This window comes from Moschus berezovskii, chromosome Y, assembly GCF_049115385.1.
Source record: "Moschus berezovskii isolate FMDL1 chromosome Y, NW_MosBer_1.0, whole genome shotgun sequence".
Taxonomy (NCBI): domain Eukaryota; kingdom Metazoa; phylum Chordata; class Mammalia; order Artiodactyla; family Moschidae; genus Moschus; species Moschus berezovskii.
In genome coordinates, this window is record NC_142489.1 from 73,449,680 (window position 1) to 73,521,768 (window position 72,089).

The window sequence follows — 72,089 nt, forward strand, 5'->3', positions numbered from 1 at the left end:
TTGTGGCTAGACTATGAGCCAGGGCCTGAGTCAAGGCCTTTTGGAGGATTTTAAAAGTGTTTGTGGCCCTGGGGTCCAAAGCAACTGATCAGTACTTGCTTTTTGAGTCTGCCAGTGAAAGTCGCTCGGTCACGTTCAACCCTTTGTGACCCCCGGCCAAAATATTGGAGTGCGTAGCCATTCCCTTCTTCAGGGGATCTTCCCAGCCAGGGATCAAACCTCAGTCTCCTACACTGCTGGCAGATTCTTTGCCAGATGAGCCACAAGGGCAGTCCAAGAATACTGGAGTGGGTCAGTTCAGTTCAGTTCAGTTCAGTCGCTCAGTCGTGTCTAAATCTTTGCAACCCCATGAATCATAGCACCCCAGGCTTCCCTGTCCATCACCAGCTCCCAGAGTTCACTCAAAATCATGTCCATTGAGTCGGTGATGCCATCCAGCCATTTCATTCTCTGTCATCCCCGTCTCCTCCCGCCCCCAATCCCTCCCAGCATCAGTGTTTTCCAGTGAGTCAACTCGTCGCATGAGGTGGCCGTAATATTGGAGTTTCAGCTTTAGCATCAGTCCTTCCAATGAACACCTGGGACTGATCTCTTTTAGAATGGACTGGTTGCATCTCCTTGCAGTCCAAGGGACTCTCAAGAGTCTTCTCCAGCACCACAGTTCAAAAGCATCAATACTTCGGCGATCAGCTTTCTCCACAGTCCAACTCTCACATCCATACATGACCACGGGAAAAACCATAGCCTTGACTAGATGGACCTTGGTTGGAAAAGTAATACCTCTGCTTTTTAATAGGCTATCTAGTTCGGTCATAACTTTCCTTCCAAGGAGCAAGTGTCTTTTACTTTCATGGCTGCAATCAGCATCTTCAGTGATTTTGGAGCCCAAAAAATCAAAGTCTGACACTGCTTCCACTGTTTCCCCATGTATTTCCCATGAAGTGATGGGACCAGATGCCATGATCTTTGTTTTCTGAATGTTGAGCTTTAAGCCAAGTTTTTCACTCTTCTGTTTCAATTTCCTCAAGAGGCTTTTGAGTTCCTCTTCACTTACTGCCATAAGGGTGGTGTCATCTGCATATCTGAGGTTATTGATATTTCTCGCGGCAATCTTGATTCCAGCTTGTGCTTCTTCCAACTCAGCGTTCCTCATGATGTACTCTGCTCATAAGTTAAATAAGCAGGGTGACAATATACAAACTTGATGTACTCCTTTTCCTATTTGGAACCAGTCTGTTGTTCCATGTCCATTTCTAACTGTTGCTTCCTGACCTGCATACAGGTTTCTCAAGAGGCAGGTCAGATGGTCTGGTATTCCCATCTCTTTCAGAATTTTCCAGTTTATTGTGATCCACAAAGTCAACGGCTTTGGCATAGTCAATGAAGCAAAAATTTATGCTCTTCTGGAACTCTCTTGCTTTCTCCATGATCCAGCAGATGTTGGCAATTTGATCTCTGGTTCCTCTGCCTTTTCTAAAACCTGCTTGAACATCTGGAAGTTCACGGTTCACATATTGCTGAAGCCTGGCTTGGAGAATTTTGAGCATGACTTTACTAGCGTGTGAGATGAGTGCGATTGTGCGGTTGTTTGAGCATTTTTTGGCATTGCCTTTCTTTGGGATTGGAATGAAGACTGACCTTTTCCAGTCCTGTGGCCACTGCGGAATTTTCCAAATTTGCTGGCATATTGGGTGCAGCACTTTCACAGCATCATCTTTCAAGGTTTGAAATAGCTCAATTGGAATTCCATCACTTCCACTAGCTTTGTTCATAGGCCCACTTCACTTCACATTCCAAGATGTCTGGCTCCAGGTGAGTGATCACGCCATCGTGATTATCTTGGTCTTGAAGGTCTTTTTTGTACAGTTCTTCTGTATATTCCTGCCACCTCTTCTTAAAATCTTCTGCTTCTCTTAGGTCCATACCATTTCTCTCCTTTATCGAGCCCTTGTTTGCATAAAATGTTCCGTTGGGCTCTCTAATTTTCTTGAAGAGATGTCTTGCTTTTTCCTATTCTGTTGTTTTCCTCTATTTCTTTGCATTGATCGCTGAGGAAGGCTTTCTTATCTCTCCTTGCTATTCTTTGGAACTCTGCATTCAGATGCTTATATCTTTCCTTTTCTCCTTTGCTTTTCGCTTCTCTTCTTTTCACGGCTCTTTGTAAGGCCTCCTCAGACAGCCATTTTGCTTTTATGCATTTCTTTTCCATGGGGATGGTCTTGATCCCTGTCTCCTGTACAATGTCACCAACCTCCATCCATAGTTCATCAGGCACTCTATCTATCAGATCTAGTCCCTTAAATCTATTACTTACTTCCCGTGTATAATCATAATGGATTTGATTTAGGTCATATCTGAATGGTCTAGTGGTTTTCCCTACTTTCTTCAATTTAAGTCTGAATTTGGCAATAAGGAATGCATGATCTGAGCCACAGTCAGCTCCTGGTCTTGATTTTGCTAACTCTATAGGACTTCTCCATCTTTGGCTGCAAAGAATATAATCAATCTGATTTCAGTGTTGACCATCTAGTGATGTCCATGTGTAGAGTCTTCTCATGTGTTGTTGCAAGAAGGTGTTTGCTATCACCAGTTTGTTCTCTTGGCAAAACTCCATTAGCCTTTGCCCTGCTTCATTCCGTGCTCCAAGGCCAGATTTGACTGTTACTCCAGGTGTTTCTTGACTTCCTACTTTTGCATTCCAGTCCCTAGCCTATCTCTACTCCAGGGGATTTTTCCAACCCAGGAATTGAACTCCGGTCTCCTGAATTGCAGGTAAATTCTTTATCATCTTAGCTCTCAAGAAAGCCTAAGACTCATTAAGGAGATGATGTATAAAGCAATTATCCATATCCATGAATGCAAATCCTACAGTAGCCCATGATTCCTAAAAATCTTATCTCAAAATATCCAGCTTAAGAATTGATCTGACTCTCATATCCCAAGGCTTTGGTGCCCTGGAAGATTATAAGACCCAGATATTGGACCAAAAGCCTGAGGTGTTTGTGCTTTAGTCTTTGACACCTTGTAATTACAGTCTTCTAGGAAATTTAATAGTTGCTCTGTGGCTGAGGAGCCTAATTCCTCAATGGCCATACATAACAAGATATCATTAAAAACTGTAGCCTGTTGATCTGCAAATCTTTTTAAGTCCCAAGACAAAGCCAGTTTGAACAAGTGAGAGCTGTCTCAAAACCCTTTGGGACAAATGCGGTCCTTGAAAACAAACAAAAACTGACTTACCTAGGCTGATGGAATGTTGATAAAGGCATATTTTAAATCTAGAATTGTAAACTATTTGGCATTTTCAGGTACAGTGGAAGGCAAAGCATAAAGATTGGGGACCACAGGGGTGTAAAGGCACAAGTGCCTCATTGACAATTCTCAAATCTTGAACCAGGTGTTACTGACCACTAGGCTTCCTAAGCCCTAATATGGAGGAGATTATTAAAAGATACTAATAACCCTTCTAAGTTCTATGATTGGTCACAGTCTTTCCTTAGCCTTTGAACTTAGGAGATATTGCTTTGGATAAGGGAAAGAAGTAGATTCTTTAAGTCTGATAAACTTAGCTCTGCATACTTATTCCAATTTGTCCCCCTCAGCCCATACTTCTGGATCTGCCTGGGGAATGGAGGGGTTCATGTTCAGGTGCACAGAAACTTAAATTGTTACCAATATATCTCATCCCAATAAGGTATAAGAGTTCTCAGGCATTATTAAAAAGGCATTTGAGTTTAAAAAGAACCAGAGTCTCAATTACAGCTATGAGGTTGACTAAAATAGCACTTTAAAAAAAAAAAATTTATTGGAGGCTATATGCAGATGACACTACCCTTATGGCAGAAAATGAAGAGGAACTCAAAAGTTTCTTGAGGAAAGTGAAAGAGGAGAGTGAAAAGGTTGGCTTGAAGCTCAACATTCAGAAAACAAAGATCATGGCATATAGTACCATCACTTCATGGGAAATAGACGGAAAAACAGTGGAAACAGTGTCAGACTTTATATTTTTGGGCTCCAAAATCACTGAAGATGCTGATTGCAGCCATGAAATTAAAAGACGCTAACTCCTTGAAAGGAAACTTATGACCAACCTAGATAATATATTAAAAAGCAGAGACATTACTTTGCCAACAAAGGTCCGTCTAGTCAAGGCTATGGTTTTTCCTGTGGTCATGTATGGATGTGAGAGTTGGACTGTGAAGAAAGCTGATCGCCGAAGAATTGATGCTTTTGAACTGTGGTGCTGGAGAAGACTCTTGAGAGTCCCTTGTACCACAAGGAGATCCAAACAGTCCATTCTAGGAGAGATCGATCCTGGGTGTTCATTGGAAGGACTTATGCTAAAGCTGAAACTGCAATACTTTGGCCACCTCATGCGACGAGTTGACTCATTGGAAAAGACTCTGATGCTGAGAAAGGTTGGGGGCGGGAGGAGAAGGGGACGACCGAGAATGAGATGGCTGGATGGCATCACCGACTCTGTGGACATGAGTTTGAGTGAACTCTGGGAGTTGGTGATGGACAGGGTGGCCTGGCGTGCTGTGACTCATGGGGTCACGGAGAATCGGACACGACTGAGCGACTGAAATGAACTGAACTGAACTGAATTAGTTTACAATATTATATTGGTTGGTTTTGCGATACAGTGACATGAATCCGCCCCAGGTGTTATTTGGCCAGTCCTCTTATGGCTGCAGATGCAGAGAGCAGACTGGGAGGTCTCAGTGAGAATGGAGAATGTATCCCCAGTACCTAAAAACAAATCAGTAATCCAGCCACCATCAGTTGTACCCTGGACTCCTCAGATGTTATTATAAAGGGGAACTGTGTGGGTATTCCAGGCCTCATCGGTCTTGGTTACTGGGAGGGTCCAATTACTGGGGCCGTTGTCTCTGAGGATTGTTCCTACTCCAGTGTGTTCCTTTACAGACCAGGCCCAGGGCCAGGGGCAGCATAGATGCCTGAAGACATTCTCACATGAAGTCTCTCCTTTCCACACAGGTAATATATTTGCCCCTTACCTGAGACTCCCTGGGCTTGAGGCACCCCTTGAGTCCCTGACTGCCTCATTAAAGCCTGTACAGTCATGACTAGGGCCTCAGTTTTTCCTTAGTCCTTGGCTGTTTACATTTCTCTTCCTAGTGTACACCCAAAAGTGGAAATCAGTGCCATTAGACTGTCTCTCCATCTTTAGACACTAGTGCAAAGTAGTGTGCCAAACTTGGTTAAAAATTACAGGTTCTCATTATCCCCATTTTCAGATTTAGTAATTTACTGTAATGGCTTATATAACCCAGAAAAACATTTACTTTATTATAAAGGAAACAAATTGAACAGCGAGAACAGAAGACACAGGTCTGGAAAAATCTCAAGCTTTCCATTGAGTCTGAGTTGTACCTTTCCGGTACATGAATGCATTTTTTCCCACCAATCTTGAATTCAATTACAAACTAGTTTGTTTGGTCTTAAACAGTTCCAATACACATGCATAATTGATGAAGTTAGTCATTAATGATTAACTGAATTCCCAATTTCTCCGACTTCTCAGGAAATCAGGAGTTAAGGGAAACTTCTAAATCTCTAATCTCATGGTGAGTTTCACTGGTAGCTAGTCTCCATTCTAAAGCTATCAAGTGGCAACCCAAAGTCACCTCTTTAGTGTCAACTCACATATTTTTGAAAGAAGCGTATAAATAACAAAATGCAGTCCTGTTACCAAAACCACTCAGGCAATTCCACAGGTTTCAGCAATTCTGTGCCAGAAACTGGGAACAAAACCTAGTACATATCAAATACATAAATACATATTTCATATGTGATTCCTGGATAGCTCCACTGGTATCAGTCTGCAATGTAGGAGACCTTGGTTCAGTTCCTGGTTGGTGAAGTTTCCCTGGAGAAGGGATAGGCTACCCGTTCTAGTATTCCTGGGCTGCTCTGCTGCCTCAGAAGGTAAAGAATACACTTGCAAGGCAGGCGTCCTGGGTTCCATCCCTGGGTTGTAAAGATCCTGTGATGGAGGGCATGGCAACCCGCTCTAATATTCTTACCTGGAGACTCACTATGAACAGAGGAGCCTGGTGGACTATAGGCTATGGGGTCTCAGAGTTGGACACAACTAAGCACAGCACATCACATACATATTTTGTATGTGTGTGTGTGTAGACGTTTTATATATGCATATTATAGATATATAAATTCAATTATATACATAATTATATGTATGTGTGCACATACACAAACATATGTACAGAATGAACCACAAGTCCCTGTGTTGCAGGAAGGGGGACCCCATCCAGGTCCCAAGAGTGGACTCTTAACCTGACACTCAGAAATGAATTGTCTGAGAAAACACTTGTGCTAACAAATTACTTTATTGGGAAAGGGTACCCAAATGGACAGCAGTAGGATAACGGAAGCTAGGACTGCTCTGCCAGGTGGCTGGAAGCCTCAGGTTTTATGGTGATGGGATTAGTTTCCAAGTTGTATTTGGCCAGGCATTTTGATGTAAGATACTTCCTGGTGGTGCAGACATTGTTCAACCAGGAAGAGTGCCAGTGAATATAATTCTGGGAAGTGTTAGAACACATGGCATCTCCTTTTGATCTTGCTGAACTCTTCTGTTGGTGGTGGTTTATTATTTCCATGTTCCTTATCAGGACCTCCTGTCATAAAATAACTCACATAAATGGTTACTATGATGCCTGGATAGGGTGTGCAGTTTCAGTGAATTTCACAGAACATTTCTATAAACACCAGCTCATCAGTGTTTATAGATTAAGGCTGTATCATGGCATTTATAGGGATGCTTTCCACAGAAACTTTCGTAGGTTTTCCAGTGGTTGGATCATGGTACTTATAGGGACACTTTCCACAGACCAGACAGATAACAATTATATGCATTATATGAAACTGATCTTTAAGGAAATTGTACCTGTTTCCTTTCAGGGGTTTTATGGCTTATACCTAATAATGTAGGCCAACTCACAGCTTCCAAGTCAGTATATTGAAAGGACAAGTTCAGAATACAGTGAGAAATCAAGAAAATTTTATGTTAATAATTATTAATTTCTTAATCCTGACAAGAAATAAAATATATGAGTGGAGAGAAAAATATAAGATTAAATCTTGGGTGGTATCTTTAGAAAATCACATTATGTGTCAGCTACAAATTGCCACTTGCCAAGAGCACTGCCAACAGCTGAACAAGAACATTTACTATCTGCCCTATGCTGCGGCGGCTGCCAACTATCAACACCCCTTGAGAGAGTCTAGTGTGCAGTGAGGCATTCTGTGCTCCAGGGAATCTAGACCGACAGGTTTTAGATAGTTGGTGATTTTCAGGAACTGATTTCATGATCCCAATTCCTGCATCTCCTCATGGTTAGAAAAGCACTAAATCCCATCAGCTCCTTGACTACCAGAAAATCTTTGTAACCTGAATCCTTAATTGTATTGCACTCCCCTTCACCAGGGGCTCCCCTGGTGGCTCAGTTGGTAAAGAACATGCTTGCAATGCAAGAGACTTGGATTTGATCCCTGGGCCAGGAAGATCCCCTGGAGGAGGAAATGGTAAGCCACTCCAGAGAATGCCATGGACAGAGAAACTGCAGGTTACAGTCTATGGAGTCACAGAGTCTGACACACCTGAACAATTAACACTTTCACTTTCCCCGTCACCAAAATATTACATATTGACTTCTCCTGATGCACCTCTTTCGAGTAGTCTGTCAGAGTTATCCTAGGTGCTGCCCCCCACACTGCAGTCCTGATTTTGCCCCAAAGACAACTTGTAACTTTCAAGTTGGGCATCTTTCTTAGTTGACAGAAATTTGCATATTACTTACTCATGAACAAAATTATGTGGTTAAGTGGTATAGCTAAAATTTTGTTTTATGGCATAAATATATTTTTCAGTGACTGCCATGTAACTAAATGACAGTAAAACTAAGGCAGTTTTAGTTGTTACAATAGGCAGATAGCTATGAGAAGAGAAATGGAGATAGTGGGCATGTGGCAGGAAATCATTCACCCTGTTAACAGCAGGGGTCCATAGGCAGACAAAAGCAGGAATGTCCAGACTGACAGGAAATCACACATTTTCTATAAGTGTCCCAAAGTCAGCAAAGAAATGTGTGGAATGGAAGGAATCTCCTGTGTTCACATGTAAACTATTGCTTATTATGCTTTCATTACAAAACAATTAGCCTTGCAAGAAAGAAATACCAGATCATGCATCAACACCATGACACTTCTGATCTAAGGTAAATAAAGACAACAGTCCCTCCTCCCCTCAGGAGACTGGAGCTGGGGTGAAAATCAGGGAAAGGACCTCCAAAATCCTTCCCCTGGGAACATTCTACCCCTTCATTTGTATGCCCCTCATAGCTGGCTTACCAAAGAAATGCAGAGTAGCACTTCCTCACCTATCTGCCTGTTCTCCCTCCAAGGACAGACCCTTGCTTAACTAAAACACTCATTTTACTTCTTATTCTTCCTTTCTTATCTTGAAATTCTCTCTGCAATGAGGCAAGAATCTTAAACTCACTGGGAACATGATGACTATTTACTCATGAAGAAGTAACAAATATAGCTTAACAACTAGTAGAAAACTTTTTTTTTTTTCCTTTCTCGTTAATAGGAGAGACTGATTTACCTTAGAAGTCACCAAATTGGAGAGTATTTTTAGAGGTAAAAGCAGAAATTACAACAATTCAAAGTTCAATCTGTATGCAGGTTAAGAAAGGACTCGATTAGGAACAGACTGGTTCCAAACTGGGAAAGAAGTAGGTCAAGGCTCTATACTGTCATTCTGCTTATTTAACTCATATACTGAGTACATCATATGAAATGTCAGATAAGCTGGAATCAAAAGATTGCTCAGAGAAGTATCAATAATCTCAGATGACACCACCCTCATGGCAGAAAGCAAAGAGGAATTCAAGAGCCTCTTAATGAACATGAAAGAGGAGAGTGAAAAAGCTGGCCTAACAGTCAACATTCAAAAAGCAAAGATCATGGCATCTGGTCCCACAGCTTCATGGCAAATAGATGAGGAAAATATGGAAACAGTGACAAGCTTTACTTTCTTGGGCTCCAAAAACAACTGCAGCTGGTGACTGTATCCGTGAAATTAAAAGACAGTTGCTCTTTAGAAGGAAAGATATGATAAACCCAGACAGCATACTAAAAAGAAGGGACATTACCTTGTTGACAAAGGTCCATCCAGTCAAAGTTACTTTTCCACTAGTCATGTATGGATGTGAGAGTAAGACCATAAAGAAGGCTGGGTGCCAAAGAATTCGTCTTTGGAGCTATGGTGTTGTAGAGGACTCTTGAGAGTCCCTTGGATTGCAAGGATATCCAACCAGTCCATCCTAAAACACATCAGTCCTGGGTGTTCATTGGAAGGACTGATTTTGAAGCTGAAACTCCAATACTTTGGCCACCTGATGCGAAGAGCTGACTCATTTGAAAAGACCCTGATGCTGGGAAAGATTTAGGGAAGGAAGGAGAAGGGGATGACAGAGGATAAGATGGTAGGCTGGCATCAGTGACTTGCTGGACGTGAGTCTGAACAAGCTGTGGGAGTGGGTGATAGACAGGGAAGCCTGGTGTGCTGCAGACCATAGGGTTGCAGAGTGGAACATCACTCAGCAACTGAGCTGAACTGAAAGCTTAATTCCTTGGAGTGGTGGAAGAAAACAGGGATACAGACCAAATAACAAAATTGTGTCCTTAAATGATGGCGAGCTTATGCAGGAAACTGAGTAATTAAGAAGTTATTTTTAATAAAATATCACTTGAATAAAACAACTTTTAACAAAAAGAACATCTATTCGTTAATTACAACATAGATAAAATTTCATTCAAGACCTAAGCATTAAAAATTACTTTAATAATGTAGCTAACAGGGCTTCCGGGTGGCTCACTCTTAAAGAATCTGCCATCAATGCAGGAGACATGGGTTTACTTCCTGGTACAGGAAGGTCCCACATGCCAAGAGTCACCTAAGCCTGTGAGCCACAACTACTGAACCAGTAATCCAGGAGCCTAAGAACCACTACTACCACATGCCCTAGAGCCTGTGCTGTACAACAAAAGAAGCCACTGCAATGAGAAGCTTGTGTACTGAAATTAGGGAGTAACCACCACCTGCAACAACTAAAGAAAACACCATGCAGCTCCAAAAATCCAGCATAACCAAAAACAAGTAAATAGGAGAATGTCATTAACAAATGAGGTGATAAGGGCCTTTACTGAGAATCTGTCAGGTTCTAAATAGAGTCTGAATATAAGGAAAGATGGGTGGGAAAAGTTTAAAACATTCAAGTCACTTTCACCCTAATTCATTGATAAATGTAAAGCAATGACAGTCAAAGCTTCAGTGTCCTATGGAACTATATAAAGCAAACAGCCAGAAAAATAAAAGATAAAATTGGACAATAACTGAGTTACTTCTGAAGTAATGTGGTACATGGCAATACATACCAGAAATTTTCATTAAGAGAAATGGAATACAGAGCTGAGTGAAGATGTATGTACAGTTTAACTTTTATGCTAGTTTTCACTGGAAAAAATGGTGTTTAACTAAGGAATGAAAATATTTATATCATACATCACAGTAAGAAAAAATAATAGATTAGGTGTAAAAAGTCAAACTAACACTTTTAGAAAGTTATGTAACTTTTTAATTTCAAGATAAAAATTCTTAGCACAAACTACTAAAAGTTTACAACACATACAGAATTAATGAAAAATCACAAGTGAAAAAAGTTTTCTCTAACAGAATGAACATCAAATGAAAACAAGGAAGATACAAGAAGATAACCACTTTAAGTCAAGGACTTTTTTCCACTTTACTCTGGCTATATAAATGTAGACGATTTCATAGTTTCTAGACACTAAACAAATTGCACCTTTATATTCAGTATATACAGCAAAGCCTGGGATACAGAGTTCTAGGTAAATGTAGAGAAGAAGAAAACTTCATTGTGTAGGTTTTTTAACACAGTTTCTAAAGCAATTTGATATTCTTTATTACTACACACCAGTTTAATGGCTAGGGTCAACAGAAAGGTACAATATTTCTTACAAGATAAGCTTTTTCAACAGGAAATTTTACATTCCAGGGTTAATTGACATTTTCAAATTAAGCCAACTACAGGAACCTGCAGGTCAAACGGATTTTAAAAACAGGAACTCCTTACAAATAAAATGTAGAGAAAACTTATAGTTGAAATTTACTTCTCATTCTCTGTACTACAGACAAATTCATTATATTCTCATGAACGTTTTAACAAGATAGGCTTTTAACTTTGGTTATAATTTTCAGCATTTACTCTTTCACACGCTCAAAAACAGAATCCTTGTAGCAATTTTGGGGAGAAATTTTATTCTAGGCTGCCATTCTCATTTTCTCACAAATGTTGTCACTATGATAACAAGACATCCTGTCAAGGATCTTTCTGTTGCTCAAAGCTTCCAGGGTAGGTAATACAGACACTATTTCCTGTGAATCCGTTATGGTAACTAGAAATTATGCTACAACATTTATACTCTTATTCAGTCCTCACAAACACTACAGCACAACTGAATGAAAATTATGCCTTCATAATGTCTAGTAAAAATGTTACCAAAATATCAAAGGAGCAGTTGCTGACTTTGGTTGGCATTTCAGCAGTTACCAATGCAACTACTCAAAACATATCCTGTTCTTTCTCAGCTTCGTACTAGGATCAGTAACTTACTGCTTATTTTGTACCTGCTTACCTGGACAGTACTGCCTGGTGAACTTCATGTAGAACATGAATGTCACTTTTATGCACTGTCCTTTGTCTTGAAAATGTATTTTAACTATGCTTTTGACGTCTAACATGTGGAACAATCCTAAGAAATTTCTTAATCTGTCTTCTGAGTTTGCCTCAAATATTATTTTGATTTTATTGTTAATGGAACCTTTAACAAGTAAATTTCTGTTACTTTAAAAGGGCACTGCAAATTTCTCCACTAATTTTGCAAATTCCAATTTGTTCTGCAGCGCTTATCCTTGCCTCTTAATAAAAAGTTGATGTATTATTACTGATACCTAGGATTGCCTACAAAACCCCTTAACTTTCCTTATAGATAAGCCTATACTTTTGGGTTATACCAAGTACTCCAAAATGAAGTGGAAATAAGTATTACTTAAAGCATTTCATTTCCAACAAATCTAGAACTGCTTCCTTTCATGAAGATACATACTCAGAATACTTAACTAGTTCAATCCCAACTTAGGTGCAGATTGTTTTCTTTTTAATCGTGGTTGGCACTTTTATCATTTGCCACTTGAATGACTAAGAAAATTGATACTTAACTTCAGACTTCTTAAACATTTATTCACACATCTAAATTTTCTTCTGATTTATACTATTGTTTTAAAAAGTTAGACAAAATTTTAGTAAAGATGCAAACATTTCCTTCAGGTTTTTAGAGCCTTGCCAAACCTTCTATACACTGCTTTCAAAAATAATATGTAATATTGTTAACCTAAATATAAAGCAGGTAAGGCTTGCAATGGAGAAATACCATACTGCTTAATTCTGAATGCATTCGTGTGCAAAGACTACAAAGGGAAACTTTAAGCAAACAGCACAATTCACCTTCTAAACAAGAAACAAGTGTTTTTATGCTCGTTTAACCCACCAGTAAAATAAACAATAACACTTTACAAAACATACTCAGAAAATTTAGACATTAAATTTAAAAATTTTAACTTCTATCTTTCAACCAGCAGTAACAAGTATGAGATTACTTTGAATGACTCTATTTTTCAACTTATCTGAATAATTCTATTTTTCAATTTATCTGAAAATTCATGGAGGTGAAAGTTTACAGCTCTTCCCTCCAAAACCAACGGTTTTCTTCAGCAATACTCAAGTACCAGTTAAAACAGAAACTCACAAAAAATTTTCCCATGCCAAGAAAACATTTTTAGTACCTGTTTCTGCCTACTCTTTCAGATCGGCTCCCCCCATGACCTCCCCTGGAAGCCTCACAACCTGAGCTACTGTATGACTCACGAGGAGGAGGGTACACCCTATCCTTGGAGGATGGAAACCCTTGTTCTTGTCTTCCGCCACGGTCACGACCACTTAAGTAGGTATCACTTCGGCTGCTTGAGTAACTTTTCCGACTTCCTCCATATCTGTCTCTTGTACTGCTATAATCATCATAGCGACTGCTTCTGCCATAACTCAGAGGTGGACCTCTTCCTGATGGAGCACCACGGGAGCCCCCTGTGAAATCAGTAATTGATAAAATTATAAAACTTTTCCCGTTACTTCTATAACATGACTGTAAAGTACTAAATCTTTGAAAGGATAGCCTTTATCTGCCTCTCTGGTGAAGATATGAATTAGCAGCAGTGGTGAAGGGGCTTTCACATTTATTTAAAAGAGCAGTACTTTTTAGTTCCAGTAGTTGAGAAGGCAATGGCAACCCACTCCAGTACTCTTGCTTGGAAAATCCCATGGGTGGCGGAGCCTGGTAGGCTGCAGTCCATGGGTTCACTAAGAGTCGGACACATCTGAGCGACTTCACTTTCATGCACTGGAGAAGGAAATGGCAACCCACTCCAGTGTTCTTGCCTGGAGAATCCCAGGGACCGGGAAGACTGGTGGGCTGCTGTCTATGGAGTTGCACAGAGTCGGACACGACTGAAGTGCCTTAGCAGGAGTTTAAATGTTAATTTTTTGGAAAAGACTAAAATTTTGAACTTCATAATGTTCCTGTGTTTCATACTCTCAACAGCACTTTTGCTTTTAAAAATGTTACAATAATTTTTGTGATTAAAAAATGTGAGCTGCCAAATTATCCTTCATATCATTTGAAATGACAGATCAAAAATAATTCAAAGACCTTCAAACCAATCAATTAGGTAGAAATTACATTTTATTTTCTGAGAAAATAGAAGTAAACTTGAGTAAATGATGTAGATCTAGCATGTCAATTCTAATTTTGTCATTTGTAAGCTGTAACTGTACTCTTACCATAACTCTTGTATGAATCCCTGTAGGAGCCTCCACTTCGATGTTCAGAATAATCTCTATCACGGTTTCCACCATAGCCATCACGATCACTACATTTAAGAGAATTAATGTTATAATTAACCATTTCCATAAGTTATTTGATTAAAAACAGAATTGTTTGTAGTACCTATGTCCTCTAGAGGAATAATCATCTCGAGAACTTGAATGGCCATAATCACAGTATGCATAGTCTCTAGACGGTGGAGCATAATCCTCGGTGTCTCGCGAACTTGAATAATCTCTGCCTGAGAAACTTAAAACAAACAAACAAAATTAAATGACAAGAATTCAGAAAGAAAGTTTTAAATGTGCAAAGGACTTCAATATACTTTTCCTCAAGGAAGATATATAATTATGAACAAGAATATAAAACACTGCTTAACATAATTGTATTTTAGGGAAATACAGTTTCTCAATCCGAATGAGATATCTACTCTGCACCTAGCAGACAGGCTATATATATAGAGAGATATTTTTTAATATAAAATATAAAACATCAAGTGTTTGTGAACATGCAGAGAAACTGAAATCCTGTGTGTGCATGGTAGAAATATAAAGCTGTGTCAGACTCTTAGAGACCTTGTGGACTGTAGCCCACCAGGCCCCTCTATTGATGGGACATTCCAAGCAAGAATTTGCAGTAAGTTGCTGTTTTCTCATCCAGGCAATCTTCCCCACTTCGGGACTGAACCTGAGTCTCTTGCATTGGCAGCAGTGCAGTTATGGAGATGAACGGTTCCTTAAAATACTGAAGTTACTGTACGACCCAGGAATTCCAATTCAGAGTTTACACCAAGAATTGAAAACAGGCACTCCAATGTTTGTACACATTAACTACAAAGATGGATAAACAAACCATGTTAACTATACATACAATGGTGTTAACCCCCACTCAAAACCTGAAGTACTGACTCATGCTTCAGCAAGGATTATCTTTGAAAACACTCACACTAATGGAAAAGCCACATATTAAAGGTCACATATTGTTAGGGCTTCCCCGGTGGCTCAGTTGGTAAAGAATCCGAGTGCAATGTGGACGACCAGGGTTCAATCCCTCAGGAAGATCCTCTGCAGAAGGGAATGGCTACCCACTACAGTATTCTGGCCTGGAGAATTCCATGGATAGCGGAGCCTGGCAGGCTACAGTGAACGTATGATATATTCAGGATTAGGTAAATTTACAGACACATGATATAGGTGGGTGTTTACTAGGGATACAGGAGGATAAAAATGGGAGCAACTGCTTATGGATTTTGTTTTGGGGTGATTAACTATTTTGGAACTGAACAGAGAGAGTGGTTGTAGAATTCTGAGTATTTTAAATGCTACTGAATTGTTCACTTTTAAAATTTTGTTAGATAAATTTTACCTCAACAAAATGAACTATGACTTAAAAATGCATGTATTTTATTTTTCTTTACCTCTCTTTAGTAGCACAACCATTATCTCTTGGTGACACACAGTTATCTCTCCGAGAAGACATTGGCTCTCTATGAGGACCTCCTCTGTAATTTTCTCTCCGCAATACTGGACCTTTAATTTTAAAATGCTTACATAAGTATCTCAGAATTGAGAGTAATAGTTCAAAGAAAAAAAAAAATCAAAAGACTGGTATCTTTCCTCTCTCCAAAACAATTTAAAAAAACTACTTATAAAATCCCATTAATGCACATTTAGTTTGCTTTATACATGTAATTCCTGAACACTTTATTTTCTGACACCATCTGCTCCGTGTACATTTTGCATAATCCTTAAATTACAAGTAATAGAATCTCTCAAAACTTGAGTAAAATCTAATTAATTTTTGAAAACTATTATCACATATTCAATCACAAAGTAGCTGATTCTCTCCTAATGGTGATAAATTTAACATAAACCGCAACCTGAATTACTGACCTTTCTAAACAATAGTGCTTTTGAGTTCAACTACTTATTAGTAATAAAGGGCGCACTTGAAAAATGCTGCCTCTTCCAAAACAGGAAACTAATTCCCATAAATAATGTTCACTTCTTGTGCTAATTCTTACTAATTCCTGGTGGTCAGACTTCTCTTGTTTTGTTTGCTTACCGGGCTAATAGTCTAATGAAACTTTAGTTTTCTCAACTTCTTTACTATTTTGAAATCAATACCATATTACACTTGGCTTCAATAATAGTCTATACATAAAATGACAATTTGATAGTGATTTGATAGTGATTCAAAGTTTTTAACTGTACCAGGAGTCAAACAACAAAGTAAAAATATGTCAAGAATCCAAACTAAAGTTAATATGGCAAATTTCAGTTAATGTTTATAATTACATGAACCAGGTAGCCAATATAACAGAGCTAAAAGATTCTACATTCCAAAATGCTGACTCATAGGATATTAGTTTTCATAAAAATACTTGACCTTGAAACTACATGAAAACTCCTACTAAGCAGCAAATGTTAGCAACTTAAAAAAAAATTCTGAGGAATTCTCTAGCAAGCTTCAGTTCAGTTCAGTCGCTCAGTCGTGTCCGACTCTCCGCGACCCCATGAATCACAGCACGCCAGGCCTCCCTGTCCATCTCCAACTCCTAGAGTTCACTCAAACTCATGTCCATCAAGTTGGTGATGCCATCCAGCCATCTCATTCTCTGTTGTCCCCATCTCCTCCCACTCCCAGTCCCTCCCAGCATCAGATTCTTTTCCAGTGAGTCAACTCGTCGCATGAGGTGGCCAAAGTATTGCAGTTTCAGCTTTAGTATCAGTCCTTCCAATGAACACCCAGGATTGATCTCCTCCAGAATGGACTGCTTGGATCTCCTTGCAGTCCAAGGGACTCTCAAGAGTCTTCTCCAGCACCACACTTCAAAAGCATCAATTCTTCGGCAATCGGCTTTCTTCACAGTCCAACTCTCACATCCATACATGACCATGGGAAAAACCATAGCCCTGACTAGACGGACCCTGGTTGGCAAAGTAATGTCTCTGAATTTTAATATGCTATCTAGGCTGGTCATAACTTTCCTTCCTAGGAGTAAGCGTCTTTTAATTTCCTGGCTGCAATCAGAATCTGCAGTAATTTTGGAGCCCCCCAAAATAAAGTCTGACACTGTTTCCACTGTTTCCCCGTCTATTTCCCATGAAGTGATGGGACCAGATGCCATGATCTTCGTTTTCTGAACGTTGAGCTTCAAGCCAACCTTTTCACTCTCCTCTTTCCCTTTTAGATTTAAAGGAAATGTCTTCCCCACGTCTATGTTAATCACCTACTACACATCTAAAATTAGATGCTAAAGAATTATTTTCCAGCTGTGAATCAACAAATAAACTAGTGATCAGTAAACATGTGCATCTTAAAGTTAAGCATTCATTTTAAAATTGCTCACTTTTACTAAGAAACAACAGTCCCTATATTATATAGCGTTTACCTTGTCCTTTCATTCCACTACTGGTTCGCCCTTGAGCAGAAGGAGCAGATCTTTTAGGAGAAGGACCTTCACATCTTGAGGATGGTCCTCTTTTAGGTGGATAAGTTTCTCTTGAAGAGCTCATATTGCGACTATATCCATTATCACCTGTATTTCAGTGAAATCTTTTAAGTAGAATAAACATTAAGTTTCGCTTACTGTTTATAGATATTTACTAAAGAACTACCATTGCCTTCAGCATTCGTATTTGCCTAAACCAATAAAACTAATTCCTCAAATGAAACATCAGTTAGTACAATTCAGTTTGAAAAATTTACGAAATGAGTCAAGAACCACTGCTGTGATAGTAGTCTGAAGAGAATAAAGGAGGTGGAGAAAAACCAGGATAAAATAAATTTTTAAACACACTTGGAGGAAAATGATAATAATTCATACTATTCTGGTATCAAAAAAGCTTTTTTAAAAAAGTAACACAATAGGGCGGCGGTCCTAAGACAGCGAAGGAACAGAAGAGGGAGACCACTTCCTCCACAAATTCATCAAAAGAGCATTTGAACGCTGAGTAAATTCCACAAAACAACTTCTGAATGCCAGCAGAGGACATCAGGCACCCAGAAAATCAGCCCATTGTCTTCGAAAGGATATACAAAAGAGGTAAGGATGGAGATCTGTCCCAGAAAGGGAGTCTAAAAAAAGAAAGAAGGTTCCAAACACCAGGAAACATTCTCACTGGCGAGTCTGTGGCAAGCCTTGGAAACTCAGAGGGCAACATAACTGGGAGGAAAAATAAATAAATAATTAAAACCCACAGATTACATGCCCAATGGTAACTCCCAGTGAAGAAGCAGCACAGACGCCCATATCCACCACTAGCAAGTGGGGGCTTGGCAGGGAGATGCGGGCTGCATTGCTTAGAGTAAGGACCGGACCTGAAGGCCCCGAGGGCAATCTGAGGGAGCTAACTTGAGATAGCAAAGCAGACTGTGGGATAGATATCCTGCAAAAAGGCAAAAAGCCCAAACCTAAGACACCGCCAGACCTTCTCACAGAACAAAGGACTGAGCAACTTAGCCAGCTGCGGATGGCCAATCCCCCACCAAGACAGGCAGGAGAGGGCAAGCAGAGTTGTTTAAGGGGGCAATCAAGGCCCCACAGAGGCATCATCTACCAAACTGCAAGCAGGCTTCGATGATAACCAAGTTTTCTTGGGATTCTGGACGGTTGACAACAGCCTGAGAGGGTACGCCAGTTGTATACCCAGAAAACCGAGAAGCAGGGCCCGGGGAGGTGATAAGTCACAGCGACTGCGCTAGCCAAACACCTGGCCACCTGAGCTGCTCGGACTGGGGAAGGGCCCAAAACGCAGGCCCAACCAAGTCTGCGCCTTTGAGGAGTACTACCTGAACCTGAGCGGCTTTGACCTGGGAAGTGCATGCTACCCAGGGCCTGCCTCAGACAGTTCCTGGCAGAGCAACCTAGAGCTTGAGGAGTATAGAGAGGGAAAGTACACACGCTGTGAGCGGGGGCAAACCCAGTGTGGCCGAGACACTGCGAGCACTCCCCACAAATGCCAGTGATATCTGTTTGCAGACTTCCTCCTTCCCCACAGCACGACTGAACGTGAGCCTAAAAAAGTGTCCACCACCGCCCCCTTGTGTCAGGGCAGAAGCTAGACACTGAAGAGAAGAACAAACAGAAGAAGCTAAAACAGAGGGAACCGCTTTGGAAGTGACAGATGGAGAAGTCTTGAGGCTACTGCAAGAATAAGACTGAAAACCAGAAGTAGGAGGCTTAAGTCCAAATCCTGAGAACAGCAGAGAACTCCTGACCCCATGGAACATTAAGCGATAGGAGCTCATCAAACACCTCTATACCTAAACTGAAACCAAGCACTACCCAAGGTTCAACAAGTTCCAGAGCAAGCACACAAAGTTCCAGAGCACAGCACACAAATTCTCCAGCCACACAGGAACATAGCCCTTAGCCTCAATATAGAGGCTGCCCAAGGTCACTCCAAACGCACTGACATCTCATAACTCATTACTGGACACTTCATTGCACTCCGGAGAGAAGATATTAAGCCCCACCCACCAGAACACCGGCACAAGCTTCCCTAACCAGAAAACCTTGACAAGCCACACCGTGCAATCCCACCCACAGAGAGGAAACTTCATAATAAAGAGAACTCCACAAACAGACAGAAGACGGAAAGGCCACCCCACCCACAGCAATATAAGCAAGATGAAGCGTCAGAGAAATACCCAGAAAGTAAAGGAACAGGATAAATGCCCACCAACCCAAACAAAAGAGAAAGAGACAGGAATCTACCTGATAAAGAATTCTAAATGATAGTGAAAGTGATCCAAAATCTTGAAAACAAAATGGAGTTACAGATAATTAGCCTGGAGACAAGGATCGAGAAGATGCAAGAAAGGTTTAACAAGGACCTAGAAGAAATAAATAAGAGTCAATATATCATGAATAACACAATAAATGAGACCAAAACACTCTGGAGGGTATCAACAGTAGAATAACGGAGGCAGAAGATAGGATAAGTGAGCTAGAAGACAGAATGGCAGAAATAAATGAAACAGAGAGGAAAAAAAGTAAAACGAATTAAAACAAACGAGGACAATCTCAGAGACCTCTGGGACAATGTCAAATGCACCAAGATTCGAATCACAGGAGTACCAGAAGAAGAAGACAAAAATACAGACCTGAGAAAATACTTGAGATAATAGTTGAAAACTCCCCTAAAATGGGGAAGGAAATAATCACCCAAGTCCAAGAAACCCAAAGAGTCCCAAACAGGATAAACCCAAGGTGAAACACCCCAAGACACATATTAATCAAATTAACAAAGATCAAACACAAAGAACAAATATTAAAAGCAGCAAGGGAAAAACAACAAATAACACACAAGGGGATTCCCATAAGGATAACAGCTGATCTTTCAAGAGAAACTCTTCAGGCCAGGACGGAATGGCAGGGCATACTGAATGTGTTGAAAGAAAATAACTTACAGCCCGGATTACCGTACCCAGCAGGGATCTCATTCAAATATGAAGGAGAAATCAAAAGCCTTACAGACAAGCAAAAGCTGAGAGAATTCATCACCATCAAACCAGCTCTCCAACAAATGCTAAAGGACCTTCTCTAGAAAGAACACAGAAAGAGTGTACAAACTCGAACCCAAAACAATAAAGTAAATGGCAACGGGATCATAGGTATCAATAATTCCCCTAAATGTCAATGGGTTGAATGCCCCAACCAAAAGACAAAGACTGGCTGAATGGATACAGAAACAAGACCCCTATAACCCCTATATATGTTGTCTACAAGAGACCCACCTCGAAACGAGGGACAAATACAGACGGAAAGTGAAGGGCTGGAAAAAGATACTCCTTGCAGAGACCAAAACAAAGCAGGAGTAGCAATACTCATATCAGATAAAATACACTTTAAAACAAAGGCTGTGAAAAGAGGAAAAGAAGGACACTATATAATTATCAAAGGATCAATCCAAGAAGACATAACAATTATAAATATATATGTACCCAATATAGGAGCACCGCAATGTGTAAGATAATGCTAGCAATTGAGAGGGGAAATTAACAATAACACAATAAGAGTGGGAAACTTTAATACCCCACTCATACCTATGGATAGATCAACTAAACAGAAAATTAACAAGGGAACACAAACGTTAAATGATACATCAGACCAGTTAGACCTAATTGATACCTATAGGATATTTAACCCCCAAACAATCAATTTCACCTTTTCCTCAAGTGCACACGGAACCTTCTCCAGGATAGATCATATCCTGGGTCATAAATCTAGCCTTGGTAAATTCAAAATAATTGAAATCATTCCAACCATCTTTTCTGACCACCATGCAGTAACATTAGCTCTCAGTTACAGGAGAAAATCTATTAAAAATTCCAACACATGGAGGCTGAAGAACACGCTGCTGAGTAACCAACAAATCGCAGAAGAAATCAAAATATGCACAGAAACGAATGAAAATGAAAACATGACAACCCAAAACCTCTCGGACACTGTAAAAGCAGTGCTAAAGGGAAGGTTCATAGCAATACTGGCATACCTCAAGAAACAAGAAAAAAGTCAGCTAAATAACGTAACTCTACACCTAGAGTAATGAGACAAGGAAGAAATTAACAACCTCAGGGTGAGTAGAAGGAAAGAAATCTTAAAACTCAGGGCAGAAATAAATGCAAAAGAGACCAAAGCAAAAATCAACAAAGTCAAAAGCTGTTTTTTATTGAGAGGGTAAATAAAGTTGACAGACCATTAGCCAGACTCATCAAGAAACAAAGGGAGAAAATCCAAATCAATAAAGTTAGAAATGAAAATGGAGAGATCACAACAGAGAACCCAGGAATACAAAGGACCATACGAGACTACTATCAGCAATTACAGGCCAATAAATGGACAACTTGGAAGAAATGGACACATTCTTAGAAAAGTACAACTTTCCAAAACTGAACCAGGAAGAAATAGAAAATCTTTAACAGACCCATCACAAGCACAGAAATGGAAACTGTAATCAGAAATCTTCCAGCAAACAAAAGCCCAGGACCAGACGGCTTCACAGATGAATTCTACCAAAATTTTACAGAAGAGCTAAGGAAGGTTATGACCAACCTGGATAGTGTATTAAAAAGCAGAGACATTACTTTGCCAATTAAGGTACGCCTAGGCAAGGCTATGGTTTTTCCCGTGGTCATGTATGGATGTGAGAGTTGGACTGTGAAGAAAGCTGAGCACCAAAGAATTGATGCTTTTGAACTGTGGTGCTGGAGAAGACTCTTGAGAGTCCCTTGGACTGCAAGGAGAGCCAACCAGTCCATTCTAAAGGAGATCAATCCTGGGTGTTCATTGGAAGGACTGATGCTAAAGCTGAAACTCCAATACTCTGGCCACCTCATGCGAGACTTGACTCACTGGAAAAGAGTCTGATGCTCGGAGGGATTGGGGGTGGGAGGAGATGGGGACGACAGAGAATGAGATGGCTGGATGGCATCACCGACTCGGTGGACATGAGTTTGAGTGAACTCTGGGAGTTGGTGAAGGACAGGGAGGCCTGGCGTACTGTGATTCATGGGGTCGCAAAGAGTCGGACACGACTGAGTGACTGAACTGAACTGAACGCCTCTCCTGCTCAAATTCTTCCAGAAAACTGCAGACGAATGTAAACTTCCAAACTCCTTCTATGAGGCCACCATCACCCTAATACCAAAACCTGAAAAAGATACCTCAAAAAAAGAAAACTACAGGTCAGTATCACTGATGAACATAGATATAAAAATCCTTAACAAAATTCTAACAATCAGAATCCAACAACACATTAAAAAGATCATACATCATGACCAAGTCGGCTTTATCCCAGGGATGCAAGTATTCTTCAGTATCCGCAAATCAATCAATGTAATACACCACATGAACAAACTGAAAAATAAAAACTGTATGATTATCTCAATAGATGCAGAGAAAACCTTTGACAAAATTCAATATCCATTTATCATACAAACCCTCCATAAGGTGGGAATAGAAGGAACATTCCTCCACATAATAAAAGCTATATATGACAAACCCACAGCAAACATTATCCTCAATGGTGAACACTTGAAAGCATCTCCCCTAAAGTCAGGAACAAGACAAGGGTGGCCACTCTTACCATTACTGTTCAGCATAGTTTTGGAAGTTTTGGCCACAGCAATCAGAACAGAAAAAGACATCAAAGCATTCCAGATTGGAAAAGAATTAAAACTCTCACTATTTGCAGATGACATGATCCTCTACACAAAAAACCCTAAAGACTCTACCAGAAAACTACTAGAGCTAATCAATGAATATAGTAAAGTTTCAGGATATAAAATCAACACACGGAAATCCCTTGCATTCCTATACACTAATAATGAGAAAATAGAAAAAGAAATTAAGAGAACAATTCCATTCACCGTTCCAACGAAAAGCATAAAATCCTTAGGAATATACCTACCAAAAAAACCAAAAGGCCTTTATATACAAAACTATAAGACACTGGTGAAAGAAATCAAACAGGATACTAATAGATGGAGAAAATACCATGTTGGTGGATTGGAAGAATCAATACTGTGAAAATGACTATACTGCCCAAAGTTATCTATAGAGTCAGTGCAATCCCTATCAAGCTACCAATGTTATTTTTCACAGAGCTAGAACAAATAATTTTACAATTTGTATGGAAGTACAAAAACATCGAACAGCCAAAGCAATCTTGAGAAAGAAGAAAGGGGGGAATCAATCCACCGGACTTTAGGCTGTACTACAAAGCCATAGTCATCAAGACAGTATGGTACTGGCATAAAGACAGAAATATAGAGCCATGGAACAAAATAGAGAGCCCAGAGATAAATCCACACACCGATGGACACCTCATCTTTGACAAAGGAGGCAAAGATATTCATTGGAGAAAAGACAATCTCTGTAACAAGTGGTCCTGGGAAAACTGGTCATCCCCTTGTAAAAGAATGAAACTAGAACACTCCCTAACATCATATACAAAAATAAACTCAAAGTGGGTTAAAGACCTAAGTGGAAGACCAGAAACTATAAACTCCTAGAGGAGAACGTAGGCAAAACACTCTCTGACATAAATCACAGCAGGATCCTCCATGAACCACCTCACAGAATATTGGAAATAAAAGTAAAAATAAACTAAGAGGACCTAATTAAAATTAAAACCTTCTGCACAGCAAAGGAAACGATGAGCAAGGTGAAAATACAGCTTTCAGAATGCGAGAAAATAATAGCAAATGAAGCAACTGACAAATAATTAATCTCCAAAATATACAAGCAACACCTGTAGCTCAAATCCAGAAAAAATAAACGACCCAATCAAAAAATGGGCCAAAGAACTAAACAGACATTTCTCCAAAAAAGACAAACAGAAGGCTAACAAACATATGAAAAGATGCTCAATGTCACTTCTAATCAGAGAACTGCAAATCAAAACCACAATGAGGTGCCATTTCACCCCGGTCAGAATTTCTGGCTGCTATCCAAAATTCTACAAGCAAAAAAGCTGGAGAGGATGTGGAGAAAAGGGAACCCTCCTGCACTGTTGATGGGAATGCAAACTAGTGCAGCCACTACGGAGAAAAGTGGGGGAGATTCCTTAAAAATCTGGAAATAGACCTGCCATACGACCCACCAATCTGACTCCTGGGCATACACACCGAGGAAACAAGAATTGGAAGAAACAAATGTACTCCAATGTTCAATGCAGCACTGTTTTTAACAGCCAGGACATGGAGGCAACCTAGATGTCCATCTGCAGACAAATGGATAATAACGCTGTGGTACATATACACAATGCCGTATTACTCAGTAATTAAAAGAATACACTTTAACCAGTTCTAATAAGGTGGATTAAACTGGAGCCTATTATACAGAGTGAACTGAGCCAGAAATAAAAACACCAACACGGTATACTAACACAAATATATGGAATTGAGAAAGATGGAAACAATAACATGGTATGCGACACAAAAGAGACACAGGCGTATAGAACAGTCTTATGGACTCTGTGGGAGAGGGTGAGGGAGGGATGATTTGGGAGAATGGCAATGAAACATGTATATCATCATATGTGAAATGCATCGCCAGTCCAGCTTCGATCCATGATACAGGATGCTCGGGGCTGATGCACTGGGATGACTCTGAGGAATGATATGGGGAGGGAGGTGGGAGGGGAGTTCAAGATGGGAAACACATGTACAACCGGTGGATTCATGTCAGTGTATGGCAAAACCAATATAGTATTGGAAAGTAATTAGCCTCTTAATTAAAACTGTTTATAACAGATAAAAAAAGGATACATTTGAATCAATTCCAATGAGGTGGATGAAAATGGAGCTATTATACAGAGTGAAGTAAGCCAGAAAGAAAAAAACCAATGCAGTATACGAACACAAATATATAGAATTTAGAAACATGGTAACGATAACCCTGTATGCGAGACAGCAAAAGAAACACAGATATATAGAACAGTCTTTTGGACTCTGTGGGTGAGGGAGAGGGTGCGATGATTTGGGAGAATGGCATTAAAACATGTATATAACCATATGGGAAATGAGTCACCAGTCCAGGTTCAATGCATTATACAGGATGATCGGGGCTGCTGCTCTGAGATCACCCAGATGAATGATGTGGGGAGGGAGGTGGAAGCAGGGTTCATGATAGGGAACACATGTACACCCGGGGAAGATTCATGGCAATGTAAGGCAAAACCAATACAATATTGTAAAGCAATTCAGGTAAAGCAATTAGCGTGCAATTAAAATTAAATACATACATACATACATATATATATAAAGAATACATTTGAATCAGTTCTAATGAGGTGGATGAAACTGGAGCCTATTATACAGAGTGAAGTAAGCCAGAAAGATTAACACCAATACAGTATACAACACATATATTGGAATTCAAAATGATGGTAATGAGAACCCTGTATTCGAGACAGCAAAAGAGAAACAGAGATGTAGAACAGTCTTATGAAGTCTGTGGGAGAAGCCAAGGGTTGCATGATTTGGAGAATGGCATTGAGACATGTATGTTATGATATGGGAAAAGAATCACCAGTCCAAGTTCGATCCATGACACAGGATGCTCGGGGCTGGTGCACTGGGATGACCCCGAGGAATGATATGAGGAGGGAGGCGTGAGGGGATTTCAAGATGGGGACACATGTACAACCGGGTGGATTCGTGGCAGTGTATGGAAAAACCAATATAGAGTATTGGAAACTAATTAGCCTCTAATTGAAATTTTTTATAAACGATAAAACATGAATACATTTGAATCAGTTTTAATAAGGTGGATGAAACCTAAGCCTACTATACAGAGTGAAGTAAGCTAGAAAGAAAAACCAACACAGTATACTATCACATTTATATGGAATTTAGAAAGATGGTAACAATATCGCTTTATGTGAGACAGCAATAGAGACATAGATATAGAGAACAGTCTTATGGACTCAGAGGGAGAGACAAGCAAGGGATGATTTAGGAGAATGGCACTGAAACAAGTATGCCGACATACGTGAAATGAATCATCAGTCAGGTTTGATGCATGATACAGGATGCTCGGGGCTGGTGCACTGGGATGACTCAGAGGGATGATATGGGGAGGGAGGTCGGAGGAGGGTTCAAGATGGGGAACACATGTACACCCAGGGCCGATTCATGTCAATGTATGGGAAAACGAATTCAATATTGTAAAGTATCAGCTTATAATTTAAATTTTAAAAAAGAATATATTTGAATCATTTCTAATGAGGCGGATGAAACTGGAGTCTATTATACAGATTAAAGTAAGCCTGAAATGAAAACACCAATACAATATACTAACACACACATATGGAAATTAGTAAGATGGGAACGATTACCCTGTATGTGAGACAGAAAAAGAGACACAGATATATACAACAGTCTATGGACTCTATGGGAGAGGGCGAGGGTGGGATACTTAAGAGAATGGCACTGAAACATGTATATTATCACATGGGAAATGAATCGTCAGTAGAGGTTCGATGCATCACACAGGATGCTCGGGACTGGTGCACTGGGTTGACCCAGATGGATGATACGGGGAGGGAAGTTCGGCGGGGGGCGGGGGGTTCAAGATGTGGAACACCTGTGCACTCAGGGCAGAATCATGTCAATGTACAGCAACACCAATAAAATATTGTGAAGTAATTCGCCTCCAATAAAAATATTTTTTTTAGAAAAAGTATACATTTGCATCAGTGGAGAAGGAAAGGGTAGCCCACTCCAGTATTCTTGCCTGGAGAATCACATGGACGGAGAAGCCTGGTAGGCTACAGTCCATGGGTCGTAAAAGCGTTGGACACGACTGAGTGACTGAACGGAACGGACGGAATGAGGTGGTTGAAACTGGAGCTTATTATACAGTGAGAAGTAAGCCAGAAAGAAAAACACCAATACGGTATACTAACACATTTATACGGAATTTAGAAAGATGGTAATGATGACCCTGTACGCGAGTCAGCAAGAGTCACAGATATATAGAACAGTCTTATGGAACCTGTGGGAGAAGTCACGGGTGGGATGATTTGGGAGAATGGCACAGAAACATGTATATTATCATATGTGAAACGAATTGCCAGTCCAGGTTCAATGAATGATACAAGATGCTCGGGACTGGTGCACTGGGAAAACCCAGAGGAATGATACTGCGAAGAGGGAGGGGGTTCAAGATGGGGAACACATGTACACTGGGGCATATTCATGTCAATGTATGGCAAAACCACTACAATATTGTAAAATAAATAGCCTCCAGTTAAAATTTAGAAAATGACTACACTGAATCAGTTCTAATGAGGTGGTTGAAACTGGAGCCAATTATAGTGTGAAGTAACCCAGAAAGAAAAACACCAATATAGTTTACTAATCATATATATGGAATTGAGAAAGATGGTAACAATATCCTATATGTAAGACAACAAAAGAGACTCAGATATATACAACAGTCTTATGGACTCTGAGGAAGAGGGCAAGGGAGGGATGATTTGGGAGAATGGCATTGAAACATGTATATTATCACAGGTGAAATGAATCTCCTCCACTCAGGTTTGATGCATGATACAGAGTCCTCAGGGCTGGTGCACTGGGATGATTCAAAGGGATATTATCAGGAGGGAGATGGGTTCAAGATGGGAAATACAGGTACACCCAGGGCAGATACATGGCAAAGTATGGCAAAACCAATACAATATTGTAAAGTAATCAGCCTCCAATTAAAATTTTTTGAAAAGATTAAAAAAAAAGAATACATTTAAATCACTTCTACTGAGGTGGATGAAACTTCAGCATATTTTACACAGTGAATTAAGCCAGAAAGAAATACACCAAAACAGTACACTAACACATATATATGGAATTTAGAAAGATGGTAACCATAACCCTGTACGCGAGACAGTAAAAGAGACACAGATGTATAGAAGAGTCTTATGGACTCTGAAGGAAGGGCAAATTTGGGATGATTTGGGAGAATGGCATTGAAACATGTACATTATCATATGTAAAATAAATCCCCAGCCCAGGTTTGATGAATGAAACAGGATGCCCGGGGCTATCGCACTGCGATGACCCCAAGGGATGATATGGGGAGGGAGGTCGGAGGGGGGTTCAAGATGGGGAACACATGTACATCCGGAGCGGATTCATGTCAATGTAAGACAAATACAACACAATATTGTAGACTAATTAGCCTCCAATTAAAATTTTTCAGAAAGGATAAAAAAAAGTAACACATTTGAATCAGTTCTAATGAGGTGGACGAAACTGGAACCTATTATACATAGTGACGTAAGCCAGAAAGAAATACACCGATACAGTGTATTAAAGCATATATATGGAATTTAGAAAGATAGTAACAATAACCCTGTCTGCGTGACATCAAAAGAGATACAGATATCTGTTACTGTTACTATACAACAGTCTTATGGACTCTGTGGGAGAGGGAAATGGTGGGGTGATTTGGAAGAATGACATAGAAACATGTATATTATCATATGTGAAACGAACTGCCAGTCCAGGTTCGAAACATCTTATAGGAAACTCGGGGTTGGTGCTCTGGAATGACCCAGAGGAATGATATGGGGAGGGAGGCGGGAGGGGGATTCAAGATGGGGAATGCATGTTCAGCCAGGGCAGATTCATGTCAAAGTATGGCAAAACATATACAATATTTTAATTAGCTTCCAAGTAAAGTTTGTTTTTTCTTTTTAAGATTAAAAAAAAGAGAATACATTTGAATCAGTCTAAATGAGGTGGATGAAACTGGGGCCTATTATACAGAGGGAAGTAACCCAGAAAGAAAAACACCAATACAGTATACTAATGCATATCTATGGAATTTAGAAAGATGGTAAAAACAGCCCTGTATGTGTGACATCAAAAGAGACACAGAAATATACAACAATCTTATGGACTCAGTGGGTGAGGGAGAGGGTGGGATGATTTCACAGAATGGTATTGAAACATGTATATTATCATATGAGAAACGAATAGCTAGTCCAGGTTCGATGCATGATACAGGATGCTTGGGGCTGGTCCTCTGGGATGACCCAGAGGAATGACATGTGGATGGAAGTGGGAGAGGGGTTTAAGATGGGATACACAAGTACACCCAGGGAAGATTCATGGCAATGTAAGGCAAAACCAATACAATATTTTAAATAATTACACTCCAATTAAAATTAAATATAAATATATACATATATATATACATATACATATATATATATATATAACATTGAATCAGTTCTAATGAGGTGGATGAAACTGGAGCCTATTATACAGAGTGAAGTAAGCCAGAAGGAAAAACACCAACACAGTTTACTAACACATTTATATGGAATTTAAAAAAGATAGTAACAATATCCCTTTATGCGAGATAGCAAAAGAAACACATATATAGAACAGTCTTATGGACTCTGTGGGAGAGGGCGAAGTTGGGATGATATGGATGGATGGCACTGAAAAATGTATATTATCATATGTGAAATGAATTTCCAGTCCAGGTTCGATGCATGAAACAGGATTCTCTGGGCTGGGGCACAGGGATGACCCAGAGGGATGATATAAGGATGGAGGAGGGAGGGTGTGTTCAAGATCGGGAAGACATGTATGTCTGGAGCAGATTCATATCAATGAAAGGCAAAACCAATACAATATTGTAAATTAGCCTCCAATTAAATTGTTTTAAAAAATAAAAAAAAGAAGCAATTTGTAACTGTTCTAAAGACGTTGATGAATATGGAGCATATTATACAGAGTGAAGTAAGCCAGAATGTAAAACACCAATACAGTATACTAACACATATATATGAAATTTAGAAAGATTTTAATGAAACTCTTGTATGCGAGACAGCAGAAGAGACACAGATATATAGAACAATCTTATGGACTCTGTAGGAAACGGCAAGGGGGGATGATGCAGGAGAATGGCATTGAAACATGTATATTAATATATGTGAAAATGAATCGGCCATCCAGGTTCAAGGCATGGTACAGGATGCTCGGGACAGGTGCTCTGGGATAACCCAGAGGGATGATATGGGGACAGAGGTGGAAGGGGTTTCAAGATGGGGAACTTATGTACACCCGGGACAGATGCATGTCAACATATGGCAAAACATATACAATATTCAAAAGTCATTAGCCTCCAGTTAAAACAATATATATATAAGAATACATTTGAATCAGTTCTAATGAGGTGGATGAAACTGGAGCCTATTCCACAGAGTGAAGTAAGCCAGAAAGAAAAACACCAATACAGTATACTAGTCCATATATATGGAATTTAGAAAGATAGTAACAATAATCCTGTATGTGAGACAGCAAAAGAGACACAGATATACAGAACAGTTTTATAGACTCTGAGGGAGAGGGAGAGGGTGGGATGACTTGGGAGAATGGCATTAAAACATGTGTATTATCATATGTGATATGAATCTCCAGTCCAGGTTCGATGCATGATACGGGATGCTCGGAGCTTATGCACTGGGATGACCCAGAGGAATGATATAGGTTGGAGATGGGAGAGGGGTTCAAGTTGGGAAAGACATGAACACCCAGGGCAGATGCATGTCAATGTATAGCAAAACCAATACAATATAGTAAAATAATTAGCCTCCAAATAAATTTTTTAAAAAATATTTAAAAAGGGCAAAAAATTACAATTGAATCAGTTCTATGAGGCGGATGAAACTGGAGCCTATTATACAGAGTGAAGTAAGCCAGAAAGAAAAACTCCAGTACAGTATACCAACACATATATATGGAATGTAGAAAGATGGTAACAATAACCCTGTATACGAGACAGCAAAAGAGACACAGATATATACACCAGTTACGGACCCCGTGGGTGAGGGTGGGATACTTGGGAGAACGGCACTGAAACATGTATATCATCATAGGTGAAACTAATCGGCAGTCTAGGTTCCATGCATGATACAGGATATTCGGGGCTGGTGCACTGGGATGCTCCAGAGGAATGATATGCGTAGGGAAGTGGGACGGGGGTTCAAGATGGGGAACACATGTACACCCGGGTAGTTTCATGTCAATGTATGGCAAAACCAAAACAATAGTGTAATTGGCCTCCAATTAAAATTAACATAATAAAAAAAGAATGCATCTGAATCAGTTCTAATCGGTGGATGAAACTGGAGCCTATTATACAGAGTGAAGTAAGCCAGAAAAAAAAACACCAATACAGGATACTAACACATACATAGGGAATTTAGAAAGACAATAACGATAACCCTGTGTGTGAGACAGCAATAGAGACACAGGGATGGTTGGGATGAATTGGGAGATTGGCACTGAAACATGTATATTATCATATGTAAAATGAATTGCCAGTCTAGGTTCGATGCAAGATACAGGAAGCTCGGGGTTGGTGCTCTGGGATGACCCAGAGGAATGATATGGGGAGGGATGTGGGAGGGGCATTCAAGATTGGGAACACATGTACTCCCAGGGTGGATTCATGCCAAGTATGGGACAACCAATAAAATAATGTAAATTAAAAAAAAAAACATGTCACAAAGCTATTTGTACCTCATAGAGAAAGAGAGAATATTTTACATGAAATATACATTGACTTGAATCTATCCAAATATTAAGTCCCAATGTTGCACAAGTGAAACTAATCCATTCTTTTAAATAAACTATACTTCAAATAAATAAAATGTAACAATAATTAAGTCAAAACAATAAAAATATGCACCTAAAAATACAAACAACACCTTTTATAGGAAAATATGCAACTTTTCAAACAACCATGGATACATATATAATTCGATAAAAAAAAAAAATCCTGCTTATAATTGAATTCACACAGATCAATTCTGTTTTGTTCAAGCATAACCTTTAGTGTTAATTTTGAGTAAAAGGCTATGTTCTGTTCAAGTTTAACAGACGTTAAAAATACATGGTATGCAATGAAAAATTATCTTTTTATCTAACTAGAAAAATGTTGACAGATATATTCCAATTACACTTGGCAGAGTATAAGCTAGTAAACTTTTCCCCTCATCTCTTGAGAAAACAACAGGACTGTGTGATCTTATAATGAACACACGCTGTAACTGAACTTAAGATTTTCTAAAAATGGCACATCTGGTTGTCAAAACCAGAAGTGAAATTTTTTAAAGATTTGCTACTGTTAGTAGAAGAGACAAAGTTCATTAAATACATGGGAGTTTATGAATGGAAAGTGACTCCCTTCTTCTGTCTTACCAAGTAAAAACTTCTTTGAAAATCTCATATTACCATTTTCAATAACTCACTGTTCTCTAACACACACAAACATGTAAATATATATGTTTTGTATGTAAATATACATACAAAACAGATGCTTTTACATCTGCATCAAAGACAACTTTTCCAAAATGCAAATTATACTACAACAGAACCCAGGAACAAAAGCACCGTATCAAAATGACAGTGGATATTTGCATAGATTTGTCTGCACATTTATGCTCAAGACAAACACTATAAGGTCAGTCCAAAAATATGGAATTTTCACCCCTGAACTGTGGTTATCTGTTATGTAATCTTGAAAATTATCCAGTACTTTTTACAATACAGTAGGACTACTCTGAAAGTATATCAACGTAGTTTTAATTCTTTAAATAAAGTTATTTGCTGTAAGCTGGAAAATTCTAATGTATGATCAACAGAAATGAATTCTGTAGAAAAACTCTTAAAGAGGCATCAATAACAATGGTTAAAAAAAACTTAACAAAATTTAAGTGATTTCCCTGTAAGACGATAAACATTTTTTGCACATACGTAATTTTAAAACTACGACAATTCTTTACAACTTAGAAATAATTTTGATTATCAAGAATGGTAATTTCTCACCTAATATATTCTTATCGATTATTCTGCTCATTACCAATGCAATAAAAATTAAGGTTTACTAGATGTTCAAACTTAACAGGTTTTCAGTGCTATGGCATCCTTATATTTTAATACATTACCAAAGTGTCCTCCTTGAGACACACACCCTCTTGCTCCTCCTCCTTTTTCACATCTCAGATTTTTCGGATGGCCCCTTTTTCTTGCAGGAGGTTGAGATCTCAGTTTACCATCACTTTCAAATGATGGCTTATTGGCTTGTTCTACTTTGTTTTTCCATCCAAAAACTAAAAGATTAAGTACAGCATCACTAATGTTACATAAAATTTAACTTATTGTTGTAATGAGTTAAGTCAGTATTTTTTCCCCAAAAGCAAACATTTTTTTCCTGAAATGACTGTGTCCTTCCACATGATGAACATGACTTAATTGGCAATTGCCTTTCGTAAGTCATCCACCACAAAGCATATGCATTTACTATCAGAATTTCCGGCAAGGTTCTCTGGTATTAAAAGATGTGTATCTCTCCATTACCATGAAAAAGCACACATTTTTATTTTCTGTAACGTGCTTCATTTTAGTAATTTTTCCATTTAAAATTTGTTTCCCAAGGGTATGTAAAAGCATGCATATTACTTACAGTATTTACTCAAAATTATTGTTCCTATCATAATTACATTTTAGCATTTGTTCTATTAGACACAAACATAAAGAAAATTTCTCAATATAAGTGCTGCTCTGTATTTACTCTAGTTCTATTAATTTTCTTCCTTTTTCTTTTTTAAAACTAGGGTCCTTATTTGGTCTTTAACATTTCTTGCCTTACACAACTGTTTTATTTTGTGTTCCCAAATAGTTACCGTAATGCTACTTCATATTTTTCAGAAATGCTTAAACTTAATTGATCTTCCAATATCTGCCTTAATCTTTTACAGAGACCAAAGGGAGTTTTGAAAACCCAGCAGGAATCATACTATATAGACTCTTGTTATTTCATATTATTTTTGGAAAATAATTTTAAATCCTAAATTCCTACCAGGACTTCTGGCTGAAATGGGCTCTAGCTCAATATAATCAGCCTCAAAAGCCATGTTTTCCCATCTTAGGTCTTATTTTCTATTTTTTGGTTTAAAATATTTTCCACAAATTCATGCACTGCCTCCTTCCCAACGCAGGATTTAGCTTACATTCCTAGATATACCTAAAAATAGTATCCAAAACCCAATAAGCTCTACCAAAATTACTACTTCATTTTCCTTAACATTTCTGCATGTGAAATTAATGTTTCCTCTCGTACATCTTTTCCCTTCACCCTAGAATACCAGTGCTCAAGAAAATAAATACTTTGTCTCATCCATAACCATTAGTCAGCTACTAAATACAATCAATGCCTTACAATATAACACCTATTGAATAAAGAATAATTCAAGTGTAATTTCAGATTACATGTTCCTGTGGCTAGACAACTAGAACAAATTAAAAAACAGCAATTAGTTACCATCAAGTAGTCTCAAGGAAACTTTATCTCTGTGACCCAAAGCTGGGTCAAACTTAACTTTTAGGTATTACCATATCTGAAAAATGAAAGTACAAGGGTCAGCTTGTGCCACATGCCTGAAATATACTAGAACCATAACTATAGATAATAGGGAATTAATGTAGTCACACTAAGGGAATGTAGAAGTTTTAGAGATAATTTAACAATTAACAGGATATCATGAGTACAAAAGCCCATGACCCACAATACAAAATGGGGGAAATAGACTTTTTTATTTAATATAACAATCCACAGACGGGGAAATCCTGGAGCAAACACAGTGCTCTGTAACTAGCTAAAGAAGTGGGATGCTTATGGCTGATTCATGCTGATAGACTGCAAGAAACCAACACAATATTGTAAAGCAATTCTCCAATGTTTAAAAACAGTTCTGCCTCTAAGGGACAAATTTTTATTCGTAACACTGAAACAGTGAAGACTGACTTAAATAGAAAATGCCAAGACTTAAAATACAGAATGGAATACCGGTAGAGTGCTGAAGGTTAAAACCTATTTGTGTTTACACTTGAATGCTAATAGAAGACAGATTTAACCTATTTTGTTACTGCTGGGTATTAACTTCAATCTCTTCCCAACCAGAGGATCCAGTGTTTATGTGACAAAAAGGAGAGTGAAGCCTTACAGAGCATTATACTATTGTAACAATAAAGAAATCTATAAAGAGTACTAGATGAAGAACATTCATTATTAAGACTTACCTTTCCATTCATTCCTTTGGCAGCATCCTTTGCATCTGCCGGGCTCTCAAAACTAATGAAAGCAAAGCCTCTCGACTTGTTTGTGTTCCGATCCCTTATCAAGAGAACTGTAATATACATAAATCTTTTTAATTTAAAATGTCACATAAAACTGAACTTTATTGTTTTCAAAATAATCACTCCTTTGACGCTTTCTCATAAGACCCCTTTAACATACTTGAATGTTATCAATAGAGTACAAACTTTTGAAAGTTACTTAAAAGCAACAAAAATCTATATATTATTTTATATATGATATAAAAACACCACACAATTTGATTTTTATGTATAACTTCTAGTATTTTAAAAACTAACAGTAAATAATCTCAATAATTCTACAATTACCATATCTTATTCTTTTTCATGTCCCAGGACCATTAGTACATTTTAAAAGCACTCTTTTCTTCCCTTTTCAGTAAGAGGAGACCCTTTCACTGACTGCCAAGTGCTTAATCAATTAAAAAAAAAATCTCAAACTACTCAAAGTATACATATGCTTTAACGACTTAATGTATATTGATTCTACAGTTACCTTCCATAATGTGACCGTATTTCCCAAAATCAGCTTCAAGGGACTTCTCCGTTGTTTCAGCACTGAGGCCTCCTATGAAGAGTTTTCCAGGCCTATCTGCTTCCATCGTTTTACTGTTAGGTGGCAAAAAATATGCCAAAAAACTAATCATGAGCCAAAATGTTCAAGTGTCATTAAAAAAAAAAAACAAAAAAACTTAACTTTAAAAAATGTTTACTAAAAAGACAAGAAAACTTGTAACGCAAAAAGGAAAACAAGCGCTGAACTAACGAATGACGTTTTTTACAGATGACAAAAGCCTGGAAGTTTAAATTACATTAGACGGCTGCTGTAAATCTCTTTTGAGCTGCACTATTTAAAGGTTTCATTCATTAAAACCTAAATACTGTATCTAAGTTTTATAACATGTGCATAAATTATACTAAACAGATTTTCAAATTTCCTCCATTTTCTCACGTTTATATTCATTACCCTACAAATAATCTTTAAAATACACTTACATTCAAAAACTTCTGCAATACTAAGTCATAAAAGCCACAAAAGAATAAAATACTTTGCTGAGGGAAATTTAACCTGTGGGCATTTGTGGTAGAGTAAGAATCATGGCGCCAAACTGAATAATGTAAACTTTTACGAACATTAAAATTTGACCGTTTTTGTTAAAATAATCAACAGTTCGACATTTGAAAACTTTAAAGTCATGTAAGTAAAATGGTTAGGTATATTGGTTAAGTTTTCCAACTACTGTCACTATCTCAGAGAAAAACTGTTTAAAGAAGTGCACGTGAAACCAAACGGAGCCTCGGCTGTTACATCGCGATGCACAATTTGCACACCCAAGGCAAGGGAGAAAACCTAAGTTATACACCAAAGCAATATCCCACGACTAGCAGCCGGAAGCCGAGAGAGAAAAGCTGGATTACGCACCAAAGCAACAGGCCCCACAACTAGCAGCCCCAAGCCAAGGGAGAAAAGCCGGTTTGCACACTGAAGCAACAGTCTAGCGCACTAGCCGCCCCAAGCCAACGTGGGTGGGGGGTTGCGGGGGCGGACCGAATTACACACCAGTGCAACATTCAGCCCGGAGAAGGAAATGGCAACCCACTCCATTGTTCTTGCCTGGAGAATCTCAGGGATGGCAGAGTCTGGTGGGCTGCCGTCTATGAGTCGTTCAGAGTCGGACACGACTGAAGCGACTTAGCAGCAGCAGCAGCAGCAGCCCCAAGCGGAGGGAGAAAAGTCGCGTTACCCACCAAAGCCGCATTCCACACAACGACCAGCCCCAAGCCAATGTAAAAAAGCCGAATTACACACCAGAGCAACCTTCTGCACGATTAGCAGACCCCAGCGAAGAGAAAAAACACGTATTACACACCGAAGAGGCAATTCGCCCAACAGGCCCAAGCAACCGAAAAAAAGCCGCATTATTCACCAAAGCAACATTCTGCAAGACTAGCGGCCCCAAGTGGAGAGAAAAAAAGCCGCACCAAGGCAATATTTCGCCAGCAACCAAAGCAAACTTCCACATGACTGCTGCTGCTGCTGCTAAGTCACTTCAGTCGTGTCCGACTCTGTGTGACCCCACAGACGGAAGCCCACCAGGCTCCCCCGTCCCTGGGATTCTCCAGGCAAGAACACTGGAGGGGGTTGCCATTTCCTTCTCCAATGTGTGAAAGTGAAAAGTGAAAGTGAAGTCGCTCAGTCGTGTCCGACCCTTAGCGACCCCACGGACTGCAGCCTACCAGGCTCCTCCATCCATGGGATTTTCTAGGCAAGGGTACTGGAGTGGCTTGCCATTGCCTTCTAGCGAGTTCATTTCTACTTTTCACTTTCACACATTGGAGAAGGAAATGGCAACCCACTCCAGTGTTCTTCCCTGGAGAATCCCAGGGACGGGGGACTTCCCTGGTGGGCTTCCGTCTGTGGGGTCACACAGAGTCGGACACGACCGAAGTGACTTAGCAGCAGCAGCAGCAGTCCCAAACCAACGGAAAAAAGCCGCATCACACACCAAAGAAACACTATGCGAGTAAAAACAAGAGCCGCATTACACACCAAAGGAACACTACGCGAGAAAAAACAAGAACACACCAAAGTAACACTAGGCGAGAAACGAAAGTAATATTCCACGCGCTTAGCAGCCCGAAACCAACGGAAAAAAGCCGAACTGCAAACCAAAGCAACATTGCACGAGAAACCAAAGCAACATTCCACGTGACTAGCAGCCCCAAACCAACGGAAAAAAAACGAATTACACACCAAAAGCAGCCAAGATTCCGCACTAGTAGCCATAAGCGGATGGAGAAAAGCCCAGCGTTATATACCAAATTAAAGAAAGCAAAAGCAGCTTTCTCAGTCCCAGGAAGGAGTATATGCCCAGTATATCTTCCCACGGCCAACATCCAGACGTTTCAAACCCCCTTCTTTGCCCACCCCCACCCTCCCGTCCATCCCCCAGCCCTCCATTCAGACAAAAGGACTCTCCACCTTCACTGGCTTTCCATGGCTACTTCAGGCACTGATTCTCCAAGGAATAAAAATTAAAGATACTTTTCAAGAATTAAACTGATAAGACTTTTCAGGAGAAGGTACACACACACACACACACTTCACTCAGTTATTAGTTCTTACAGGAAAAGGCCTGACAGGAAAAAATCAGTCTGAGTTACCATTTTTCTCCAGTAAACACGGACGCTATAACTATAAACATGTTCTCGTAGGGTCTAAATCTGTTTTCCAATCTTAAAATGTGCAACTCCGTACCTTTTTTCGCCTCGTTCTTGCGAACACGCAACACCAACCTTCCTCAGCTGACCGCTAGCTAAACTACCGTTGAAGGCGGCCGTGCCTCTTCCGTCAAGAGCATAAGGAACCGGATGTATGGCGCCAGGAGATGAGCGTAAGAAACCCGGATGTATAGCGAGCTGAGCCTCAGGGAAAGTAGGACAGGAAGAGAATACAGAGGCGGGGGAGGGGTAAATGGAGACCTTTGAGGGAAAGTCTAAAAAATAATAATAAAAGAAGAAGAGCCAAGTGTTCTACATTTCTTTTTTAATGAATAGATTTACCACTCGCCTTAACTTAATTACTATAAAATACAGAAGAGAACTTTCACCATCACATGTTTTTCATAATTTATTGCCGTCTCAAATGTCGCCAATATGATCACGCTTGCCTGGCATATTCTTTAGTTGCGTGTGATTTTCTTTTTTCTTCATACAAAACAAAAGTAATAATAAAACTAAGAAAACATAAGGAAAATACTCAAAACATTTAGGAGTCAAAATCTTGGTGTCTTTGAAGTAAACACATTTGGAATTTTCTCAGTAAGCAAATACAGGTAATGCTTTTCACTGAAAATTCAAAAATTAACAAAATGAAGAGATCCACTAAGGAAAATTTCTGCAATTTCTGTCACCTCAGCTTCTGTGTAATAAATACTCTTTCAGCTAATGCATGTCTATACCCGAAAAAACTGGAAAAATTGTAACCTTTTTAAAATTGATAAATTATTTTATAAATTATAAAATTTTTAAAATTATAAAGTTTATAAATTGTAAATTATTTTCCCTAATATAAAATTCTTCTTTCTAGGAATTAACATGCAAAATCATATGTAATAGAAGAAAATACACTTAATGCAAGACAGAACTAAAACTTATTTTCCAAGGCTTTCCCTAGAATTTATCCACATAGTTTATATACCCATATATAATATACATACATACACGCTCATAGATACATAAATATTTACATATGTATATGTTCATACATATATAAATTGTAACATACTTGTATATTTATATTTGGAAGTATACTAGATTTTACTACTTTTAGAAAAGCAATACTGTAGCTCCATTTTCAGTGTTTATGTCTTATTTTAATACTGATGTCTACTAATCTTTATAATACTTCCCCATTTACAAAAATACTTAGAATTTCTTAGTAAGCTGTTATAAATAAGTAATATATTGTTGACTGGTTCTCCCCTTTGAGGGCTCTAGCCATGTTCCATTCTCTCTGAGAAATGTGAGGAATCCAGATTTCTGTGTTAGGTGCATGTAAGGCAGAATCTTCCTGACACCAGCATGGACCTTAAACACTTGAGGGTCTGGAAGGACCACTGATTTTTCTCAACTCTTTTCTAGCATTTGCCAGCCCTGGGCAGGCACTGATCTGAATCCCCTTTCTCCCTGTGTCATTCCCCACTCCCTCGTCCCCTTCCTTCCTTCTACCACTCTTGGATGAATGGATATTTGTGATGCTAGCTGTTTCATTTTGTTATTGCTGTTTTCCTGTGAATCACACATATTGCAGCAAATTTTGAAAACTCAGCATTGGCCACAGGATTGAAAGAGGTCCGGTTTTCATTCCAATCCAAAGAAAGGTACACTAGTAAAGTAATGCTCAAAATTCTTCAAGCCAGGCTTCAACAGTACATGAACCATGCATTTCCAGATGTCCAAGCTGGATTTAGAAAAGGCAGTAGAACAGGAGGTCAAATTACGAAAATCATAGAAAAAACAAGAGAGTTCCAGAAAAACATCTAGTTCTGCTTTATTGACTATGCCAAAGCCTTCAACAGTATGGACCACAACAAACTCTGGAAAATTCTAAAAGGGATGGGAATGCCCTAAATTTTGACCTGTTCTCAACTTGTAGCAAGCAGTAACATACTAAGGTAGAACATACTTCCTAACAGCTTATACTGAGAATAAGTTGGCAGAAAGAGAAATTTTCTCTTAGAAAGATGATATTTTACTTCCTGCTCACCCATTTGCTTGTGCCCCCATAAGCTTCTGCCTAGTTTCTCCTAGGCTAGGAAAATCACTCCATAATCATTATGGAATGATTATGCTCATTCCATAGTCTTAAAAAAAAAAAAACTTACTTTAAGAATTCTTTTTTATTTTAAAATATTTGCAGATTCTGAGATGGAAATGTTCTTCTATTTAATTCTCTTTTTAAATAAACTTCTTACCAGTGTCTCAGTTTGTTTTTCCACTTTTGAGTGCTATGACACAAATGAGTTTTGACATCCTTTGTCCTCTTCCAGTGGACAATGGACAAGAAAGAGTAGGCCATCACATTACTAGAAAACAGATATACGAGTATATTAACAATAATTTCTAAATATCATTAAACATCAAGTGTGTTCAAATTTTCATTCATCAACAGCAAATACAAATCTTTATCCTCCTAGAAATGCTGAGAAAAGCTAAGGGTTCTAACCCAGGATTTGCATCTCTCAATTGAAAGGGTATACATACTACTCTTGAATACAACTCCTTCACCCTACTTGGGGAGTTAAACTGAGGTACTCTCTTCAGTGCCCAAGGGCAGACAGGACTATGAGATCGATAGTTCTTTATAGGCTGTTCCTATTTCCCAGGAACTTGGGCCTGAGCAGACGACATCAGGAGAGATGGTCAGCTTCTACCTAAGATATCAGAACAAGACCCCCAGTCTGAGAAATTCCTTGTCTTTCTGTCCTTGCCATTTATTTGGTCTTTCTTTGCTGAATTTTCATCTCTATCCACTCCACCATCACTTCTGCTGTCCTTAAAACTTTCACCATTACAACAGTAGCTCTCTACTGCAAGCCTTACGTTATATTAGCTGTTTAAAAACTTATTTTTATCGAAGTGTATTTGATAACAATGTTATGTTAACTTCAGGTGTACAGCAATGTGAATCACTTACACATATACACCTATCTGCTCTTCATTAGATCATTTTCCCATATAAGCCATGACAGAGTACTGAATAGAGTTCCTTGTAACAGATACTAGTAAGTCCTTATGAGTTTTATATATATATATATATGTATGTATGTGTGTGTGTGTATATATATATATATATAGAGAGAGAGAGAGAGAGTAGTGTTTATATGTCAGTCCCAGTCTCTAAATTTATCCCTCTTCCTTTCTTTCATTCCCTCTTGGTATGTTACCTCTTCGTCTTCCTCTACACATGAACCATTTCCCCTGTAAGAATTCCTCTGTCCCTCCAAGGACAGAGGAATTGTCCAAATGTACCTGACTCCTTCATTTGATTTTTCTATTCACTTTCCTTTGGAAAACTGCAGTTTCTTGAAATTCCTATACTGAATAAAGGGCATCATTTGTCTTGAAACTTAGTATGGGCTAGCTTTAAATTCCTCTCTGGATATCAAAAGGAACCTCCATGAACCTCAGTGATTTTCAGAATGAGTAATGTATACTTCCATTGTAACATAACCAAAAGGTTTTTCAGGCATCTTACTGTTTTCAGTTATACTCAGTTGAGTTCAGTTCAGTCGCTCAGTCGTGTCCGACTCTTTGTGACCCCATGAATCACAGCACGCCAGGCCTCCCAGTCCATCACCAACTCCCGGAGCTCACTCTGCCACAAAACCACATGTTCCTTGTCTTGTTGTGTGAATATAGTATACTGAGATGGTCCTAACTATAATGCAAACTTTACTTGGAACTTCTGATTGTCATGCAGTCAAAAACCTGGGAACTTTCATCTTCCAAAATGGATGGTATACTACTTCCATCACAACAGGTCATATGAAATCTAAAATATGAATCCTTTGGACAACCATTTTAATGAACCCTAGGTAATTCCTAATGAGTCATATTTATGACAACCATGTATAAGTTTCACTTTAAGCTCAGTTGTTGGTTATATATTACTTTTTGACCTTAAGTAATTGTCCTTTTAATTTCATTCCTAAGAAGACTTTTCATCAACAGTTATTAGTCCAAAACATGCTCAACCGATGATACAGCTACTATTTTGAGGACGATAATATGATGATGATTCACATTTTCCTAAAGTGAGTCTAGGAATCTCAGGTTGAATCTGGGTTCATTGCAGTGGGCTCATGGTTTCTTAAATAGGGTTGCCCTAGTAGCTCAGCCGGTAAAGAATTCACTTGCAATGCAGGAAGCCCTGGCTCAATTCCTGGGTTGGGAAAATCCCTTGGAGAAGAGATAGGATACCTACTCTGGCATTCTTTGGCTTTCCTGGAGGCTCAGATTGTAAAGAATCCACCTGCAATGTGGGAGACCGAGTTTGATTCCTGTGTTGGTAAGATCCCCTGGAAGAGGGCATGGCAACACACTGCAGTATTCTTGCCTGGAGAATCTCTATGGACAGAGAAGTCTGGTGGACTACAGTCCATGGGGTCGTGAAGAGTCAGACACAACTGAGCAACTAAGCATGTAGGGCTGAACTGAAGTGGGTTTCAACGAAAGTCAGTTCAGAGTTAAAGGGCTCCACCCACGGCTTCACAGGTAAAGACTTTGCTTGCAATAAAGGAGACATGGGATACAGGTTTGATTCTTGGGTTGGGAAGATCCCCTTGAAGCAGGAAGTGAAAACCCACCCAAATATTCTTCTCTGGGAAATTCCAAGGACAGAGAAGCCTGATGGGCTACAGTTCATGGTATCAAAAAGAGTCAAACACAACTGAGAAACAGAGCACAAAGCACAGGGTTCCTAAATCGGGATGATATCGCCAGAAGTTATATAGGATTCTAGAACCAGTAGACTGTCCAGTGTACCACGAGGTAACTTGGAGGTTACTGGAGAGGTGTTTGATTCCCCTGAAGTGGGTTTATGCTTCTCTGAAGTGGATCTGGAAAATCGTAAATTGCTTCTGGAATCTTCTCACCTGGCCACTGAGGGTCTGAGATCCCTGACGTGTTCCTTGAGATGTCTGGAAATAAACTGGTTCCCTAACACAAGTTCTGGTTCTTAACAGTAGCCCTGTAGACCGCGGATGGGGGCCTAGAATCCCCAGAAGGAGAACATGGGTGTCCTATATGAGGCTCAGTCTTCTACATTTAGTCACAGATCTTCTGAACCGAGTCTGGATCCCATAATGTTGTTTCGGAGTTTAGGGAGGTGGTCTTGAATGCTGAGGTGAACAGCGATTCCTAGGAGTGATTTGAGGCACCATGAAAAGAAATGGTTATTCCTTTACCAACCAGTAGCTGTTAAGAGACATAGTGATAATCAGAAACATCCCCACGTGCCTTGTGGGGAAGAAGCAGCCTCACCTGAAAAGAGGCAAAGGCCTAGAGAATTCCAGAAATAGTGATCAAGGGCCTGGCCATTGGTGAATCAACCCAGCCTCCAGCACCTTCCAGGTTTCTTGCTCAGTGTGATAAACCAATGCTGTCCTGACAATGAAGCTGGTGGCTTTCATGATTTGGCTGCACAGTAGAATCACCCAGGGAACTCAGTAAGTCCCAATGCCAAGCAGCAGCTAAGCCACAAAGAGCAGATCCTCAGGGGACTCCAATACGAGCCAAGCTTGTGAACCAGTGTTTTCAGAAATCACCTGGGAATCTTGTTAAAGACACAGACCTGACTCCATTGCCTTGGCAGGGGCCTGGAGTCCCATTTCTAACAAGCTCCCAGGTGATGCTCATGTGGCTGTACCAGGGAACACAGTCGGAGTAGTCAGGGCTGAAGCCTGTGGTCCTCAAATGTTCAACAAGCATCAGAGTCACCTGGAGGGCCAGTTAAGATGCAGAGGGCAAGGCCCACCCCAGAGCTGTGGATCTGACAGGTCTGAGGTGGGGACCAGAGACTCTGCATTTCTAAAGAGCCTGCAGGTGACCCTGATGTTGGACCACATGTGGAACACCTCGGTGGGGTTGGAGGCATAAATCGTGGATGGGCAAGACAAGTCATCTGTCCCTCAGCTTCCCCAGAACCAAAGTGGAGATGATGAGAGCCTCTCCCAGAGGGTGTCAATGAGGGCGGCACTGAGTGAGCTAGGATTTGTAAGCCTCTTGGAACCTGGCACCGAGCCGCTGGGATATGAGTGACAGCATCCATTCTTGATGACTTTCCCTTGGTCCAGGGTGCGCCTGGAGTCCAGGCAGGCAGACCCTTCAACCACCATGGGTGGCCCTCTCCCCGGCCCACTCACTGCCAACATTGTTCTTGTAGGTGTTGTGATCCCATTCACCCAGTGGTAGCGGAGGGCCAGCTTGCTCATCCAGTCCACAGCCGCTGTGCACACCGAAATCATGGCACAGGCTGGCTCCTGGGGCGGAACTGTGGAAGCCATAGGGGAGAAGTTGTAGGTGCTGGGGAGGAGGAAGATGGCTGCGGGATGGAGAAGAGACTTTCTTACTGTGGGGAGGAGGGCACTTTTCACCAGGAGACCATGGGTGGGCTTAGGGCTGTGTTTCACTATGTCTCTGAATGCGTGATGGTGCTGAATCTGCATTCTGGGGGTAGCAGGATCAGGGCTTTCATTCACTTCCTGATCAACGGTGGCTTCCTGTGCTCGTGCCCAGTCAGGCTCCATCCTCTTGCTTCTGGTATCAAAGAACATGTCTAGATTTTTGAGGGGCAGTCATCCTGTTCCCTGCATGCAGTGAGTGGCCAAGCCAAGGGAAGCCTCTCTGCTTCCCACTTTGGACTTTGAAGCTGGAAGGCAATTCCAAAAAGTGGTTGCCTTTGGTTCATCCCAAGAGAAGATTCTGGAAGAAAATACCGTGGGCTTTTGGTACTCTTGCTACTTGGCAAGTAGCCCCTGCTTGCCCCAATGAGAGAAAGTCTGTTCACAGTACTGAAGCAAAAGAATAAATACTACTACTACTACTACTACTACTACTACTAATCAGGCCGAGTCGATTGCATATGTACAGAGTACTTTGCATATATCACCCTCTATCAGCGTGAAGCATGCCCTGGGAACACGTCAGAGTGTCATGGGAAGTTAATGACATGAGCGGCAGCTGGGAACCTGAAGGGGGAATAGTGGGGAATTTGTCATTGATCGCAGCTGGAGCATGAGAATGAAAACCCCAGCTTTCCTGGAACACCATTTTCTCACCCTCCACCAGAAGCCTGGTATCCGTTCCATTCCGTCGCTCAGTCGTGTCCAACTCTATGCAACCCCGTGGACTGTAGCCTACCAGGCTTTTCTGTCCATGGGATTCTCCAGGCAAGAATACTGGAGTGGGTTACCATTTCCTTTGCCAGGGGATCTTCCCGACCCAGGGATTGAACCCGGGTCTACCGCAATGGAGGCAGACGCTTTAACCTCTGAGCCACTGGGGAAGCCCCGGGGAAGCCCCTGGTATAGCTCTGCAAAATCACTCGACATCACAAGGAAATGTGTAGACCCAAAACTTCAAAAGTGAAGGTCTTTTCAGAGAGGAAAAGCCTGGGTGGGGAGCAGCTCAGCATGGTACCAGGGCCTCTCAGTGGGTGGGTTTGGCTGACATTTCTTCTTTTTCTATTATTTTGTTGTTTCTGGATTTTCTGCGATGAGTTTAAGGGTAGAGATATGATGCACTAGGAATGAAACAACACTTGGAACTGTACCTTCGGTATCCCCAGTTTAACACCAGGGCTGCGACAGAGAAGAGAGAATTTGGAAATGGGAAGCACTGGGTCATTCTCTCCTGTGCTTCAGGCTCCGCTTGAATATCAAACTGGGGACAAAAAAATCCCTGCAGGATCCACAGAGATGCCTTGAGTGATGCCTCAAATCCGAAAGCAAATGTCACCACTGGGGCAGGCAGCCCAGAAGGAAACTGACTGGGGTGACTTAATCTGAAAGGGCTCAGCTGCAAATTCTGGCATTCCCTCCAGAGGAGGTTGGATGGACAATCACAGAGACACCAACCAGCTGACAGAAGCTCTTCATCAGATATCTTCAAGCTCTTGCCAATGTGCCCATAAACACACACAACCCCACACACCCACACCCACACCCACAGACACACACCTTCACCTGGGTCATTTGTCAGAGACATTTGTGAGTGTGTACAAGATTGGAAGCAAATAAGTCGTAATATCAGCAAGTGGTGAGTTGGAGGTGGTGGGAATGGGGTGATCACAGTCTCTGCTCTGTTCTTTACCAAATGACTCAGATTTAAGAAGATGAGGAATTCCCTGTTAGTCCAGTGGTGGCTAGGAGTCCGTGCTTCCGCTGCTGAGGGTGTGGGTTCAGTCTCTTGGCTGGGAAATTAAGATCCCCTAAGGTGTGCAGCATGACCAAGAAAATGAATAAACACAATAAACATACAGATTGTGAGTAATTAACTTGTTCGCCCACTAGCTTGATATCATGGTATTTAACATTCTAACTTCTGAGATCTTGAGAAGGTTACTAAAAAAATGTTTTCTGGGTGCAGAATAAGATGTGGCTCTTCAAATAACCTGCTTGCATGACTCTGTTCCCAGAGCTGACCACCTGTGTCTCCCAGAGGCACTTAGGTTAACCTGCCCACTGCTGTTCTGTGTGCACAGACTCTCCTCCCCACCACCCCTGCACCACAAGGGAGCCTCCCAGGGGATCTGATGCAGTGGGTGCTGGCCAGGAAGACCTGCATATGCTGGGACCATCTCGCCCTGAGTACTGGAAAGTGAAATTATGGAATCCTTCTTCTTTCCCATGAGAGATGCCAGCGGGTTTATTACTCAGAGATGTTGCTGTCGCTTTTTCCTCAGCCCCTCCCTTGTGGTGGTGATCGGGGCTAAAGAGAAATAAAATACCCCCAACTAGTGAAAGGGAGCAGACAGCATCTAATCAAAAGGACAGAGAGCCATTTAGTAAGGATTACTCACTGTGCTGGTCACTGTTTGAGCATATTCTTAACCTGACCAGAATGGGGCAATGCAGCTTTATCTCATCAGGGCTCCTCTTTTCCAGAACCCATGTTTTTATTTTTTTTCCACCTGAGAATTTTGCTTTATTGGGTGTTTGGATAAATACAAGGTATTTCTTATTTGAGCGACCACCACTATGACTAATGTCAAACGGAAATGATTACATAGCTTGCTGTATGCAAGGCCTCTTACTCTGGGTTTTTTTTTTTTTTTTCTTCATATTTAACTCATTATTTTATCAAGTAACCAAAATTTTAGAGGAGTGTTTTTTTTTTTTTTTTCAATCAACACAGTAAGGGAAGATATTTTGGATATTTCATGATGCTTTATAAAAAAATAATAGAACACTTTGTCCTGAAATTTAAGTTTTATATCTTGAAGTAGTATTTCAAACCACTGTTATGACTAGCCTATTTCTAGCCTCATTAGGCTAGAATTCTTTTGCATATGTTGCAAAAATTCATATTTCAAATGAAACTCAGTGGATTTTGACAGATTACAATACAATGACCATGTCCCTGGGAAGACAAATTATAAGAGGGAATGTTCATAAGTTTTGCAATGCAAATGTTTTTACTAAGGAGAATCGTATGCCCCAAGAACCGAAGCTGTTTGCCACATGCTCCTTCCTCTCTCCTGTCAAGGTTCTCATCTTGCTAGATGACGTTTTCACTTTAATTTCTATCAACCACTTTTCCGCTTACCTTTAAGTATCTGTGGAAGAGCAGCCTCAGACCACTTCCTATCCAGCGGTCTGAGCACTGAAGTCTCCGGGAGGGAGGCGCTGGGCAGGCACAGAGGGCATCTGTGTGCCTTTAGACCAGGCTGTGACCTTGGTTGAGTGGCAGTGAACTTGGGTGCTGGAGCATCGATTCACCATAACATTCCTCCTTTTCGAAAGTGACTTGTTCTTCATTTTCAAACTCGTCTGGATCTCTGGAGAAGGAGAGATCAGGCACGACCTCCCCCCGCACCTGTAGGACTTCCTGATCTACCACATCGGACCCGCTGGGCAAGTTCCCTTGGTATTGCAGGGACGGCACAAAGGAGAGACTGTGCTACACAGAGCAGGGGTGGGCGGGTTTATCCCAGAGCCTCTGGGAGATGAAGGAATCAGCTCTGGGATCAGTAGCCACCTGTAGCCCCTCCCTGGGGAGTGCAGAAAGGCTCGACTATTTATTCTTGAAAAACACTGACTTGAAACTCAGAGGACTCAGTTTCTGGGGCGATGGCTGGATATTCTGCCAAGAGGTGGAGGGCATGCCAGGGCAGGGTGTCCATGAGTCCTGCTCCCACCCAAGAATTAACAACTTTTCTTCTAACAAATTTTCTTGGGTGCAGTATAGAGACTTTCACACCTCTAGCATGAAAATCACTTTATGTAGGAAATAGAAAATTCCATATTTCTTGTAGGAACATTGATGCCAAGTCTTTCAATTGCTAAATATACGGCATTCTGTACTTCGTGAAGGAAAGTCAGCACACAGATTTTCAAATGAGAAATATGAAAAATTCCATATTTCATGTTACCTTGTTTATTCCCAATTCAGTGTGCAATACAAGAATTTCATATTTCATGGGAAAAAGCTCTGTGCCTAGAGTTTCAAATGCCAAAGCGGAGAAATCCGTATTTCATGTAGGAAAATCATGGCTCAGAGTTTCCTAAATGAAATATAAAAAGTTCAGTATCTCATGGAGTAAGTCTCTGCCAAGATTTTCTTATGTGAAATACAGAGAAATCCGTCCTCAACAGAGGAAAATCAGTGCCCCGAATTGCATATATGAAATCATCAAAATTCCACATTTTGTGTATTAAAATCAGTGGCCTGATGTTCATAAGTGAAATAGACAAAACTCCAGATTTCATGTGGAAAACTCAGCACCCAGTTTTTCGTATGTGAAATACGCAGAATTCCAAATTTCACGTAGGAAAATAGTATGTGCGTATATTTTCATATAAAATGTAGAGAATTCCATTTTCATTTTGGAACGTTTGTGGTGAGATTTTCACAGGTGAAATGTAGAGAATTGCATATGTCATTCATGAAAACTTCATGCATGGATTCATATGTGAAATACCGAGTTCCGTGCTGCACGTAGAACACTTTTGCCCACATGTCAAAAAGTGACACAAACATGGAATTCTCTCTGTAGAGAGATTTAGAGATGAAGCATCTCTTAATACAGAGATGCTAAGGACAGTGTCCTGCTAAGAGCCATGACTCACCAGTGCCAGAGGAATTGAAGTCTGAACATTCATTGTACAGAGGTCCTTTCAAACTAGTTCTGTTCTCATCCAGCCTCCAGGTGAGAGAACACACGCCAGCTAACCCCATCAGCCCAGGCCTGTGGGACTGGGAGGGGGTGAGAGGATCATCCTAAGACACCCTTTTATGGAGTGATGTTTCAAACTGGCAAACTATGCACGTAGCAGCTGCTGATGCTACAGTGCCATCCGTCTTGCAAGCCTTACAGAAGAGGGCAAGCTGGGTTCACGTGGCTGGTCATGTCAGGGAAAGAATGCTCCTGCACTTGAGGACAGAAAACCCTCTGTAGCCGGGTGTCCTAGGGGCTGTGTGTAGCCCCTCGTCTGTGCCTGGGAATCTGGCCCATTCTCGTTCTCTGCCCCTTCACATCCTTCCTGACTGCCCCCGGGTGCTTTTTTCCTGTCTCTCCTTTCTGCTCAGGGATCCACGTTTACACTTACATCTTGCTCTGTCGGAGAGATCCCTGGGCTTTTTTCCATCACGTCAGTGCTTCTGATGCCCCAAGGTCTTTGTACCTTACACAAGCTCTTTCACGTTTCCAGTGTCCATTCTTCCATCCCCCAGCCAGGCCAGTTCAGAGAGCTCACACACCCATTTTTGCCAGCGCACATGCGTGTGCACGCACACATACACACACACTCCTAAGTCTGAAAAGAAACTTGCACACATGCGCGACTCTTGGCTGACTTGTGCAGTATAATGGACTTTGGTAAGCACCCCTCCTTTTTAGTCCCAGTTATCTGCTTCACTCGCTAGTTGATCAAGTCAGTGTCCTCGTCTACTTCCACGATATATCCTGGAAGGTGAATGGGATTTGCTCATGAGGGGGACTGACATGCAAAGAGGCTGGCAGGGTTGGAAGTCCTCACTGTGGACAGTTGAGTGACGTGTGCCTGCGTTCCCTAATCCTATCGCCTTGGACCGGCTCACAGTGCCAATCAGGTTGGCGTGATTCCATTCCCTGTGCTTTACTTCCAGAAACAACACAGAAATAGCAACGGGTTTTGAACTGGAAATTGATCATGCACCCCTTTTCCCTGGGTCACTGAGGACAACAATTCTTTAACAACTTTCTCTTTACAGAAAGGCAAGCCCCAATTCTTATCACCTGGGTGATAATTCACTTAAAGTCATGAAGAAATTCTGCATGGGTAATGTCAGTTTCATCATAACTGTAATGGTCAACGCAAGAATACATGGATGGGGGTAAAAGTCAACGTATTTCAATCCTGCACTAGTGTTTTTTAGAACACTTAACCAGTCAACCCTAAATCTTTCCTGACAGAAGCATTCCTGCAACATCTTTGCCCTCTGTGATCCTAACTAATACTCTCACTTCAGCGAGTGATATTCTTGCCCGTTGGGCATAACTCTAAGTGTGTAGGCATTCTTGTTTCCAAATGTGGGTCACTGTTAACTATTCCTGCGATAACGCATTTCTTGTTGAGCACAGATATCACGGAACTCTTTAAAAAAGTCACAATTCAAGATGCTGGAAGCATTTGATCCAGGAGTGAAAGAAAGGGTCAAATTCACATGCAATCTAACAAGATACACAAATTAAAAAAATAAAAAAAAAAAAGAGGGCATACGAGCAACACAATGCAGGAGTGTTGAACAGGGCAGTGTAAGAACTCAGAGAGCTATGGCAGCAGAGCTGTGCGTAACAGCACAAGCATGGGTGCATCATGAAAGAAGAAGGAGGCAAAGGCAGACCCGCAGGAAGGAACATCAACTCACATTCATGGGCAGACACAATGGAGACGCCCGGTCTTCATTCTAAACAGAGGAAAACATGAACACATCCAGGGAACAGGAAGCAAATGCAGCTCAGGGTGACTGAGACAGAATGCTCATGAATTCATCAGAAACCCGCCAAGTCTCACACACATTGATATTCAGTGGAAGAAAACCTTACACAACACATCCTAGTGTGCAGTCAAATCTAAAAGCACCTAGACCCTAGGGCCTAAGTGAAAGCCCTGAAGAGACTGGGACACAAGTCATGGCAAGTTTCCAGAGACTGACCAGCAAGTCAACCATCCACAGTTCACTTTTACTCACCGACCTGTGACTATCTCTGCACTCTTCACTCCAGCACAAGTTAGAGCTAAAGCCACCCCTGGTACTGAAGCACTGGCAGGAAATATTAGGCACTGGGGGACCCTGTCCTAAACTTTTCTTGTCTGTAAGTTCTTTGCAATGCCTTCTTGCTTCATAGTGAGTTGAATGTTAAGGCTTTTTCCTTGTTCTGTACTCTTAAAATGTCTGATGCTGTGCAACAGAGAAGATACCTGGGGCACCACCTTCCAACAAAATTGCGTTCCAGCTTTTCACTCTCTGGCCCTTGTTCACCAGACCCTGTGCGTGGACATCCACATTTCCCTTGTAAAACTGCCAGACCCACAGTTAATGGGCCCCTCATCTTCTTTCTCCATCCTCCCCAAGCCCCACCCCACAGGAAGAACTGTGTCTCCTGACACAACCCCCACATACGACTTAACCACCTCTACAACTCTCCATGGACTGGTACTTCCCACACGGTAAACTGAGAATTCTACATGCAGCTGAAGTTTTTGTCCTGAGGCCCTCCCCAAACAATACGCAGACGCATACAGTTGACGCTTTTTATTTGTCCTTCGGCATTATTTCAGGTTTACTTGTGTCTCCCTCTCGATCCGTTTCACCACCAGACCACTCTTCACTACTTTCCCGTCCAAGAGAACTCTGATGGCCATTGATCTTCACATGAAGCAGCTTCTTAGGTTTTCTATTTTAGGGAAATGGGGACACTGCCTCATAAACGTCTCAAAGTCGAGCAGGGGCGGTTCCTTTCAAAAAAGACAGAGACACAGATATGAAAACCTAGCCTCTCTGAGAACACTAAAGACAACTTTACTCTTTCAAGTCAGTTCCCAGGAGACAGAGTCTGTGAATTTTTACATGTCCTCTAAGCACATACTAAAAGACATGTACCCCATTCTTCCCCGTAGAACTATTACAATACCTAGGACATGGAAGCAACCTATATGTCCCATCGGCAGATGAAGGGATAGGGAAGTTGGGGTACCGATACACAATGGTGTTGTGACTCAGCTCTAAAAAGGAATGCATCAAAGTCAGTTCTAGTGAGATGCAATGCACGTGGAGCCTATTACAGGGAGTGAAGTGGGACAGAAAGAGAAAAACAAACACTGTATGTTAACACAAATATCTGGAGTTGAGCACCATGTAGGTGATATTGAACATGCAACACGCAGGGCAGCAAATAAGACACAGACATATAAAGAACAGACATGGGACTCAGTGGGAGAAGGGGACGGTGGGTTAATGTGAGAAAACAGCCCTGAGACATGTACATTACCTTTTGAACAATAGATGACCAGTGTGAGTTTGATGCGTGAAGCAAGGCAACTAAAGTCATGTTGTGGGACAACCCAGAAAGACAGGGAGGGGAGGGCGGTGAGTGGTGGGTTCACCATTCGGGGGACACGTGTATACCTCTGGGTAATTCATGTTGGCCAATGTACGGCCAAACCGGTCACCGCATTATAAAGTAATTATGCTCCAGTTAAAATAAATAAAAAACTATTCTCCATAATCCTTCACAGTGGTCAGTTTCTCATAGTGAGGGTGGCAGGTGAAAAAGATGCAACGGAAAAAAAAAAAAAAAAGCGTGATGACCAAAATGGAATCAAGTGATGGGTCAGTGGGGCAACAGCCTTGTACAAAGGAGACTCACAGACCTGGTGGAAAGGGGACTTCACGAGGAATAGTAGGTGGACCCCAATTTAAGAGAAGCCTGAGGCTGGACTTGTTGGCCAAGGAATGACAGTTCAGAGATGTGTGCAGCTGACTCAGATATAAATTGGAGTGACTTTGGCCTGACCAGGCCACTTCATCTACCTCAGGCTTCTCTAGTTAGAACCTGTCTTTCACTACAGTTCTCCACACTTGCTGTCTCTTGCTGATTTCCCCGTGCACGGTGTCACGCTGGATTCCACAGAGTCTCACTTTCTCCACAAGTGAAATAAACGACCCAAGTTCCTGGACAACCCTTATGCCAGTGCTCAGCCCCTGGGCGCCTCACCTCTCGTCCTCCCACTACCTCTCGCGGTGGAGCCTTCCTCCTCACATCGTACTGCAAAGGATTGGGCCACAGATCCTTTATGATGATCTGCCAGGGAAACGAGCAAGGTCAGCACAGGGCTGGCCAGACACTGAGCCTTCCCGTGCACCGCCAAGAACTCCAACATAAATCACCAATTTCGGCCCAGTGGCCACGTGGGACCCCACCTCAGCAATCCGGCCAGATCCTGTGAAGTTGTGGTCAAAGAACCAATTGAAGAAGTTAACGCTGCTGTCCTGGTGCCTGAGGCTGTATGCCTTACGTTCAAACCCCTGGGACCACTGAATCGGAGTGGAATGAGACGCTCGGTATCCTGCAGGAAAAGGAGTATGGGAGAAAGACCTAGCTCACTTTCCCACTCAACCTACACTCTTCTGCCTCCACTCCCCAAATCCAGGGAGCTGCCTCTTACCAGGGACGTTAATGAGATACTCCTTAACAATCACTTCATTCTGGAAATACCTATTCCTCCGAAAGGACAATGTGATCTTGCAGTGATGAGTGGGATGCCTGAATTCCTCCACCTGCCAGGACAAAGTGTTGGGGGTAGGGGGAGTGGGTATGAAACCTCTTTACAGAAGAGCTGTCCTTTCCCGTATTCAGGGATAAACCATGCCCTCTCCCCTCCACAGTCATCTCCCCTCCACAGTTAGCGGGGTCCCCTGCCTGACCTCCAAGTTGGTCATGTAGTGAAGCATCTCTTCATCCTGGTTGCTCATCATAACTGACATCTGGGGGTGGTTCATAAACTGCTTTAGGTCAAGGAGCCTCTAGATGCTAGAGGTAAATGTGCTGGAAGAACAAAGCTAGCCTAAAGAGTAGAATGGCATTGTCTGACTTCAACGTGCTACTAGTGAACTCGCCACATTTCCGTGGATGCAGACTGTATGAATGCGGAACAAGGCCCAAGGCTGTGCCTATGAGTGCACTACCAGAAGGAGCTTCTGTTCCTAACAGGAAGGCCCTAAGCTCCATCTCAGCCTCCTTCAAGGTAGCTTACTTCTGGAAAACAAGCATTCCTAGCTACAACCAGTATGAGCACTTACACATCCCAAACCCACTCCCAAATTCACTCAACTTTTTGGAGAAGACCTGGATTCCAGACAAGCTTTTTCTCTGAGGAGTCCCTAATGCTAATGACGATTCTGACTGGGACCTCTGCAAGTAAAGCCCAAGTATCAATTTGTGCTAGTCAGGACAGCAAGAACATCACATCTAATATCAGGAACAGATATGCAGGACGGTAACCAATACCCATCATCCAAAAAAAAAAACAACTTTCTACCAGAACTGCCAGATCTGTAAAACTGCTCCTGCAATATCCCAGGTTTAAAGAAAACAACAAAAGAAAAAAAAAAAAATCACAACCACCACACCAAGGGATACAACTTCGACCCAGAAGCCACAGATTCCCTGGATGATGGCGCTTCTGTGTTCTAGACGCAGCTTTCGCCTCTGACAGTTCTTATGTTTCAGGCGAGCGTGCGCCCTTTGCGCTCTCTTATTCACCGGCTCCAGCTCCACCTGCAGGGCCGCCAGCGCCTCCAGTGCAGGCTGGTCGCTCGGGCCTCCAGGCCGTGGATGTTTCTGGCCCTGCTCCTCCGAGGACACCTGCTCCTGCTCCTCCATGACGTCTAACACCAGCAGCTGCAACTCCTGCCCGATTCCCGCCAGCTCTCCCTCCTCCAGGACCGCACCTTCCTCCGCTGCCTCCACCCAGAAGAGGGCGGCCTCCTCGCCTGGCGCACCACCTGGGGCCTGCAAGGCCTCTGCCGCCCGCACTGGGCTGACAGGCCCCAGGGCCCCTCCCTCCTGAAGACCCGGACTCACAACCAAGATCCAGGATCCGGGGGTGCTGCCGCCTTCCTCTGGCCCCGTCTCACTCGCCATGGTGTTCTGGCCGGAGCCCGGAGCTGTGAAGAAGGTGGCCACCAGAGCACAGCAGACTCCGGCACAGTGCGCCCACCGGGCAGCCGCACTCAATGCGGTACCACCAACAGGATACTGGTGCGCAGCCAATGAGCAGGGAAAGGGAGACACGCATGCGCAGAACCGTGAGCCACCACGCACGCGTAGTATGGCAGCGGGAAGGGGCTGAACTCTACACCCTGACCTCCAGACCTCACGACAGAACCAATCAAATGGAGTCTAAAGGCGTTGGCTCCAGGGCCACGCCCCTTGGAATTCTGGCCACTCTGGCCCCAGGTGACCCCTGGGCCAAAGTCGGGCCAGCGCTCTGTGCACCGGTCTACGCAAGCCTTTTGCCTGCTCAACAGTGCAGATGTGCCTGACCAGAGACTGGGAGAGCCAGGCCAGTTGGAGGCGAAGGAAGGGACCCTGAACCTGACGCCGCGACCATCCTCAAGCTTGAAATTGCCTCTGGAGCAGCGGGCGACTCCATATGCTCAGAGATCCACAGAAGTGAGACAGGGTTCCTGGGTACCTCAGGGACAGAGGTGCTCGCCTCGGATCCATACTGCAAGCCATGGCAGGGCGTGGGGTGGGGGCGAGGTGGGGGGCGGGGATGCGGTGGGCTTACACAGACCTCACCTGTGGTGCACCTGCTGCAGAGTCCATCCCTAAACTTGGGTCTTAGGCTTGAGCAGTGTTAGCAATGCAGCCGTCGTCTGAGGAAGAAGCAGAGCACTTTCCTCGACTCGCTGTTTGGGCCCCACAACGCAGCCCCAGGCCAAACTACCGTGGAGACCCTGGCCTATGGTCTGTCAGCTCTTGCCCTTTCCGCCAGCCCCTGGCTTAGAGCAGGCACCCGGGTGGCTAAGGATGGGCGCCTGCGGATGCACTTCCCAGAGGAACAGAGCTGCTCACGCTCTGTCGCCTAGGATGTCTGCTCTTTCACAGTGAGCACCTACCTTAGGACGCACACACACACAATCAGGTGACCCAAGCACACACATGTACACACACATGTGCAATGCACAGGGACACTAATGCAAACAGGTGTTTCAGAGACTGAAGAACCAGTGGTTCGTGTGAAATGCATAGATTTCCTTATTTCTCCCAGGAAAATGTTCATTCTGATCTTCAGATGTGAAGTGTAGAGAGCTCCATCTTTCCTGAAACAGAATGAAAGCCTACTTTTTGATACAGGCATTACAGAGAACTCCATACTTCATGGTCGACAGTCATTGTTTTATCTATGAGAAATACAAAGAATTAAGTATTTCACAAAGTAACAGTGGTGCCCAGAATTTCATTCATGAAATAGGGATAATTCCAATTCCATATTGGCTCCCCAGATCTTAATTACATACTTCATGTCAGTAAAAGTTCCTTGAGATTTTCATATAGGAAATGTATACAATTTCACAATTCAAGCAGGGAAGTATATGCTCAACTTTTCATATCTGAAATATATAGAATTCCCCACTCATATAGAAAATGTGTGCACAGATATCTATGTGTGAAACAGACAAGGTTCCATGTATGATGAAGAAAACGATACAAGTAGATTTTCAAACATGAAATACAGATTTCCTATTTCACGTGAAACATCTGCACCCATGTTCTCACATGTGAAATAGAGATAAGTACATATTTCATGCAGAAAAATCATCTTTCGTGTTTTCATCTGCATGCAGCAGGGGATGCAAAGCAAGTACTCTGGAACAACCCAGAAGAATAGCATAGGAGGGCATGTGGGAGCGGCTCCAGGGTGGGTGGGACACCTGTATATTTATGGCTTATTAATGTTGATGCGTGGCAGAAACCATCACAATATTGTACAGTAATTAACCCCCAGTTAACTTAATTAAAAAAATACTACTATGTTTTGAGAAAAGTAAAAGAACAAGGGGATCCGACTCTGCTCTCTGGTGACCTAAATGGGAAGGAAATCCAAAAATGATGGGATGTATGTACACCTAAAATTGATTCACTTTGACATACATATAGCAGAAGCTAGAGCAACGCTGTAATGCGACAATAGTCCAAAAATAGTTCCTGGAAATATATTACATGCTGGAACTATAACTCCAGCAGTGAATAAATAAATGGTAGCCCCCTTTGCAATATATGTCTTCGGGGTCATTATGCTAAGTTAATTACTTCAGTTAGAAGAAGACGAAAGCTTTTATATCACATGGCATTGTTAAGTTGAAATCCCTATGTTATAGAAACAGAGTAGAATGTGGTCATCGGGCTAGTGGAAATGGCCCATGATGGTCCAAGTTACCAACTTTTGGTCACAGGTTGAATAAGCTTATCAAGGAAGATACTGTAATAGAGGCAGGATGGAAAACGGAGCTGCAGGCCTCAGCCCAAGACCATTAGTGAAGTTAGAAAACCAAACACCACCAACAGAATGCCTCTCAGCATAATGTAGTGAAAGATACATTACAGCCTTCCCACAGGGCCCTCCAGGCCCTTGGGCCTTGGGCTAGGTAATGAACTGTGGAGCTTGGGGACAGGCTGTGTCTTATAGAGTCCCAGGGCCCTTGCTGGAGCCCCTCACTGACCTGGCCCAGGTTTCAAAGCAATGGCCAACGTGTCCCATCCCCACCTCGATGTCCGAATGGTTATGGCAATCTACGTGGGTCACAGTCTACAGGACCCTGCTCCCCATTTGGGTAGACTGAGGAGGCTGAGGGCCAGCTGCATGCTGGGTACCTGGCTCGCTCATTGAAGGTTGCTGGGCAGGGTATGGGGCCTTGGTAAGAGGAGGGCACAGAGAACTGAGAACTGCCTCTTCCAACTGGGACTGGGCACTGCTGGAAGTGCCAAGAGTGGGTGCTAGATGAATGCTCCCAGACAGGATAACTGGCCTACACAGGGACCCGGTCCTTGCAATCAGGACCTTGGAAGGTGAAAGTCAAGCTTGGGACCTTTCCTTTCAGGGACTAGGGAATAGTCTTTCTTTCCCTCGATGATTACAAGAACACAGTTAGCTGACCACCACCTTAGCTCAAAAACACGAGATCTGACAGCAAGAAGTTTGCAAGAGCTAATCACACCCCTCCCTCATGTTTCCTATATGTGGCCTTTGCTGAAAGCTTTGAGGGAGTTGGCGATTTTTTTTTTTCCATCGGCTTAGGCGTTTATTCTTTTTTAATAGAAACATTTAAAATTATAAGCACTTCTAGACATGCATCTCATGAATTCTGATATGCTGTGTTTTTATTATCACTCAGGTAAAATATTGTCTAATCTTTTAATTTTGTACCTCCTTTTAAAAAATTTTGTTTAAATTGGAGGCTAATTACTTTACAGTATTGTGGTGATTTTTGCCATACATTCACATGAATCAGTCATGGGTGTACATGCGCTCCCCATCCTGACCCTCCCTCCTACCTCTGTCCCCATTCCATCCGACAGGGTCATCCCAGTGCCCCAGCCCTGAGCACCCTGTCTCATGCATGGAATCTGGCCTGGTGATCTGTTTCATATATCAAAAGATACATGTTTCAATGCTATTCTCTCAAAGTATGGAACCCTTGCCTTCTCCCACAGAGTCCAAAAGTCTGTTCTTTACATCGGTGTCTCTTTTGCTGTCTCGCATACAGGGTCATTGTTACTATCTTTCTAAATTCCATATATATGCGTTAGTTTTTCTTTCTGACTTACTTTGCTCAGTATAATAGCCTCCAGTTTCATCCACCTCATTAGAACTGATACAAATGCATTCTTTTTAATAGCTGAGTAATATTCCATTGTGTATAGGTACCACAAATTTCTTCTCCATTCATCTGCCGATGGACATCTAGGTTGCTTCCATGTCCTAGCTATTGTAAACAGTGCTGCGATGAACGTTGGGATACACGTGTCTTTTACTACGGGTTTTCTCGGTGTGTATGCCCAGCAGAGGGATTGCTGGGTCGTATGGCAGTCCTGTTTCCAGGTTTGTAAGGAATCTTTACGTTGATCTCCATAGTGGCTGTACTAGTTTGCATTCACACTGACTGTGTGAGAGGGTTCCTTTTTCTCCACACCCTCTCCAGCATTTATTGTTTGTAGACTTTTGGATAGCGGCTGTTCTGACCGGCGAGGTGAGGTGGTACCTCGTTTTGGTTTTGATTTGCATTTCTCTGATAATAAGTGATGTTGAGCATCTTTTCATGTGTCTGTTAGCCATTTGTCTGTCTTCTTTGGAGAAATGTCTGTTTAGTTCTTTGGCCCATATTATGATTGGTTTACTTGTTTTTCTGGAATTGAGCCGCAGGAGTTGCTTATATATTTTGGAGATAAAGTCTTTGTCAGTTGCTTCACTTGCTATTATGTTCTCCCATTCTGAATGCTGTCTTTTCACCTTGCTGATAGTTTCCTTCATTGTGCAAAAGCTTTTAAGTTTAATTAGGTCCCATTGTGTTTTATTTTTGCTTTTATTCCCATTATTTTGGGAGGTGGGCCATAGAAGATCCTGCTGTGATTTACATCAGAGAATGTTTTGCCTATGTTTTCCTCTAGAAGTGTTATCGTGTGTGGTCTTACGTTTGGAACTTCAATCCATTTTGAGTATTCTTTTGTGTGTGTATGGTGTTAGAAAGTGTTCTAGTGTCATTCTTTTATGAGTGGCTGACCAGTTTTCCCAGCACCACTTGTTGAAGAGATTGTCTTTTCTCCATTGTACATTCTTGCCTCCTTTGTCAAAGAAAAGTTGTCCAGAGGTTCGTGGATTTATCTCTGGGCTTTCTGTTTTGTTCCACTGATCTATGTTTCTGTCTTTGTGCCAGGACCATACTGTCTTGATGACTGCTGCTTTGTAGTATAGCCTGACGTGAGGCAGGATGATTTCTCCAGTTCCGTGCTTCTTTCTCAAGATTGCTTTGGCTATTCAAGGTTTTTTCTTGTATTTGCATACTAATGGTGAAATCATTTGTTCTAGTTCTCTGAAAAATACCGTTGGTAGCTTAATAGGGATTGCATTGACTATAGATTACTTTGGGGAGTATACTCATTTTCACTATATTGATCCTTCCGGTCCATGAACACAGTATATTTTTCCATCTCTTTTTGTCATTCATCGGTGTTTGATAATTTTCTATATGTAGGTCTTTTGTTTCTGTAGGTAGATTGCGATTTTTAAAGGCATAAGCCACCCATCTCCTTGCATGGCTCTGCATTAAGCATATCTCTGCTTTAATCTCCAATGTTTCAGTATTGCTTGGCCTAAGGATGTTGGGTAAATGTCTATTTGGTTACAGTAGCACCTTATCTTGCAAGTCTATGGAGGGTAACAGACTCTGAGAGAATGCCTCATTTCAAAGTCACATACACTCAGAAAAGTATGAACAGTTTTTCTTTCTGTGTAAAGCAAATTAGCAACACTGATAGCTCCCCCAATTACCAGGTGGATTTAGGACAAAGTGCAACAAAGTTTGTCATCAGGTTTTACATGAGGACTACTTAGTATTTTTATAATTTTGTAATGAACTGATTTGCTGGAATACATATATAGATTATATCTTTTGTCTTGTCAATCTTTTTTAGTAGTTTGCTTATCATGTGCCGTCACATGGCTTACTACTTACTAAAAATTAGAAATGCTTTCCTTCCCTTATGTCTTTGAGGATAGGATTTCTACATAGGTTATAAATTCTGAATATTGTCTTCATCTCTATTACCCCTGGACAATCCATTTTTCTTAAACATTTGTTTTCTGTGTCGTGGTGACCTACTTCGGAGGGTGAATTCTGGCAGACAGATACAGCTGGACCAAGTGGAAAGAAGAAAATCGATATTATGGAATAAACCGTATTCTCTCAACATGTGGATGTTGACACTCTAACTCTCTGTACTTTATATGTAGTCAAACTGCATAAGTTATAATTTCTTTCTGACCCTTTTTGGAAATTGGGCCTCTGTATAGGTGGTACTCTTGCCTAGAAAATCCCATGGTTGGAGGAGACTGGTAGGCTGCATTCCGTGGGGTCGCTAAGGGTCAGACACAACTGAGCGGCGTCACTTTCACTTTTCACTTTCACACATTGGAGAAGGAAATGGCAACCCATGCCAGTGTTCTTACCTGGAGAATCCCAGGGACGGGTGAGCCTGGTAGGCTTACATCTGTGGGGTCACACAGAGTCGGACACGACTGAAGTGACTTAGCAGCAGCAGCATAGGTAGTTGGGTTAATACGACTGGCACTTTACAGGAACAGGAGATCAGTCACAAACAACACAGACATTACTATGTGAAGATAATGGCAAACAATGGCCAGGCACAATCCAAAAGAGTCATCAGAAGAAGCCAGATCTGCTGACCCTTTGATTATTGACTTGATTCCCAGGAGTTTGAGGAAAAATTTATTGAAGCTACCTGGCATGGGGCACTTTGTAATGGCAACCCTTGCAAACCGGTACACGCCCTTTCTCTTGAAAAGAAGCTGTCAGTTCCAAAAGAGGCGTCCTTTTCTTACATATATTTTCAGGGAATGGAAAATGGCAAAGAGCTGTCTTTCCCATTAACTGATAATCCTCACAGATTGCTAATGCTCCCTAATAGCTTTCACTATCCCTATAGAGATTCAGCTGGGCTAGAACGTAATCCTATTTCACGGGTCAAGTTAACCTCGGAAATATTAGAATGAGCATAATACACAGGAAGTGGTAGAAGAAAAGAAGCACAGGAGGAAGGCAGTCTGACCTCGTGAAAAAGATACAGTCCTCTCCTTTTATCCTTCCCGTACATCGATTTCTAAATACTAGGAGGCAAATGGTAGTGACCAAGGCATTGCTGCCTATCACTTTAGTGAAATCCCAAAGTTGTGATGTCATAGTCCCCATGCCTCCCTAAACCTCTTCTCACCAAGACGCTAGGCTTCAGTAGCCATGAGGCAGCCTGGAGGATCACAAGGCCTCTCAAACCGTTGGGGCCACCTGGGCCTACCCCCCACACAGTTCTCCAGGTGGGCATGTTGGTGTCACCTTCTGCATGTCAAGAGTTTGTTGTCTGTGACCGCCACTCTTGTCTCCAGTCCTCTGGATTCCTGAGACCCCAAAGAGGCCACCGTTCTAGCTTCCTAACTACATATCTGAAAGAAAAAAGCAAAACAAAACAGGAATACAATACAGTCCAGACTGAAGGGCCCCAACCCATGGAGAGGTACATGGTCCTCAACCCAAGCAAGGGCCAGCAAAACCACAGCTCCAGGCAAGCTCATCATTTACACCTTTAGCCATGCCAGGGACACATCCCCAGTATTGATAGGGAGTATAGACTTCAAGTCCTCTACCAGCTCAAGAAACTGTGCTAGCAAGACCTCTCCGCTGTCCATCTTAGCCATGCCTAGAAGACTCTACTGCGGCACGTCAGACCCAAGGCATGCTCAACTGAGAATGTTTGGAGGTAACAGCGCAGGTACAGTAGGCCTTGGAGAAGATGGACACCCAAAGTGAAGCCATATAGAAGCCTTTAGTGCCAGTTTGGGAGAGAAAACACTCATCTCCCAGATGATCAGGTCAATAGGATTCAAATCACTAATAACACTTAGCTTAGCTAAAAGGACGTGCAGGTTCCCTCTATGGAACTTAATACATTTCAGTACAGGCCTGTCTTCAGCCTCTCATTTCCCTTCCTCAAGTGTTTCCAGTTAGTCAGCATGCAGCTCAAAGTATGGACGATGGATGGGCACTCATGGAATTCAGTGAAGACTGCAAGAACAGAGAATCTTTCCGGGGCCAGGGACAGAGAATGCTACAGGTTGGTGATATGATGAAGGGAGTCAGAAAGAAGATGAAGGGGAGGTTTCTGAGCTACGATCTGGCTTTCTGAGGTGGTGGGAGCTGCTTCAGACATGCCTGCGGGCCTTGGGGACATATTTCCAAATATAATAAGGAAACGTGGCCGCTGGCCTCCGAGCTTTTACAGTCCTTATGCCTCATCATACTAGACTAGACCAAGTGCAGTGTCACCACTTCTAAATTCAGGAGATATTTGGGGGATTGTGTGGAACTTGAGGGAGACTTGCTGTGTCAGACTTGTTCTTCGAATATTTCATAGAGCTGGAGCCAGGACTCAGCTGTAGTGGACTGTTCAGTTCAGTTGAGTCCCTCAGTTGGGTCCGACTCTTTGTGACCCCATGGATTACAGCACACCAAGCTTCCCTAATTCATCACCAACTCCCCCTAGCTTGCTCAGACTTGGGTGCATTGAGTCAATGATGCCATCCAACCATCTCATCCTCTGTCATCCCCTTCTCCTCCTGCTTTCAGTCTTTCCCAGGCTTAGCGTCTTTTCCAGTGAGTCCGTTCTTCGCATCAGGTAGCCACACAGTTGGAGCTTCAACATGAGTCCTTCCAACGAATATTCAGGACTGATTTTCTTTAGGATTGACTGGCTGATCTTCTTGCAGTCCAGGGGACTCTCAAGAGTCTTCTCCAACACCGCAGTTCAAAGGCATCAATTCTTTGGCATTCAGCTTTCTTTGTGGTCCACTTCTCACATCCATCCATGACTACAGGAAAAGCCATAGCTTTGACTGGACAGACCTTTGTCGGTAGATTAATGTCTCTGATTTTTAATATGCTGTCTAGGTTTGTCATAGCTTTTCTTCCAAGAAGCAAGCGTGTTTGAATTCCATGTCTGCATTCAGCATCTGGAGTGATTTTGGAGTTGAGGAAAATGTTTCCACCATTTGCCTTTCTATTCACCATGAAGTGATGGGACCGGATGTCATGATCTCATTTTTTTGAATGTTGAGTTCTAAGCCAGCTTTTTCACTGTCCACTTTCACTTTCATCAGTACAGACTCTTCAGTTCCGCCTTGCTTTCTGACAAAGGGTGGTGTCATCTGCCTATCTGAGGTTATCTGCTGTATCTGAGGTTGATATTTCTCCCGGCTATCTTGATTCCAGGTTGTGCTTCATCGAATCCAGCCTTTCGTATGATATATTCTGCATATAAGTTAATAAGCCAAGTGGCAATATACAGCCTTGACGTACTCCTTTCCCCCAACTTGGGTCCAGTCTGTTGTTCCACGTCTGATTCTAACTGTTGCTTCTTGACCTGCATACAGGATTCTCAGGCAGTAGGTAAGGTGTTCTGGTGTTGGCATTTCCTTAAGAATTTTCCAGTTTGTTGTGATCCACACAGTCCAAGGCTCTAGCATACTCAGTGAAGCAGAAATGCATGTTTTTCTTGAATCATCTTGGTTTTTTCTGTAATCCAGCAGATGTTGGCAATTTGCTCGTTGGTTCTTCTGCCTTTTCTAAATCCCACTTGGGCATCTAGAAGTTCTAGGTTCACTTACTTTTGAAGTCTTGGAGACTTTGAGCATTCCTTTGCCTAGTGTGTGAGATGAGTGCAATTGTTGGTAGTTTGAACATTCTTTGACATGCTGTTTATTTGGGATAGGAATGAAAACTGACCTTTTCCAGTACTGTGGCCACTGCTGAGTTTTCCAAGTTTGCTGGCATATTGAGTACAGCACTTTCACAGCCTCACCATTTAGGATCTGAAATAGTTTGGCCGGAATTCCATCACCTCCATTAGTTTTGTTCATAGTGGTGGTTCCTCAGGCCCAGTTGACTTCTCACTCCAGGAAGTCTGGCTCTAGGTGAGTGAACACACCATCGTGGTCATCTTGGTCTAATGCACAATAGTTCTTCTGTGTATTCTTACTCCCTCTTCTTAATGTCTTCTGCTTCCATTAGGTCCGTACCGTCTCTGTCCTTTATTGTGACCCTCTTTGCATGAAATGTTCCGTTGGTATGTCTAATTTTCTTGAAGAGATCTCTAGTCTTTCTCAGTCTATTGTTTCCCACTATTTCTTTGCATTGAATGCTTAGGAAGGCTATCATCTCTCTCCTTGCTATGCTTCGGAACTCTGCATTCAGGTGGATATATCTTTCCTTTTCTCCATTGCTTTTCACTTCTCTTCTTTACTCAGCTATTTGAAAGGTCTTCTCAGACAACCATTTGCCTTTATGTAGTTCTTCTTGGGGATGGTTTTCATCATGGCTTCCTGTACCATGTTACGAACCTCTGTCCGTAGTTCCAAGCATATTTGGCACCTACTGACCTGGGGAGTTCATCTTTCAGTGTCCTATCTTTTTGCCTTTTCATACTATTCAGGGGGTTCTCAAGGCAAGAATACTGAAGTGGTTTGCCATTCCCTTCTCCAGTGGACCACATTTTGTCAGAACTCTCCACGACGACCAGCCCCTCTTGAATGGCCTGGCTCATAGTTTCACTGAGTTAGAAGAGGCTATATTCCAAGTGCTCAGTATGGTTAGTTTTCTGTAACTGTGGCTTCCATTCCATCTGTTTCCCAGTGGGTAAGGATGAGAGGTTTGTGGGAGCGTCCTTACAGTATTTCATTTACGAGATCATATAACCACATATCTGGAATTTCTCTGTCTTTATCTTTGAGTACATCTCTGCGTACACAAAAGAAAGATAGCACTAACTTGGAAGCCACATTCTTGTCTTAGGACATTTCTCTCACTTCTCCAGTTGTGCCGATTGTGCTGAATGACTTCCTGCCACTAAATATGGCCCATTTTATAGTAACTCCTCATACCATACCAGACGTGCGCAAGTGAATGTAAGGGAGATAAAATGCAGAAGCCCAGACATGCCAAGCTTCTGAGGACTGTTGGAAATAAAGAAAGGCCATGGGAAAGTGGGCTGTGAGTTGGCTGACTGACATAACAGTGTCGGGGAAGCTCTGAGGAGAAATCAGCAACCCTTGTGAGTAGTTCATTTGTCATAGATATCGATAAGTCCCTATTTCTCCCAGGTAGTTCTCATTAAGTCTTTCCCCTCACCACATACACTGCCTGCATATGACGGTCCTGCTTGCTCTTGAAGGTAAACCCCAGATTTCAACTTCTTGCATAGACTCATGACAGGATCACTTATGACCTTACTGGCCATTCCTTTCTGTTTTAGTGTAACAATCAATCAGTCTAACCCATTGCTTCTGACACCTTCAAATATGTCACTGTGGAGACCATCCTTTTATCTTCCTAACATCATCTTCCGCTGAGCACCCAGCTACCTCCATCAGTACTTCGTATGTGTTTCTCATGGAGACAGTTGTGACCAACCTCATGACCTCTTATCAATCTTATTACAGTATGAAATAGGCAAATATGTGAAAAGCCTGTGAAAACTTCACTAATACCCGAGAACTTCTTCAGAAAATGGACTTTCAGGCCTCTTGATACACTCTTGGACAGGGTCTGTTAGCTTGGAGAATTGAATATGTGGGAGATCACATTCTTGCTATGGAAATAATTGTGGAATACAATGGAATCGAAAACTTCTTTGACTTGTAACATAAAATTAGGCATGACAGCATGGCAGACACAGGAAGCAGAGTGACATACACTTGGGAGATGAGTTCTTGTGGCTCTCTAGAGCTTTGAGAAATCTGCTCAAGTTGTAAAGTAGCATGCAGCTCCTAGATAAGGAAGAGATGTATGGGGTTCTCAAGGTTATCATTGCGTCTCAGTCCCAGAGCCTTCCATTGCACTCCCTATTGTTCTAGACAAGGGAAACATTAAATTAGAGGTTATGATTCCCAGATTGGAAAAGAAATATACCAATGGACCAGACCCCCTAAAGCCAAGACAAGATGGAGATCCTTGTTTCAGGTAACAGGAGAGAAATTCCAAAGTATTGATGGAGGAAAGGAAGCAAAACTCTCTCCACATAGGAGGAAGCTGGATTTTTTTTTTTTTTTTCTTTCTTGTTAAGGAAAAGAAACAGCCAGCAGTTCATAAAAAAGGCAGAGAGATAATTTAGAATGAAGGCTTCATCCTTCAGTGTGAACTGAATGTAACACTATCAAAAAAAGAGGGAGAACAAATTTGTATCTGAATGTAAGTTAGATGTGTATGTGTGTGTGTGCGTGTGTGTGTGTTTGCTCAGTCATGTCTGACTCTGCAGCCCCATGGAATGTAGGCTGCTTGGCTCCTCTGTCCATGCGATTTTCCAGGCAAGAAAACAGGAGTGGGTTACTATTTCCTACTCCATTAAGTTAGATACTTAGAGCTGAAGAAAACAATTAACCATGTATTATCCTGCATTTCTTTCAAGACTAAGCAACCTGTACAAGCTCTTTGCTCCAGAGAGTCTTTCTGAAATTCCACACGTACACTTGTGAATGAGACAGGTTTGTGATATTGTGGACTGCGGTGAGTCAAGGCATAGAGGAACAGATTGGAAAAAAAAAAAAAAAGCTTATACTCTGGAAATGTGGCCTAAATCACAATTCATTGAGTCCCATTTATCTAAACCACAAAAATAAAAATAAAATAAAATAAAAATAAATAAATAATAAAAAAAAAACCCAAAGATCCATTCTTTACTGCCATTCAATATCTGAAGCAGGAGAAATAGGCAGATAGATGGAGTAGAGTGCAGAGAAGAAGAATGTGAATCTCTGTGTCCAACATAATTCAACTTTTAGGTTTTCCCGTTTCTTTTTTCTAGACCTCGTCTCCCAGAACTTCCTCATAATGGTAATGATGCTTCAGATCTCGTGTTGCCTTGGGGATGGTTGTAATGGGCCCATGAGCGAGTGGCACTGATCTTCCCTTAGGGCTCCAGGAATAAGTCAATACGTTTAGTGTTTATGTTCTTTGTAAAAGATTCTAGAGCCCAGGTATTGGCAAGTCCCAAGTGGACACAGAACCTGTAGGCATGCAGAACCAATTGCAGATTAAGAAGTTCTTACAATTTATCCCTCCTGGAGATGGTCTGCAACAGTCAATAGGTATGAGGCACAGTGGTCGTCTTTGTACCTACAGTTAAAATAAGAAGTACAGCTTGGTGCTGTGTTGAAGAGATGCTGGTGTGTATCTAGAAGCCCCGGTGCCCATGAGGAAGTCTTACAGGGGCTGGTTGATGTCAAATTCCAGTAATGAAGAGCTGAGGAAAATAAACGGGGTTTTAATCATGCTGCTGGAACTATGCGGAATTATGGCTGCTGATGCTGAATTTCAAGGATGGCTGCAACATGTTCCCTCACTAGGTCCTAACACCTATTCCATCTCGTATCCTATCCCTTCAAGAAATGTTCCGGGAGGAGAAAATACCACTAGTTTGCTGCCCTGAAGCTGGAGCTATGGTTATGTCCTGGAGTCGGGACTAGGCCAAACATCAGTCTCTTCCATTCGTACTGCTAAATTCAGGCAAGTTGAAGGTACAGCATTCTGAGACTAAAGGGCAGAAGGTCCTCAAAAGTCTGTTTATTATTATCGATACAGAAGAGACCTCAGAACCTATCACTCCTCCACTTAGGCATATCTGATGAGTTTCACTACCTACATATGATGATGTTTCTTAATCTTTTCTGTCATCTCTGCCCACGGCACATGTCCACACGTAACCTGTCCTTCAGGTGCCCTTAGACTCCATTGTTTATTCGTTCCCTATTGTGTGCCACACGGAGAAGGCAATGGCAAGCCACTCCAGTACTCTTGCCTAGAAAATCCCATGGATAGAGGAGCCTGGTAGGCTGAGTCCATGGGGTCACTCAGTCGGACACGACTGAGAGACCTCACTTTCACTTTTCATTTTCACGCATTGGAGAAGGAAATGGCAACCCACTCCAGTGTTCTTGCCTGGAGAATCCCAGGGACGGGGGAACCTGGTGGGCTGCCGTCTATGGGGTCGCACAGAGTCGGACACGACTGAAGCGACTTAGCAGCAGCAGCAGCAGCATTGTGTGCCACATCATTGTTCTTCCTTGTGGCTGAATTTCCCTTCCCTTCTTTTCCGGTCTCGGCTACCAAGTCCTGATCATATTTACAGGTCTAAATCACATGTAATTTCATCTTCAGAAGCTTCCAGAAACATCTAGAAGCTTCAACAAAAGTATCAGGACCTGTAGTCTGGCTGGTGTCTGTGCATACATTAATATGTAGTACATATGCTCATTACAATCGGTTTTGACTATCACTTCTATTTAGACTAAGGTGTAAAATAGTGTGAACAGCACTTGAGCACATTTATTCATCAGTTCAGTTCAGTTCAGTCTCTCAGTCATATCCGACTCTTTACAACCCCATGAATCACAACACGCCAGGCCTCTCTGTTCATCACCAACTCCCGGAGTTCACTCAAACTCATGTCCATCGAGTTGGTGATGCCATCCAACCATCTCATTCTCTGTCGTCCCCTTCTCCGCTTGCCCCCAATCCCTCCCAGCATCAGAGTCGTTTCCAGTGTGTCAACCCGCCGCATGAGTTGGCCAAAGTATTGGAGCTTCAGGTTTAGCGTCTGTCTTTCCAATGAACACCCAGGACTGATCTCCTTTCGAATGGACTGTTTGGATCTCCTTGCAGTCCAAGGGACTCTCAAGAATCTTCTCCAACACCACAGTTCAAACGCATGATTCTTCGGTGATCAGCTTTCTTCAGAGTCCAACTCTCACATCCATACTTGGCCAATGGAAAAACCATAGCCTTGACTAGACAGACCTTGGTTGGCAAAGTCATAGCTCTGCTTTTTAATATACTATCAAGGTTGGTCATAACTTTCCTTCCAAGGAGCAAGCGTCTTTTAATTTCATGGCTGCAATCAGCATCTGCAGTGATTTTGGGGCCTCCAAAAATAAAGTCTGACACTGTTTCCACTGTTTTTCCATGTATTTCCCATGAAGTGATGGGACCAGATGCCATGATCTTTGTTTTCTGAATGTTGAGCTTCAAGCCAACCTTTTCACTCTCCTCTTTCACTTTCATCAAGAGGCTTTCGAGTTCCTCTTCACTTTCTGCCATAAGGGTAGTGTCATCTGCGTATCTGAGGTTATTGATATTTCTCCCAGCAATCTTGATTCCAGCTTGTGCTTCTTCCAGCCCAGCGTTCCTCATGATGTACTCTGCATATAAGTTAAATAAGCAAGGTGACAATATACAACCTTGACGTACACCTTTTCCTATTTGGAACCAGTCTGTTGTTCCATATCCAGTTCTAACTGTTACTTCCTGAGCTGCATACAGGTTTCTCAAGAGGCAGGTCAGGTGGTCTGGGATTCCCATCTCTTTCAGAATGTTCCACAGTTTATTGTGATCGACACAGTCAAAGGCTTTGGCTTAGTCAATGAAGCAGAAATACATGTTTTTCTGAAACTCTCTTGCTTTCTCCGTGATCCAGCGGATGTTGGCAATTTGATCTCTGGTGCCTCTGCCTTTTCTAAAACCTGCTTGAACATCTGGGAGTTCACGGTTTACATACTGCTGAAGCCTGGCTTGGAGAATTTTTAGCATGACTTTACTAGCGTGTGAGATGAGTGCAATTGTGCGGTAGTTTGAGCATTCTTTGGGATTGCCTTTCTTTGGGATTGGAATGAAGACTGACCTCTTCCAGTCCTGTGGCCACTGCTGAGTTTTCCAAATCTGCTGGCATATTGAGTGCAGCACTTTCACAGCATCATCTTTTAAGAGTTGAAATAGCTCAACTGGAAATCCATCACCTCCACTAGCTTTGTTCGTAGTGATGCTAAGGACCACTTGACTTCACATTCCAAGATGTCTGGCTCGAGGTCAGTGATCACGTTATCGTGACTATCTTGGTCGTGAAGATCTTTTTTGTACAGTTCTTCGGTGTATTCCTGCCACCTCTTCTTACTATCTTCTGCTTCTGTTAGGTCCATACCATTTCTGTCCTTTATCGAGCCCATGTTTGCATGAAATATTCCCTTGGAATCTCTAATTTTCTTGAAGAGATCTCTTGTTTTTCTTAATCAGTTGTTTTCCTCTATTTCTTTGCATTGACACTGAGGAAGTCTTTCTTATCTCTCCTTGCTATTTTTTGGAACTCTGCATTCAGATGCTTATAACTTTCCTTTTCTCCTTTGCTTTTCGCCTCTCTTCTTTTCACAGCTACTTGTAAGGCC

General features: G+C 41.7%; 2 protein-coding genes across 4 annotated transcripts; both read right to left on the minus strand.

Annotated features, from left to right (window-relative positions):
- Window positions 1–12,857: 12,857 nt before the first annotated feature.
- Window positions 12,858–36,365, minus strand: LOC148773158 (RNA-binding motif protein, X chromosome-like). Of its 3 annotated transcripts, XM_088834430.1 has the most exons (9): window positions 36,260–36,365; window positions 35,685–35,795; window positions 33,555–33,719; window positions 17,468–17,614; window positions 15,491–15,602; window positions 15,442–15,452; window positions 14,197–14,329; window positions 14,031–14,119; window positions 12,858–13,277 (listed from the first exon to the last, which is right to left on the minus strand). In XM_088834430.1, the coding sequence occupies exons 1-9, from the start codon at window positions 36,363–36,365 to the stop codon at window positions 12,973–12,975; spliced, it is 1,179 nt and encodes a 392-aa protein (XP_088690556.1). In that variant the 3' UTR covers window positions 12,858–12,972. The 3 variants fall into 3 exon arrangements, with proteins under 3 accessions (XP_088690556.1, XP_088690553.1, XP_088690555.1); XM_088834427.1 differs by lacking the exon at window positions 15,442–15,452 and having other exon boundaries at window positions 14,197–14,322; XM_088834429.1 differs by lacking the exon at window positions 15,442–15,452 and having other exon boundaries at window positions 14,197–14,322; window positions 17,462–17,614.
- A 12,340-nt stretch (window positions 36,366–48,705) lies between these two features.
- On the minus strand, window positions 48,706–56,176 carry LOC148773159 (testis-specific Y-encoded protein 3-like). Its single transcript, XM_088834527.1, has 6 exons — window positions 55,673–56,176; window positions 54,958–55,035; window positions 54,699–54,810; window positions 54,454–54,599; window positions 54,248–54,334; window positions 48,706–48,948 (listed from the first exon to the last, which is right to left on the minus strand). Exons 1-6 carry the CDS (start codon window positions 56,174–56,176, stop codon window positions 48,706–48,708), a joined length of 1,170 nt encoding a protein of 389 aa, XP_088690653.1.
- Between the last annotated feature and the right edge of the window lie 15,913 nt (window positions 56,177–72,089).

Coding starts and splice junctions, on each gene's coding strand:
- LOC148773158 (XM_088834430.1), bottom strand. CDS start 36,365: ATGGAAGCAGATAGGCCTGGAAAACTCTTCATAGGAGGCCTCAGTGCT. Junction 33,720..35,684: donor AGGAATGAATGGAAAGGTAA/GTCTTAATAATG, acceptor TTAATCTTTTAG/TTTTTGGATGGAAAAACAAA. Junction 13,278..14,030: donor GGATTCATACAAGAGTTATG/GTAAGAGTACAG, acceptor CTGATTTCACAG/GGGGCTCCCGTGGTGCTCCA.
- LOC148773159 (XM_088834527.1), bottom strand. CDS start 56,176: ATGGCGAGTGAGACGGGGCCAGAGGAAGGCGGCAGCACCCCCGGATCC. Junction 55,036..55,672: donor GTGGCTTCTGGGTCGAAGTT/GTATCCCTTGGT, acceptor GACCTAAAGCAG/TTTATGAACCACCCCCAGAT. Junction 54,335..54,453: donor GATCTGGCCGGATTGCTGAG/GTGGGGTCCCAC, acceptor TTTCCCTGGCAG/ATCATCATAAAGGATCTGTG.